This window comes from Lampetra fluviatilis, chromosome 46 (assembly GCF_964198595.1).
Source record: "Lampetra fluviatilis chromosome 46, kcLamFluv1.1, whole genome shotgun sequence".
Lineage (NCBI taxonomy): Eukaryota > Metazoa > Chordata > Hyperoartia > Petromyzontiformes > Petromyzontidae > Lampetra > Lampetra fluviatilis.
The window spans coordinates 44,005-114,683 of record NC_136320.1 but is presented as its reverse complement, the minus strand read 5'-3'; the positions used below and the strand labels follow the sequence as shown (position 1 = coordinate 114,683).

Genomic DNA, 70,679 nt, shown 5'->3' with positions numbered 1-70,679 from the left:
TGTAATGTAATACAACACACAGAGACGATCACCCCTCTCTGTTACCTGTGTTGCTCTCGCTATGTATCTTGGTGATATCTGTCTGCTAATATGTCTGTCTATAGTTTTCTGGTTAGATTTTATGTCGCTATTTCATTATACCTGATGATGATTGCTTGTGTTGCAATCGAAACGTCGTATTCTATTATTTAATTTAATTTATTATTTTATCTTTAGACGTGACTTAACCGAAAGAAACAAATAATAATTCCTGCAGTCACGAAAGTTCTAAAATTAAGATTGAACCACTTCTACGGGGAAGTTTTAAGCTTATCTTTTTTCTCTCTCTCTGGCGACTTGTTTTCTCTGCCTGTGTCCTCTCTTTAGATTGTTCACACTTAAATTCTAACTTAGCAATCTTTGAAATACGTAATCAACCAGGCTATGCGTTAATTGTGTGTTGACCGACCCTCTGTGTTGTATTACATTACATTTCGATATTTTACTAGGTTATTTAATTTTAGTGTGTCCTTCTCCTGATTTTCAGGCTTGCTTGCCGTGCCATCGCATTCGCAGCACCACGTCTGTTGACCACTCATTGATATGCTAATTTTTTCTCTAACCCTCCTCCCTCTCTCTGCCTCCGCCCCCCCCTCTGTCTATTTAAGGCCACCACACAGAGACGATCACCCCTCTCTGTTACCTGTGTTGCTCTCGCTATGTATCTTGGTGATATCTGTCTGCTAATATGTCTGTCTATAGTTTTCTGGTTAGATTTTATGTCGCTATTTCATTATACCTGATGATGATTGCTTGTGTTGCAATCGAAACGTCGTATTCTATTATTTAATTTAATTTATTATTTTATCTTTAGACGTGACTTAACCGAAAGAAACAAATAATAATTCCTGCAGTCACGAAAGTTCTAAAATTAAGATTGAGTTGAGAAACGCAACTCGAGGAAGTTCGGATCAGCTGTTACTGGGTCTCCTGCTGACCCACGTCAACCACCGCCTCCTGTCCTCCCCCCTCCCAACCTGCACCCCCCTCCCCCTCCGTACGTGCGCCACAGAAGCCGTACGTGTGCCAGGTGCCTGGCTGCAGCAAGCGCTACACGGACCCCAGCTCCCTGCGCAAGCACGTCAAGGCACACGCGGCGACGGCGGCGCAGGGAGAGGCCCCTCCAGAGCACGAGGTGTCGGCATCGTCGTCATCACCGTCATCATCGTCGTTGTAGTCGTCGCTGTCATCGTCATAACCAGCATCATCATCGTCGTGGCTATGATCGTCATCACCGTCAAAATCGTCGTCGTCATAACCAGCGTCATCATCAAGGCTGTCATCATCATAACCAGTGTCATTATCGTCATAACCAGCATCATCATCATCAAAGCTGTCATAGTCATAACTGACATCATCATCACCATCATCATGGTTGTCATCATCAAAACCAGCTTAATTGTTTTCACAGAGTTAATGGTTCTGTTGACAGGCGAGTGTGTAAGAATGTGTGAGTGTGCACAATTCTGTCACTATTAATTTGAGGGTTTAGTCTACAGCATCATCATCATCAGCAGCAACATCATTCTCATTGTCAAAGTCATCGTCCTTATGTCATCATCATCGTGGTTGCTGTCGCCATGATCATCATCATTGTTTGCATGATTAGTCATAGCCAATGGCGGAGCCAGGATTTTCAGGTAGGGGGGGGCAAACCCTCCAGCAATGAAAAATTAGTTGTTAGTAAGTAAGGACTTGTCCCTTGCTTTTTATTCGACGTGTGTGCGGCGATGGCGCAGCCATCGATTGAGGGTCGAATTCGAACCGCGTTGTGTGATCGGCATCGCGCTCGCTGAAGGTGAATGCCTTCAGGGAAGTCGTGTACTGTATACGCAACTGCGCACAATTCTGAGTCACTTATCACTGCTTTGCCATTACTTATTGCCAATTATGGACTCAGAATATTGTACTATCATCTCATAGAGTCCCTGCCACGTAATAATATGCTACACAGTGGTAGTCGCAAAGTGCCGATTTATTACTAATAAATCCCAAAGATCCGATCGAAATTAGGGATTTCGATCAGATCATTGGGGGGGCACGTGCCACCCCACCCCCCGCTGGCTCCGCCAGTGATCATAGCCACGCTTAATCCTCATCAATATGATCATTGCCACCGTCGCTGTCATCTGAACGCTGTCCCTCGCTCCCCGTTGTTTCTCCGTGCAGTTCCGTCCCGACCCAGGGGCCCCACTGCCAGAGCACGTGACCCCCGCTGCATCCACATGCACGGAGCTCTTTACAGGTGAAGGGTCTGGTGGCAGGAGGGGGGGTACCATTGAGCCGGCTCACAGCCACGCTGAACTTGACCATTCCGAGTACTTGGAAAGATCGTGTGAACCTCCCTTCATTTCGGTACCAAAATAAAATGATGGTATCCCGCCTGGCATCGCAAGAGCATCTCAGCTACTGTGGACTAAGAAACAAAACACCGGATGTTTAAAAGCTTTGGTCCCCATTCATAAAAAAAGATATGGTCCTCATTCATAAATGGACACCATATCTTTTGGTCCACGTTTATGAATGGGAGTGCCACGGTGGCGAGATGTTAACTACCTCGCCTGGTGTACAGGAGGTCTTGGGTTCGATCCCGACCCTGACACCTGTATATTTGGAGTTTGCATGTCTCATCATCATCATCATCACGGTGGCGAGGAGATGTTAACTCCCTCGCCTGGTATACAGGAGGTCGTGGGTTCGATACCGACCCTGACGCCTGCTGCTGTATATGTGGAGTTTGCGTGTCTCTCTCCCCGTGGTCGCGTGGATTTTTCTCCGGGTCCTCCGGTTTTCCCCTCCACATTTAGAGACATGCATTTAGAGCGTTTGGTTGTTATAAATTTCCACTTGACGATAAGCCACTTCGTTGAGCTATCATTTGTGGCCAGGTCGCTTCTGAAAAAGAAGCTATATATCTCACTGTGCATAATAGAGGTTTTTTTTTTGGGTTAGATCGCGTAAATAAATGTGTCGTTAAAAGCCGCCACCACCCGACACAGCCAACTAGTAAGGGTTGTCACGTAAACAGAACATTCGTCACGAGTAGAGCACACCGGTGTGTTGGAGAGCCAAGCCACAACATTTACAATCTGAGTACGACGTTTCGCCAGTAATTACAACCAGCTTCATCAGGCGGGAGACAGATTTGTTCCTTATATAGAGGTGTCGACGTGGTGACCACGCTTCTGCGCTCTTGAGTCGACGTACATTCTGCATGCGCATTATGCGAGCCCTTTGATCGTGTCCTTCCTGTCCATTGTGTGTATTAAAATATCCGTAGCAACGGTAATCCCTATTGAAGTGTGGTGGCCTGTATAGGCATGCATTTAAACAATGTACTATTTGATGATTCGCTTCCACGCAGCACTAAGTCGGTAGCTATCCGAACGGTTACAATAATTTGTATATCTTTAAATTTCGATAGATTCTCGAATTAGTCTTGGCCAGTAGTAGACAGTTAACGACACATTCATATATTTACGCGATCTAACACACAAAAACCTCTATTATGGATGATATTAGTCACGAAAGCCTACGTGTTAAACAGGTTAGATCGTGTAAATATGAATGCGTCGTTAAACCTGCCACTCCCCGACACAGCCAATTAGTAATGTTCGTCACGTAAACAAAAAATGCCAATTCCTTACTAGTTGGAGAGTAAATCCACTACAACATTTACAATTCCAGTACCGTGACGTTTCGCCGGTAATTACAACCAGCATCGTCATCAGGCGACAGCCACAGAGCTGTGGAGAAACCCTCCTCCTGTTTCAGGAGGAGCTCAGCGTGCCTTGCATCGACATTTTTTTTTTGTAGTTTATAAACACAGTGACCATGACTGCCTGCATCATCATCTTCAGGATAACGAGCTTCTGGCTTTACCTGTCCTCTACGCCGCTTGTAATTGGCACCCCCCCAAGCTAAATCGTATCCTGACCCCTGGTCTGCACCTCCCCCGCAAAATCCGCAACCCCCCCCCCCTCTCTCTCTCTCGTTGTTTTCTTTCGTTAATAACAAAAAGGAAAGAGTCGCTCATTAGTGGCGCGCAATGGACGGGGTGGAAACGTACACGCCGTGCGGAGACGTGTTCCGTCGGACGCGACGTCGACGCCGTTTTGAAAAGCTAAAAGTGACGTCGTTTCCCGTCGCGTTTCCACCGCCATCGCTGACTGCCCCGCGGTGTGGGGGGGGTCCCCCTGTGCCCCCCCCCCCCCCATCATCAGAGACGGAGCGATCGCGCGACGCGGCCAGATATCGGACGGTCTCAGACGGCGCAGCGAGGTAAGCGGATGCCTCGCTTTGAAGCAACGGCTGTGGATTCATGCAGGGACTCCTCTACTTGCGAACATTCGACTTACGAACTTTCACAGATGCGAACAAACCTGGTCCGTATGTTCAGTTGCTTGCTCGGACTGAGAGTCGTAAGTTAAACCGCCGCGCAATAGATGGCGGTGGTGGCATCTACAGCAGCAGCAGAACGTGAAGAACCAGTGCCATCTATATCTGCAGAACGTGTACAACCAGTGGCATCTACAGGAGATTATACAACTGTTAAAGCCATTCCCCGTGTTTAGTGTACACGCCGTACAACACGTCTGGAATCGACAGGAGTAAAGTTGGACTTACGAACAAATCGACTTATGAACAGACCTCTGGAACCTAACTCGTTCGTAAATAGAGGAGTCCCTATATAGCCTCTGAATACTTTTGGCATCGTGTGCTGTAAGCATCTTCAGATGCTCTACGTGAGTGTCTCTTTGTATCAAATAAGGCGAACGAAGCGTCAACACATTGTTAATATTTATCTTTCTTTTACTCGTTTTTTTTCTTCCCTCCCTTCAAAATACAAAAGATGTCTTCTGCGGTAGAACGCCTCTTGTCTGCGGTGATATGGCGGGCCGGTATTGCTGATGCTCTTATCCGATATTTTACTCATCTAACCCGTGGGGTCAAATATAATAATAATAATAATTAGTGGAAAACCTGCAGGTAATGGGAATGATTTTCCGCGTGACTCCTCCCATTGAAGGCCTCTGCACGTCGATTTCATTACGGGGATTTATTTGACCATACTTCACCACGCTGGTCAGTACGAGCCAGTGCAAAGGTTTGGTAGGGGGTGGGGCCCAGGAACGTTTCAGATTTCACTCGCCACTGATGCTAGCCGTGGCCGGGAATCGAACTTGGGTTTGCCGTATCCAAAGCGCAGTGCGTCATCATCATCATCGTCGCAACCATTGTGCGCTATTGCACCCCTCCGTTATAATCATCATAAACTAAACAATTTTTTTATATTTTACCAGGTATGGCTCACTGAGCTGTTTAGCTCTTTTTCATAAGCGACCTGGCCACAAATGATAGCTCAACGAAGTGGCTTGTCGCGTGCACAACGTAATTGTGGGGACCGGCGCCCGAGTGTCAACGACAACAATGCCGGTAAACGTTACCCGTGGACCTCATCTGTTTCGTGACTCAAGCGAGGGAGGTGGCGGTGGCAGGAAGGGGTGGCGGGGAGCTGGGGTGGGGGTGGTGGTGGTGCAAACGTGGCCGTAGCGCCGCTCAATTTACGACGCGGCGTGGCATCGCGCTGTCTCGCATCACCCTCCCAACTCGCGCCGCCGTCAAATCGCCCCGGCGCGCCGCTCCACCACCCCGCCACCCTCTTGCTCACCGTCAAGGGGCTGCTCGTCGTTTCGTGGTTTTTTTTCTTCTTCTCCGTGTGGTGTCAAACGTTTTCGAGCGACCGCAGCGCCGTAACTCCACACCCGGGTCCCCGCTGAGATTCTGTGAAACACAAGTGGCCTGTCCACTCTCCCCAACGCATCCCCGAGATCGATGGATTCGACTGCTCGTATTTTATTTTTTTGTAATTCTCCCATCCCCCAACGTTATCCCGGTCGTGCTATATCGGCGTAATGTCACGAGGCCTGGGTAAGCGGATATCACAGAGCTAGATACCTTGTATATTACCTAAAAAGCGACTTCTGGTCCACGCAGAAAAATGATCGTCACAGTCAAACCGATCTATCTCATTCCCAGCGCTGACATTTTGCCAAATGAAGTGCAGAACCCACATCTTTTTTGTTGTCGTAGCAATCATTTGGTGGTGGTGCCGAGGCCATCAACGCACGACACCTTTAATGAAAAACGAGGATTGTTTTGTGATGAACAATGAAGATTTTATACTCTTTGGTTCTTTCGGTAAAGTCACGTAGGTAGAAAAATAATAAATCACAACGTTTCGATCGCAACACAAACAATCGTCATCAGGTGGGACAACCACAGCAAGAAAAAACTGCTGAGGTAGGCCTACCTACGTGACTTTACCGAAAGAACCAAAGAGTATGGATTCCTGCAGTCACGAAAGCTTCAAATCAAGAATGAAGATTTAAATTTTTCAAAAAATCCACGCTTTCGCGAAAAAAGCGCCGACGTTCATAATGCCCGGGGGGGGGGGGGGGGGGGTGAATTACCTCGAGGGAGATTACAACAACAACAACAAACCAAGCTGGCCGCAGCCAATCCATCAAGTGAGCCTCCGTGTTGCTCAGGGGATGCTACCCGCTGTGTAATGGGTCGCGGCACTGGACTTACGATCCAGAGGGCGCCGGTTCAATCTCCCGGGCGCAGCAGTTGAACGCAACAGTCAACATCTATTTTTGTTTTTATTGGCGCACGTACACACGCCGTCAACACGACCCAAGCCGGTGATGAAAATCACGGCGATAGAACAGTTTCGGTTCCCCGCAAGGCAGGCTCCTCTGCGTACGCGTCTGTGAAACGCCACGCCGTCGTGATGGAATTTTGAATCTTTTATTTATCCTGCAGGAGAAATCCGACGAGTTACGATTCTCTGTTGCACAAATGTTCCAGGAAGGGGGCACGGGGTCAGAAAGTTTGGAGTGCAAAGTAATAGTAAGGGTAAACAAATCACTAAACACAAATATATAAGTAAATATATTGAAGCTAAACTGTTTTATTTTATTATGACAACCTTGCACTGTGAGCATGACGCGAATACTAAATGGTCTAAAATATTGTTCACAATTCACAGGACGGAGCAGTTGGCGATGCCTCCGCCCCCGACGTGCCGCTCGGCTGTGCCGCAAACGCCAGCGCACCGGCTCGGCCCGTGCCACGTGGCGCACGCCCGTGCTGACCGCTACGCAACACCGTGCTGCTCCGGCGCTCCCGTCCGGAGCAACGACGCCGCCACCGCCACCTCCACCGCCACCTCCACCGGTTCCGCCACAATTGCTGCGTCGCCGACGGGTGAGAGCTGTGCGTAGCTACCGAGTGTGCAGGCGGTGCACCTGCACCGGGCATCACCGCGGGCAAGAAGGGTCCAGGTGGCGGAGCCGCAAAGAGGGGGAACGTGTCTTTACACGGGGCTCACAATTCATCCTGTGCAGCAGGGTTCACGTCAAGCATGCTGCACTACCACCACCCATCTTTTCACACACCCACTCACCCACCCACCCACTCAGCAACTCACCCATTAACTCACCCACCCACTCACTCACCCACCCCACCCCACAGGATCACAGTCCAGTTCGTACTCCAATGCATTTTGCCTCAATGCCCCGAGTAGAGTCACGCAGCCACCCACCCCGTGACAACCTGGAGAGCATGGATGTCACCCATCTAAGCAGCATCCAGACTCAACCCTGTTCATCTTCGGAGGTCTCATGAGATCGGGCGAATTCCACGTGGTACATACGAGCCGATGATCGTTTTCAATCCCACTGTCCAGGTTACAGTGGCAACGTTTACACATTCCAGCTGCCTCTCAGCCTGAAGGCGGAGAACTCGCCCGCAACTGAAGCCATCACCGGCATCGCCACCACCACCACCGCCAGCTCCACTGCCATCGCCGTCTCACTCGCGCCAACTCTCCTGGCCACCGCCGCCGCCGCACAGCCACCGCACGTCACCGCACCCTGGGCACCAGCTCCGCACCAGCGGCGGGCTCCGTCTGCCGGAGCTCTGCGTGGCGAAGGCGGCGCCGGGCTTGGACCGATTCTGGGCTGCGAGCTCGAGGTGGGTGAGAATCGGCAGCAGCAGCAGCAACTTCAGCAGCACAAACATCAACAGCAGCAGCAGCAACTTCAGCAGCACAAACATCAACAGCAGCAAATTCAGCAACACAAACATCAACATCAACAGCAGCAGCAGCAGCAACTTCAGCAGCACAAACATCAACAGCAGCAACTTCAGCAGCACAAACATCAACAGCAACAGCAGCAGCAGCAACTTCAGCAGCACAAACATCAACAGCAGCAACTTCAGCAGCACAAACATCAACAGCAGCAGCAGCAGCAGCAACTTCAGCAGCACAAACATCAACAGCAACAGCAGCAGCAGCAACTTCAGCAGCACAAACATCAACAGCAGCAGCAGCAACTTCAGCAGCACAAACATCAACAGCAGCAACTTCAGCAGCACAAACATCAACAGCAGCAGCACGAGCAGCAACGTCAACATCAGCTGCATCATTACCCAGCGGTCACTGCGTGGGACACCTTTGCAGGCTGCAGCACCGCCGCGCAGGGCAAGTGCGACTTCCTGCAGGAGCAGTTCGCCACCCTGCCTGGGGCGAGCTTCCTGCAGCTGTCCCTCTAACGGGGTCTTCTTCATTGCACCTGGCAGCCCTTGGTGGCCTTTCGTGTGGCCCCTGGTGGCCTTTTTTGCGGCCTCTAACATGCGCCCCCCCCGCCCGCCCGACAATACACAAAGAGAAACACCCCCGTCATCATCGTGCTGCTGTCAAACTTCCAATGACTTCACATGCGTGGCGGCCCTCACACCGATGGTGTCTTATGGGCGAATGTGACCCCCCCCCCCTCCCCCTCTCAAAACGAGTGAAGAACTCTGACCTCGTGGATGTCTTCGCACGTTCGTGCAAAGGTTACGGCCCAGCCGTGGGGCGTGTATAGCTGGCCTCGAAATGTAAAGGGGTTATGCCTATCAGTGCTGCCAAATATAGAGGCTGTATGTGTATCTGTGCTACGAAATGTAAATGAGGGGCGGGGGGGGCAGTGTTGCCACCTCTACAGATTCTCAAAGGATCGTCCTTTGTTGAGAAGAGGTTTTCCACTTTTTTCTGGAAACAAATCAGCTGTGCTTAAATGTTGAAACACCAAACTGAAACCTTTTACAAGGAATCATGTCCGCATTAATCACAATACTTGTGGTCAGAATGCAAACAAAAAACATGCTCTGATCGCATATGCTATCAGAGTGTGTTTTTCATATGCTATCAGTATTTTTGTTTGCATTTTGACCACAAGTATTGTGGTTAATGCAGACATGATTCCATGTAAAAGGTTTCAGCTTGGTGTTTTAACATCTTAACACAGCTGTTTTGTTGCAAGTAAAAAAGGAGAAAACCTATTCTCATATTTTAGTCCTGGCAAAGGAGGTCCCATGATCGTCCTTTGTTGTTTTGTTTTTTCTCGTAGCAGCGGTTCTGGAGAAATCTCAGTTTGACACCTAGTATGCGTTCGCAATCAATATTATTACTAAAACATATTTTTTTGGCGTTAGTTCGCGTAATTATAAATGTGTCGTTAACCCACCATCACCCGACACAGCCAACCAGTAAGGTCTGTCACGTTAACAAAACCTGCCAACTCGTTACGACTTCAGCCCCTTGTCAATTTGTTTGCCAGAATTGTCAGCGTCACCCGATGATGCTGGATGTCATTACCAGCGAAAGCGAAACGTGACAGTACTCAAATTGTAAATGTTGTGGATTTACTCTCCAACACACCGGTGGGCTGAAGTAGTTACTAATTGGACACGTTTTGTCTATAATACAAACCTTACTAATGGGCTTTGTCGGGTGGTGGGAGGGGAAAAAGTGTAAAAGTCTTCCTGGGACATTGAAAGCCCCCAGCTTCTGTAATGTGCGTGACGATGCACCATTTAAGACAATGCGTTTACATGTTAGTCTTCCTCCTTATCTGGTATTATGAGATCTATTCTTCCCGTGATGCTTTGTTATTGTTATGCCTTAGAGGTGGCGACTCTCAGAGTTTGGGGGGGGGGGGGCGTAGCGTCCCATTGTCTAGCAACAGGGGTCATTCGAGGATAACCTGCAGTCTGTTCTAGATGATTCTATAATGAGAGATCTCTGGAGATGTTTTGGTTTTAAAATGTTATACATTTGAACCGTGTTTTTATTGTACGTGTTCCTGTCGTGTGTTCGGTCCTTGCAGTATAATAATTGATGCTTCCGCCACATCATCATGTAAATAGTTATTCCTGTACAGCGTCTGGCGATATAATCTTAGTGTTAAAATGCTATATGAACACAACTATAAATAAAAATGCTAATTATTCAAACTATAACAGCGATGCAGTGGTAAGTGTCAAATACAGCAGCGTGTTTGTCATGTCACAGCTGCGCAAAGCAATCTGGGTATTTCCAAAATGGTAGCAAAGGTGGCACGTGCTCGCATGGTGAGGTTTCTGTTGAAGGAAATGGGTCAAGAGCAGTCGAAATAACACATTCCTGCGGAGGGAGCTGATAGGAACGTTGGGTTGTTCGGTCAATGGCAAATATGCCCGACTGTGAGGGCGGGCACAAGCCGGCGTGAGTAGGTTAAACGTTGAGTTTTATAAGGGCACCACGGGGTGACCAGCCCCTCCCCACCCAGCCCCACCCCACCCAGCCCCACCCTCCCCACCCAGCCCCTCCCCACCCTCCCCACCCAGCCCCACCCCTTCCATTTTTGAATGCACGACGGATGGACGGACACAATAATCCCCTGTGGGCTGGTGTAACCAGGTTCCTACCAGTAAAATGGGTGCATAGACCTATCCGTGCTACCAAACATACACGGCGCCACGGTGGCGGGATGTTAACTACCTCGCCTGGTATGCAGGAGGTCGTGGGTTTGATCCCGACCTAGAAGCCTGTTGTATATTTGAAGTTTGCGTGTCTCTCTCCCTGTGGTCGTGTGGATTTTTCTCCAGGTCCTCCGGTTTTTACCTCCACATTTAGAAACATGTACATTATTGAGAATATGTGGCTGCTAAAAATGCACACGCAATAAGCCACTTCGTTGAGCAATCATTTGTTGCCATGGTTGCTTTTGATAAAAAAAAGAGCTGTCAAACATAGTTTAGTTTTACAGGCTTCGTGCATCCAGTTAAATGCGTTCCGGGAAATTTACAGGTTATCGGTTCGGCGAGTGCATGCGTGCGTTCGGGCGGTGCAAACGGTTCAAAAGTGGACGGAGAGTTTATCCTGAAATGCGTGCGTTACCTCCCCTTAAAACATCGGCCCTCCTGGCGGCAAGGCGTCATAACGCGGATAGGACGAATGCGGATCGTGTAGTCGGGGAATAATAATACCATGATCAAAAATATAGGGTCTATATTCTTAGGTTTTTTTCGGTAAAGTCACGTAGGTAAAACATTAAAATTAATAAAAGTAAAATAAAATAAAACAAAAATCACGACGCTTCGGAGGCAACACAAGCTTCCGTCTTCAGGTGGAACCGTCACAGCCACGAAGCTTGTGTTGCCTCCGAAGCGTCGTGATTTTTGTTTTATTTTATTTTTATAAATTTTCATGTTTTACCTACGTGACTTTACCGAAAAAACCTAAGAATATGAATCCTTGCAGTCACGAAAGCTTCAAATCTAGAAATATAGGGTCTGTTTAATTCACGTTCAAATTTTTTATTTTGACGACGCACAGGCTCACCTTGAATGACCCTCGTCCAATGGTATCACTGTACTGAATACATTGTCAGACCTTGCCGTCGTAGAAATGAATGCCAATAAACGTCCGATTGAAGTCCTTCAGTGCCCCCGCAATCTGAACTACGCAAATGCACCCTCTTGGGTACAAACTTGCAATTGCAGAATTCGTGCGGCGATGCACATCGTGCCGAGAGCCAGACTTGAGGTCACTCGATCTCCCATCGCGTTATTACTCGCGAGCTGAAAGAGCCGGAGAGAAGTGTTATTAACTCTCCCCAACCCCCCCATCCCGTCTCCGCTATCGGTGCCGGGAAGACAACTCGCAGCTCCCGATCGGAAGCCGCTCTTCCACAACGCGCGCGGGCCGCAGAGTAACCAGGGTGAACTCAAAAATTTGCGCTCCTCCTTTTCGGCCCGACACACTGAATGCAGTCGAGCACCGCGGCAAAACAAAACAAATCCATTCATTGTGCTCCGACACACGCGAAAGGAGCGACAAAAGGGGGGCAGGGGGGGTTGGGGGCGCGACTCAAACGGGGATCTTCGTGGCCCTGCCTGGCCAGCCGAGCTGATCTCATCCTTCCGCATTTGCTTCCTTTGATTAATTCGGGCCGGAAAGGATCAGAGGGAGAGAAGACGGCGGCGGCGGCGCCCTTTTTTTAATTAAAATCACAGGAGACGAGCAGCGTCACGGGCGTTGACAGCGCCTGCGGTGAACGGTGACAGCAGCAGCATCAGGAGCAGCAGCAGAATCAAGAGCAGCAGAATCAGGAGCATCAGCATCAGCAGCATCAGCATTAGGAGCAGCAGGAGCATCAGCAGCAGCAGAATCAGGAGCAGCAGCATCAGGGGCAGCTGCTAATGCAACTAGAGGCGGCAACAGCAGGCAACGTCACAGCATTGGCCGATACAGCAGCAGAGTAACAACAGCTAAGGTCTATCGGACCCTTTTTTTGCCAGTATCGAGATGATGAAAAAGGGCTTTACCGTTTATGGCAATAATACAAGGGGTGTCAAGATGCTCAAACACCAAATACGACACACATTACAATGCATCGATTGTGCATTAACCACACACATACTTGTGGCAAAACGTGCAAACAAATATGCTTTGACGTTGCGTAATTGTCCTTCAAACTGATTGGCCGACACCAGAGAGCCTCTTTCATGGCTTTGTCTCACCGGCGCTAGAGACCAAAGAGAGACCAGAAGGACGCTAAAGGCGAACTGCACGAGTGCGATTCAAACGCCAAAGCATGAATATCGAATGCATGAATGGTTTCAAGCTTAATTGTAAATCGTAAAGATATCGTTTGCGATGTAAACCCGGAAAGAAAAGCTTGTTCACCGGAGTGGGTAGACACCCTGAACTAACGTGACTTTACCGAAAGAACCAAGAAGATGAATCCCTGCAGTCACGAAAGCTTTAAATCGAAAAATTAAACTAAAGTATTTGTTTTATTTTACCACGCAAGGTCCACTGAGCTATACAGCTTTTTCAGAAGCGACCTGGCCACACAATAGCCCAACGAAGTGGCTTATGGTGTGGATATTTGTAGCAGCCAAATACTCTAAACGCATGTTTTTAAATGCGGAGGGGAAAACCAGAGGACCAGGAGAACTTGCAAACTCCAATATGCAGGCGTCAGGGTTGGGATCGAACCCACGACCTCCTGTATACCAGGAAAGGTAGTTAACATCTCCTAGCCACCGTGGCACTCAGTGAACATAAGACCACTTCTGCCCCGTTCAAAAAGAAACCATACACGGACCTCGGGAAGAAAACTTCAGCACATTTTATTGCTTTGTTTTAAAGAAAAACTAGGTTACATTCAATGTGTACAGTATTTGTCGGTATAAAATTAATTATATAACCTCAATTCATACGTAATAAATGTTGATGCAATGTGTAATGGAACTCATGCCACAATCCACAGCGATGATGATGATTACATTGACGATGACCATGTTTATGATGACGCTGATAATGAAGACCTTAGCGTTGACAATGACAGTAATGACTGACATGATCATGTGGATGCTGGTGTCCATGATAATAACGATGATGCTGTACCCTCAAATTAACAGTGATAAGACTGGGTGCGCACGCACGCACGCGCACACATACACACACACGATCTACATAACCGTCATTCAGTGCAACAGTGCTGCGGTAGTCGTGTGTTCTAAGTGAGAAAATCTCCATATCAGAACTGGCAGGCAGGTGGAAAGATGTAAGAAAAGGCACTTCTCTTTTGTACGCTCTGCAAGGATAAAACGGTACGGGTTCCGTTCCCACCCGTGGAGGAAGGCCTTTCGTATTTCACGCCCGGTCACGGGGCAAAACACGTGACGCTTTTCTTTGCGGGGAAATACACCGATTGCACGTTTGCCACAGCAAGGCGCTGCTTGCCCCATGGAGCCTGTAAACGGCGGAGGCAAAGAGACGTGCATTACGGCTGACAAGGATTACAGAGCGGACGCCGTCACTTTGCTCACATTTTTGTGATCGATGCCGCCATCCACTGGGATAATTCACAACTAGTCTGTTTTGCCGCAACGCCGCGTGTTGTTTTCACAACGCGAATTGGATACAACGCGATGGATATAACGCGATTGAGTGAATGGAACTATGTTGTGCGAGTAGGAATAATCGGTCGTGACGGATGCCTCGTCATAGCATCGCACAAGGCGGGATGCTGCTGGATGCTTCAAGATGCTACCCACGTACCTCTGTCTGTTCAGCCTGCGTACGCATCTCACGTGCTATCGCGGACTGTGCTTTAACCTATATTATATATTATTTATTATAACGCGAGTTTTCCATAACGCCGAGTTCTTCAGGAACGTGTTCTTCAGGACAGACTGTGTTAGCAATTCCCACCAGGGCCACGGAATGTGGTGCAGAAGAGATAGAATCACGAGGATTGCAGATTGTGCCCCATCACTTTGCTCTCGTATAAAATGTCTGTCAAAAATGAAGGCTGGGTGGCGCAGATGTCAGAGCACCGAGCCAGCCCCTGTTGAGATGCTGGACTCGAGTCGAGGTGTCAGGCATCTGTGGAACAAACTGGGTGTGTCACGAGTGTAGTGCAGATGATGCGTTTCAGTTTGGTCAACAAATTACAACAAAATTTGGGTCTGCACTTTACATGACCGATTTCGAGCTATGAATTAGAAGTAGCAGCATCACGTGATAGATATTACACTCGTATGGTGGAGCGTGTGAGAAAGTGACGCCCTCTACTGTGTGGACCAAGGGGTGCGAGATGTTATCTCCCTCGCCGGATATACGGGAGGTCGTGGGTTTGATCCAGACCCAGACGCCTGCTGTATATTTGGAGTTGGCGTGTTCTCGCTCCCCCCGTGGGTGGGGTGAATTTTTCTCCGGGTCCTCCGGCTTTTCCCTCCACATTTAGAAATATACATTTCTAGTATTTGGCTGCTATAAATGTCCACGTGATAAGCCACTTTGTTGAGCTATTGTGTGGCCAGGTCGCTTCCGAAAGAGCTATACAGCTGAGTGGGCCTCACCTGGTAAAATAAAAAGTTTACAGTTTAAAGGAGATTTCAGATGTAGCTCGGTGAAATTCACTTAAATGGGCCGTTAAAGCACAAAGGGTTGTACAGCCTTATGGGATTGTCGTCTCATAACATAATCCAATCGCACAACCCAATCGTGATAACATTGGGGAGGAAAAGGACTTAAAATATTGTTTTTAATATCTGGCAGGAATTTTCGTCAGAATTACTAAACGTAACTTACTTCGTAAACAAGTTGGCAGCAATTCCACTGACAAACGTGGCTCGTGGGGAGATTTACAAACCGGCCTCCGCCACCGCCACCACCACCATCGTCATCCTGCCACGGCTGTTTGAGACCTCTCCCACGAAAGAAGGGGTGACCGAGAGATACATTCGAACCTTTGAAATCCTTCGCGGGGCTATACACGTGGCCACACTCACACACACTTCAAGCACTTGCAGTATGACAAGTGACGAAAGTGACCGTGCTAAATTTAGAAAACGGAGTGCTGCGTTGCCAGTTTGATAATATTCCACTCTGATTCACAATTTGGCGTAGCTAAGATGCTTGCAGAGACTGATAAATACCGTTCGGAGCCCGCTTTGAAATGGTAGGTTAAAACGTAGCCGTGGACCGTAGGTTCCCCAACCCCCTGCTTTAACGCAGGCGATGAGGGAAGCGTATGCGATGCTGGGAACACGTGGTGGGCAAACGTGCGGCGTGGCAGTCGGTTTGTAGAAAGGTGTCCGTCGGGGAGGAGGGGGGAAGGTGTCGCCGTGGTGGAAGTGACGATCTTTCGGGACTGCTGCAAAGGGAGTCCTCCTCCTGGTGGTCGGACGGGAAGAGAGAGCGCACACCGCACACACACTTTGTACCGTGACGGACGAGGCATCGTCCCAGTGGCGGTGTTCAGACGACCGCTCCTGCCAAAACAGAAGAAGCGATGGGTTTCACCCAACGCAATGTACACGCGCAGCCCTTATGACGATCCATCCGACTGTTGGACAAACTACAATTGCAAAGTCACAGGAACCCCGTCGTTGTTATAATTCGGCATATCCGTGAAGATGAACACGGTGTCGTATCGTGAAAAATTACATCTCGGCAAGCAACCCTACAATATACCTACCGGAACTTCCCGTGGCAATATGGTGCGCAGTCAACATACCAATGTCAAACAAACCAAACCGTTCAGAAAACTGCACAGGCATTGCCCAAATTGGAGTACAAGATGGAAAACCCAGCAAAACATAACATGAAAAGGTCCACACAGATGGATTTAAGTACCCACTTCCTGTAATGCCATCTCCATACTCTTAGTTCTTTCGGTAAAGTCACGTAGGAAAAAAATGAAATTAATAAAAATAAAACAATAAAATCACGACGTTTCGGAGGCAACACAAGTCTCCGTCATCAGGTGGGACCGTCACAGCCAGATTAGCTGCCTCACTTGATGCAGCTAATCTGGCTGTGACGGTCCCACCTGATGACGGAGACTTGTGTTGCCTCCAAAACGTCGTGATTTTATTGTTTTATTTTTATTAATTTTAATTTCATTTTTTACCTACGTGACTTTACCGAAAGAACTAAGAGTATGAATCCTTGCAGTCACGAAAGCTTCAAATCTAGTATGCCATATCCAGTCCACCTGCAGTAGCCCAATGGGCTTGGCAGTTTCACAGATCGATAGGCGGGTCCACCAACCCCTCATCTCCACAACGTTGCATCTCGGGCGTGCACCCGAAACGTTTAAAAGACGCGGCCACACTTGCCTGGACGGTGGTGTGGCGGGCACCCCTAGCAGAGCTGCGCGTGCTGCACGACGTTCTGCAGGGACTTGCGGGTCACCAGCAGCCGCACCGCCTCCTCGTTCTTCTTGGTGAGCTTCTTGCGGGCTTGGTCGTGCGTCACCATCGTCATGTCCCACCCGTTCACCTGCAGCGAACGGCAGCGGCGGCGGCGGTGGTGGTAGGCGTGGCGGCGATGTCAGTCAAGTTAACGCCCCCGATTCATGGACCGAAATCGGATTCCGCGCTCAACGCACACTCGTCGAATTGTGTGTGTGTGTGCGTGTGCATGCGTGCGAATGGGGAGCGGTAGCGTAGCGGTTAGCGCGCTGGCCTCTGAACCCGGCTACCAGAGTTCGATTTCTACTCACGGCCAACACCAGGTGGCGATTACATGAACCGGTTATGGTCCTCTTTGAGGTAGACGCAGTCTTAAATGAGTACCTGGTGCGGTGTGTAAACATCGCAACTGGGGAAACAAAGGCGGTCAGGCGTGGTGCTGGCCACCCACCCCCTCGTGTGCCGTGCCGTCCTTCATAAGTGCTCGTGAACAGCACTTGCCCAAACAATCTGTTAAGGCTACACGGGGGATCTTTGTCTTGTGTATGTAAAGAACACCCGCGTCGTCTCGCCTGCATGATCTTGTCCCCGATCTTGAGTCCGGCGAGGTCGGCTGGGCCATCGAGAGCCACCTTGGTGACGTAGACACCCTGGGGGTGGGGAAAGCATGGGTTCATGACAAGGTTAGGGTTGTGTATTTTAGCGAGAAGTCGAGATTGTTTCAGCTACCGACGGTATGATCGATAGACTTGAACTCGAAAGCCATCTCTAGAATTACATATTTTTCTGGAGTGTAGTTATTGCTTAATTTTTTAGTCCCAGGAAAAGTTAGAATTATGCAACAATTAATTACTGTAAGGTCTTATGTCCACAATACATACATTCATGTAGTGGATCAAGGGCATAAGAATTGGTTATTTTTTATTCAACAGTTGATTTTGTTTTGCCCACTGTGGTGAATGCAGCGCTTCCAGTGGCTGTCGGGCTTGCTGATCAAATCGCAAACAACCAGAGCTTAATTTCTCACCAAATATTTTCCAGGTGCCTGGTAAACTGGGAGGTGACGTGTGACTTGTATCTACAGACATAGTATGGTGGATGCTGTGCGCTTGGATGCATTAATATTTTCCGAGTCACTGACCAGCACCCAACTGGCTGAAATTAAGCCTCAATTACAAAACACAATTCAAAACGAAACGAATACCACGATCACAATTTTATGCTCGTATTAAGCAGTCAATAATTTCCTGCTCAAATTAGCAATTCGTGATTATTAATCTCCGTTTTTTACAGTCCCGAGCCAGTTGATGGAAAATGCACAGTAGGATGGCAGGGGCATAGTCTAGGCATAAAACAACCACTCCCGACTTCTCCACAAAGTGGTGCCAAGTTTTGTTGACCCCCGGAAAGGATGATGTGCCCGATAAAGAAGATCATCATTTAAATCAATCAGTCAGTGCATGGATTACACGCTTACAAAGGGTACTGAACAATATGGCCTTGGGACACCAAGTGGAGTAAATGAGTGTAAAGTCAAGGACTGGCTCAGGAGAAGAGGGGAGGGACCTTGTCGGACTTGTCCATAGAGTATGGGTTCTGGCCCGGATCCTGGTCGATGCCGCCTCCGATGCTGAAGCCCAGGATCAGGTTGTCTCCTTGCCGCAGTTTCCGCACCTCAATGCACTCCTGTCACCAGGGGCAGGTGGGGAGGGGGACGCGGGGCGTTATTCAAACGCAATGCGCACAGGGAATTTAAACGCGAATCCAGGTTCCAGCTGCTCGTCATGAACATTAATTTTCATTGCAGTGAATACCGCACCTCAGATTAGCATGGTTAGCTACGTACGGTGTGAAAGAAGTTCAACATACATACGTCTCAGCCTGGTCACCCATGGATATACACACAAACATCACATTTGCTCATGTCCAGCTCAGAAGAATTAAAACAATAATTGTCTGAGTGTCATGTGAAGACCACGATGTCGTTGCCGAGTGGGTAAGAAAATGCTGCCACCTACTGTGTGGATCAGAGGTCACTTAGAGACCTCAGAGGTAGTTCTGTGACATCAGCTTTTATGACCGTTCTCGAACACAAGCGGTTGCACCCGTACCCAAGTTGGTCCCCGCCCTGCACCGACCAGCGTGCACCAAGTATGGTCAAGCAATGCCGCACGACTCGTGCGGCGTGGCTAGACCTCCATCCAGCAGCCGAGTAGCTGACCAAGGGGGCCGGCAAATTACAAGGCACGGCGGTGGAGCCCATGTCATTGTCCTCGGAGTTATTACGAGCGGACCGTGCAAGCGGCGGGGGCCCGGAATGCCGGGCATGCAGAGGGCAAGGTGTCGGCTTATTCGAGCAGTTGGTCACGTGCACTGGTGCCGGATGCGGGGGGTGTGCGCGAGTGACAGCGGAGGGGGGGGCGTGCGAGACGGACCGGACAGAGCTGCATGGAAACGAGGATCAGCAAGTGTAGAATAAAGGGAGGTTCATCTTCTTGGTTCTTTCGGTAAAGTCACGTAGAAGGGAAATAATAAAAATAAAACATAATAAAATCATTCTCACGACGTTTCGGCCACAACGCAAGCAGCCGTCCTCAGGTGAAAAACAGGTCTATCGGGAAGACAGACCTGTTCTTCACCTGATAATTATTTTATTGTTTTATTTTTATTATTTTATTATTTCCCTTCTATGTGACTTTACCGAAAGAACCAAGAAGATGAATCCCTGCAGTCACGAAAGCTTTAAATCGAAAAATAAAGGGAGGTTATTACAAGTTCATCTGCAATACGGTGCACATGCACGAGGAGAGCCTGGGTATCTGCTCTTACGGTCTTATTCCTTAATTGTAGTCAATTAATTGTAATGTAAGCGTTTATTTTAGATGACAATACACAGGGTGCACTGCTTTGTCAATTATAGACTAAACGGCATGTACAGGCTTTGTATTATAAATATCCTAAGATGTAAATACGTTATGAAAAGCACTCTTGGGATGCCTATGCTGATGTGAAGTGCGCGATATACGTGAAGTTTTAATGAGTCTTCTCTTCCACTGTGCAACAGAGCCACGCCAGGGCTGACTCTGGAAGCACTGTAGAATCCCTGAGTCGTGTCAATGGAATTGAGGGCATCCAAGACGTGAGTTTCTTGGAGCATCAGGACATCAACGTTACAGGTCTTCATTTTGTTCCCGAGATAATCTCACTTCGCCCGCGAGAGTCCAATCAATGTTCAGTTGGAGGATCCTTGTTCCCGGGGTCTATCTGACACGCTGTTTTGCCATGAACAGGGCCGTTGGCGTGGCTTGTGTTGTTGCTCTGGAGGCTGGGAGATCTATGATCAATGTTGGTAGTGGTGATGGTGGTGGTGATGGTGGTGGTGATGGTGTTGGTGGTAGTGTGCGTGTGTTGTTGTTGCTCTGGAGATCGGGAGATCGATGATCGATGATTGGTCGCCGCGCTGATGGCATTTTCGTCGTGGTTTCTCACTTAACAGAGTTGGCCTCGTGAAGGCTGCCACCTTCCACTCCGCTGTATTGCCGACAATCAGAATGTCGCATCGCAAGATCGCAAGAGTTGGCAAAGCCTTGTGGAGGCCTTAATCGGTGGAATGATCACGATTGATAATTATCAGGATGCTTATTTTGTTAATTGAGTTATGCTTCATCGTGAAATTTGCCACTAACATTTTCTGACAGTGTTATTCGTTAGTCACGACTGTTATGTAAGCCGAGCCACTCTGAACACAAGGAGCTGTTGCCACAATAAAGAGAGAGGGGAGGGTGCGAATGGTCTCTCTACACCCAACCCACTTATCCACAGCAACCAGATCTCCCCCAGCTCTCACACACCCATCCCATACAATTCATCCCAACCGATTCGACCGTCATTAAATATTTCACGATGAAAACAAACACCCTTGGCATTGTCTCCGTAAAACCTGATGCAGCACTGAGCATCACAAACATCACTAAACGATTCTAGATTTGAAGCTTTCGTGACTGCAAGGATTCATATTCTTAGGTTTTTTCGGTAAAGTCACGTAGGTAAAAAATTAAAATTAATAAAAGTTAAATAAAAATAAAAATCACGACGTTTCGGAGGCAACACAAGCTTCCGTCTTCAGGTGGAACCGTCACAGCACGATAGCTGTATCAAGATACAGCTATCGTTAGCTGTATCAACATACAGCTATCGTGCTTCCGTCTTCAGGTGTATCAAGATACAGCTATCGTTAGCTGTATCAAGATACAGCTATCGTGCTGTGACGGTTCCACCTGAAGACGGAAGCTGGTGTTGCCTCCGAAACGTCGTGATTTTTATTTTATTTTTAATTAACTTTTATTAATTTTAATTTTTTACCTACGTGACTTTACCGAAAAAACCTAAGAATATGAATATCACTAAACGAGTGTGTGCGTACGCGTACAGCCCTTTTGCCAATCCACTGCTGGATGAGGGCCTCCTCACGCCGTACGGGTCGTGGGGGTTGAAAGTGGGGACCATAGAAGTACAGTCCAAGGGATGTTGCACTGCCCTCTGATGCTCACCACGGAGCCGCACAACAGACTGTGATCATCCGTTTCTTCGTGGTAGTCACCCATCGAAGCACTACCCAGGTTACGTTCTGCTTAGCTTTCAAGATCTGATAATTTGGTAATCATCATCATTATCATTGGCTGTTTAATCCACTGCTGGATGAAGGACCACGGGACAATGGATATCAATTACATCACCTGGTTAAATAAGGGAGCACTCAAGGGAACTTATGCACGGTTCAAAAAGGTCAACGAATCTCAATTCCTCTCCATAGGCTCAGAACGGATTACAAAAGGATATTGAATCTCAAAGGGATCACCCGACCAACAACGAAAATGCTTTGAACGTGATGAATCTCAAAGGGTTAACATCTGGTTAATAAACAAAACATGTCAATGAGATGATTACCTGGTTACATAGGGTGTAATGAAACCCAATAGGATCTCCGGACACGATTAAGGAAATCAATATCAATGACTTCACGGATAATTAAATGAAAAAATACAATGACTATCGTTATGGAAATGTTATTAAACGGAGGAAAATGAATCTGAAGAACGTAACAGGGATCCGTAAATGACGCCTGCTGCTGTATATTTGGAGTTTGCGTGTCTTTCTACCCGTGCACGTGTGGATTTTTCTCCGGGTCCTCCGATTTTCCCCTCCACATTTAGAATCAACATCACGCGTTTAGAGTATTTGGCTGCTTTAATTTTCCACGTGATAAGCCACTTCGTTTAGCTATCATTTGCGATAGCCAAGTTGCTTCTGAAAAATAGCTCCATAGCTCAGTGGGCCTTACCTTGGTAAAATAAAAATAAAGTTTAGTTGTAGTTTATCTCCTTGTTAAATCAAAATCAATACATCTTAAGTGAGGCCACATGCAACCGCACTGATCACAATCCATCTCGATTGACGCAACCCAGAGTTTAAAAAGTCAACGTGTGAATTTCTCACAGTGGGGGAACTTTAACAGGTGGTTCAAATCTAGACGTAACTTGCCAGCAGTACATCAATTGAGTTGGAGTGGCGACGCATTGGTTAGGGCTGCAGGAGCGCTCGGCCACGGCTAAAAACCAGTGGCGAACATGGTATTATTACACTGGTCAACAAAAAAAAAATTCTGGCCTGGACTTTTGCAGCTGTTATAGACCAATCTCAGATTTGCTCTATCACATCTCATTTTATGCTATCGGCATACCCCATTTTCATTGATTTTACCCGAAATTAACTCTGTCACTTATGATTGCAAGTTGTTGCGAGTCGGTGACTGCTTTAGTGTTAAAATATGGTGCTGTATTTTTAGGATAGTGTGTTTATAATATCATTTTATGTAGATATCCACATTTATTTAATATTTTTCTTCTGCAGTTTTTATTGAAAATGCAATATTTGATATCTCAAAAACCTGATGTGATAGACAAAAACTGATGCCAGATTTGGAATCGGCACCCCAAAGTAACGTTAAAACCGTTGGAATACCTTATGCCAGAAAAAGTGTGTTGACCAGTGTTATTATTCTCAGACTCAGTAATACCATACCTGTCAACCCGTACGTTTTACTCGTATTCTTGTGCAGGGAAATTGAGTTCCCAGGTCCACACGGCGTACAGCCGTTTGAATAGGGGCACATTTTTTGTCTGTTCGTTTGTGTTTCTCCCTTGGGATGGGACTTTGCGGGATGAACGTTGAGATGTATCAGGGCACGGGTGACCGATGAGGTCTGAATTGATCTGTAATAAGGTATGTACTGGTATGTAAGACGCACCCAAAACTTGTATCCGGTATCAGTAAAGTTATACAGAGACAAAGATCCCCCGTGTAGCCTTAACAGACTGTTGGGGCAAGTGCTGTTAGCGAGCACCTATAAAGGCCGGCACGGCACACGAGGTAGTGGGTGGCCAGCACCACGCCCGGCCGCCTTTGTCCCCCCAGTGGGTACTCATTTGAGGCCGAGTCAACCTAGAGGAGGCCCAGCATCAGTTCAGATAACAAACCTGGTCTCACACACGCACGGACGCATTGCAGCCGTGGTGAAGTATGGGTGCCCCAACACGTGCCACGCCCGTCACGTGTTAAACCGATGAGAGCGACGCGCAAGTAGAGAGTACAGAACAATGTCAAAAAGTTAATATCGCAGTACCCATTAGAATGATCTCAAGTTGTTAACCTGTTGAACCAACACGAGTTAGATAAAGCTCTTAAGAGGAGGGGAGTTTGATCTTAAAACGATCTCAAGTTGTTAACCTGTTGAACCAACACGAGTTAAATCAAGCTCTTAAGGAGGGGAGTTTGATCTTACACGAAGCTACTCATGGTTCCACCCTGAATCGCATTCACCGCACAAACCGTGGCGGTAGTAGATGCGGATAACCTGACGATGCACAAATGTTAAAAAACAAAACCTCTCCAGCGGTAGTAGCGTAGCCACTGCGGTCGTCCGCAACAGGGAGTCGTGGTGTGACGACGTTTCGACGACGCGATGTGTCCCGAGATCCACGAATACGACGGAGGCGACATCAAGTCCTGACGTGGTCACGTCTGATCTGGCCTGACCACCCTGTTGTGAGCATTGTAAGTTGTTGTTCTCTGCGATCTCCCCGTGAGCCGTGGGGAAGGAAGAAGTCGAGAGAGGAGTAGACCGCGCCCTCCATTGGCATGGGGGGGGGGGAGACGGTGACCTGCCGCCGTGAGAGGGCGACTTCACCCGCGCCTAGAGCGGCGGTCCGTAGTCGCGTGAGACACAGAGACTGAGACAGATACACAGAGAGACACAGAGACTGAGACAGAGACACAGAGAGACACAGTGAGACAGAGAGACACAGTGAGAAACAGACTGAGAGAGAGACAGAGACCAGTGAGACACAGACAGAGAGAGACACAGTGAGACACAGACAGAGAGAGACACAGTGAGACACAGACAGAGAGAGACACAGTGAGACACAGACAGAGAGAGACACAGTGAGACAGACTGAGAGAGACACAGTGAGACAGACTGAGAGAGAGAAAGACGGAGAGACTGAGAGAGAGACACAGAGACTGAGACAGACTGAGAGAGACAGAGAGAGACAGATAGAGACTGAGACAGAGACACATAGAGACAGACTGAGAGTCAGAGACACAGAAACTGAGAGAGACACCGACTGAGAGAGAGACACAGACTGAGAGAGACAGAGACACACAGACAGACTGAGAGACAAAGACACAGAGAGACTGAGACAGAAAGAGACAGTGACACAGAGAGACATAGACATACTGAGAGAGACTGAGAGAGAGCGGCGTTAGTTTGAGTACCACGACTGTGGAGAATGATTCTCCCGGTGTGTACGATGCCATCTTCAGCCGGGAACCAAACCCCAGCCACCACCACCGCCTCCACCCTCCAACTCACTTAATGGGGGGCGAGCGTGGTGGTGGGGGGGGGGCACCCGTGACGTCATCGCGCGCGTTCACCATCGGCGGTGAGCGTCAAAAAAGGGCGGTAAACGCGCTTTGACGTCATCGCGCGCGGCCGTCTGTGCGAGTTGTACGTCATGTGTAGTGTGCTACGTCAAGTGTAGTGTGTTACGTCATGTGTAGTGTGTTACGTCATGTGTAGTGTGTTACGTCAAGTGTAGTGTGTTACGTCATGTGTAGTGGTTTGCGCTCCTTTGCGCTACGAACCCGGCCACTCGAGTTCGATTCCTGCTCCACGGCCAACACCAGCAGTGACGATTACGTGAACCGGTCCCGGGCCTCTCCTAGGTCGACTCAGCCTCAAATGAGTACCTGTCACGGTGTGTAAACATCGCCACGAGGGAGACAAAGGCGGCCGGGCGTGGTGCTGGCCACCAACCCCCTCGTGTGCCGTGCCGGCCTTCATAGGTGCTCGCTAACAGCACTTGCCCCAACAGTCTGTTAATTCCATACGGGGTTTCTGTGTCTTTGTTATGGAGGAGGCTCATGAAGGACGCTGCTGCTGCTGCTGGCTGTTGGAGGCAGTCGCCCTCCAACAACAACGGAGGGCAGAGGAGCGACGCTCACAACAACGAACGGAGGGCCGGGCGGATAAAATACATCAAGTTGGCACAGTAGGTACAGCTGGTGGTGCATCTACCGGTCATCTCATTCGGCCAACCCATGGCACCTGCTGGGTCTGTCCCAATATCTCCTGCACCTAGCCTGGCACAGTAGGGGTACAGCTGGTGGTGCATCTACCGGTCATCTCATTCGGCCAACCCATGGCACCTGCTGGGTCTGTCCCAAGATCTCCTGCACCTAGCCTGGCACAGTAGGGGTACAGTTGGTGGTGCATCTACCGGTCATCTCATTCGGCCAACCCATGGCACCTACAGGGTCTGTTCCAAGATCTCCTGCACCTAGCCTGGCACAGTAGGCGGTACAGCTGGTGGTGCATCTACCGGTCATCTCAGTCGACCAACCCATGGCACCTGCAGGGTCTGTCCCAAGATCTCCTGCACCTAGCCTGGCACAGTAAGGGGTACAGCTGGTGGTGCATCTACCGGTCATCTCATTCGGCCAATCCATGGCACCTGCTGGGTCTGTCCCGAGACCTCCTGTCAGCAGCGAGCCTTCGACACTTCACGTGGTAGCCTCAAGGTGCACCTGGCCTGGCACAGGCGCCGCGGTGATGTCATGTCACTTAGTGGCGAATCGCGTGGTATTACTTTTGGTGTTACGTCATCGCGTAATGAGAGACGGTGAAACGTTAAACTGTAAACGCGTCATCGTATTTAGATTCACGGAAACCACGGGGCAACACTCTGGAGTCTGGATGACGTGTTGCGTCAAGGTAAAGGTTACATCATCACGTAAAAGCTTTCTGACGTCAAATTTCAACACGCGGCCTGAAATGTTTGGTGACGTCGTCGCGTAACACGGTACGGAATTTACATTTCTGCCTCTGCATCGACAAAACCAATAAACCATTGGAACCTCATTTTCCAGTAGAAAAATATGATAATTGTTTTTTTACCCTTTTATCTGGCAACAAAACTGACACATTTTTTTTATGGTGCATTGTCTTTGAGTTGTGCGCCTTTTGGCGTCATCTGGTCCAACACCATGTGAGACGAGGCTCTAAGAAAAGCTGTCTCGGGTGTGGACCAATCAATTTCAAGGACAGTGCATACATTATCAGAGTTATGTTTTTTGTTTGCATTCCGACCGCAGGTATTGTGGTCAATGCAAACATGACTCCTTGTAAAAAAAAGGTGTCAGTTTTGTTGCCAGATAAAAGGGTAAAAAAACAATTATCAAAACCAATACAATTATTTTTTCACAATCCAGCAACCCCACGGCCTCCCTGCTGTCTTTTGTTACACCCCTCTGCGAGGGTGCTCGTGATTATTTTGTGTTGTGCATTCAACAGTATCGCGTCGGCCTCAGGCCCACATCTAACAGAGGGTCCTTGCCAAAAAATAAGTCATTAAAAAACACTTTTTGTAAAAACACGCTTTAATGAAATGTACCGTACTAGTAATGGAAGAACTCCACGACTCCAGGAAGTGGCCCCGAAGCTTGCCATAACGTAAGGGACCGTGGTCAATTACAGCCAACGTGAGTTTACCGTGGACAATTAAAATGTTTTAAAATATGTTTTTCATTTTCAATGATAGAATATAGTATTGTCATCAGTATGACATAAGTATACCAAGTTTGCAGTCGATACCACATTGGGAAGTGGGTTAAAATTGAGTTACAATATTTGAGGATACAACGACAACAACAGACAGAGTGAGTTAAATTAAAGCATTTATAATAAAAACATCTGGCAGTTCAAAATTGTGTCCAGGTCGCTTCTAATCTATTAAAAAGAGTTTTAGTTGTTTTTTGTCGTGATTTGCTTACCTTTGCTATGCTTTACACTCCTTTCGTGTTTTTTTACTGACACGCACCCCCGCCTTACTGGACGTTTGTGGAAAAAGAGCTTTATAGCTCATCGGATTCCTCCACTATAAATACATCTACTGCCATGGTTTGTGCAGTAGATGCGGTTTAGGGTGGAACCATGAGCAGCTTCGTAGAAAATCAAACTCCGGGGGGATCTTCTTCGTTGGGTCTCTCGCAACCAGGTAGTTTGTGAGTTATTTTTAACTTCATTGCAGCTCTAGCGAACGTGTTTGACTTGTTTGTGTTATTCGTGCGCCACCCATACGGTTTACCCCGTATTCACGGACAAGGAAATTGAGTTTTCAGGTCCATACGGCGTACAACCGTTTCAATATGGACAAATTAACAAAAAATATATACAGCAGAACGTCGGAGATTGAACGCCCCAGAACTCGAACAATTTGGTGATCGAACAAAATTTTCGACCATTTTTTGCCCCGGACATCGAACAAAAATTCTGAGGTCGAACAACTGGAAAGAACCTGTTTGGGCCGATACGCGTAGCCAGGGCGACCGAGACAAAGGCAAATGACCCAGTTTACGCGTAGCGCTCGCCCAGTGCAGACCCGCAAAACATCGTTCCATTAACTTTTTCGTTAATTTCATTTACTTTAGTGTTTTAGTGCTAGAAAAAAAGGCAAAGAAAAGAAAGAACCAAAGAAGGGCAGTTACCCAACGTTTTTATGGAGGGGGACTCCCCTTCCAAGCAACACTGACACCTCCTCCTCCCCTCCTCACCACCTTCCACTCAAGCCATCCACTCTCCTTACTACAGGTAAAGTGAAGTTCAATGTTCATTTATTCTATTAATTATAACTGTGTTTCTTGTTTTTTTGTATGCTTTTATGTACTGTACGGTATTTTAATATTGTATACTTTGTGTAAAAATGGCCCATAATAGGAGCATCCTTGGGTGAGATTGATTCGGTGTTCGAACAATTCGGTGTTCGAAGACGGTTTTGGAACGAATTAAGTTCGATCTCCGAGGTACCACTGTATTTGTTTGTGTTTCTCCCTTGTGATGGAGACTTTCTAGGATAAACGTTGATATTTAAAAGGGGTACGGGGTGACCAATAAGGTCTGAATTGGTCTGTAATAAGGTAGGGCACTGATAATGGATTGACAGATGCATGTCATATTCTTTGGGTCTTTCGGTAAAGTCACGTAGATAGGTTAAAAATTATTGATCGCAACACAAGCAATCGACGATTGCAATCGTCGATTGCTTGTGTCGCGATCAAAACGTGATGTTTGTATTATTTTTATTCACTTTATTTTCATTTTTATTTGTATTATTTTTATTCACTTTATTTTCATTTTTATTCGTATTATTTTATTGTTGTTATTTTAAATATCTACGTGACTTTATCGAAAGAACCAGCTAATCTGGCTGTGACGGTCCTACCTGATGACGGAGACTTGTGTTGCCTCCAAAAAACGTCGTGATTTTTATTGTTTTATTTTTATTAATTTTTATTTCATTTTTTACCTACGTGACTTTACCGAAAGAACTAAGAGTATGAATCCCTGCAGTCACGAAAGCTTCAAATCTAGAATGAATATTAAAGCCTTAACCGCTTGCGTTAAAAAACCGAATGACGTCATTTATGTGTGACGACGTTTCGCGTATGACGTCATACCCCCCCCACCACCTCCAACGTCTTCAACTGGCGCGGAAGTCGCTTGCTGTAAGTTTCGTCAACTCGTCGCATGAAATTTATAAATCGAATCAACCTTCGCAGGGGGCGAGCAGAGAGAAGGGCGACAACGAGCGAGAGGCAACACGGCTCGCGTAAAAGGCGTGAGGAGTGAATGAGGGCGAACATTTGTCGCCTATTGAGTGCGTGCAGCGGGCTATGGTGGGCGAATGAGTTAGGCGAGCCGCAGGCTGTGTTTGGGTGGTGCTGGGGCCTACATCAATACAGTTTAACACGCAGTAGGCTATGAATACAACTTGAATACAGTTTAACACTCAGTAGGCTATGAATACAACTTGAATACAGTTTAACACTCAGTAGGCTATGAATACAACTTGAATACAATTTAACACTCGGTAGGCTATGAATACAACTTGAATACAGTTTAACACGCAGTAGGCTATGAATACAACTTGAATACAGTTTAACACTCAGTAGGCTATGAATACAACTTGAATACAATTTAACACTCGGTAGGCTATGAATATAACTTGAATACAATTTAACACGCAGTAGGCTATGAATATAACGTGAATACAGTTTAACACGCAGTAGGCTATGAATATAACTTGAATACAATTTAACACGCAGTAGGCTATGAATATAACGTGAATACAATTTAACACGCAGTAGGCTATGAATATAACTTGAATACAATTTAACACGCAGTAGGCTACACGGTTTTTTTTTGTTAGATCGCGTAAATATAAATGTGTCATTAAAGCCGCCACGACACCGACATCGCCACGGGGTTTTTTTGTCGCGTAAACATTGTGCCAAGTGTTACCCCTTTCTGGCAATAAAACAGTTTGTGTGAAGATATTCAAACGCCTAACAGAAACATTTTGCAAGGAATCATGTCACTGCATTAACCACACTATTTGTAGTGAACATGCTAACAAAACATGCTCTGGTAATATATGGCATTGTCTTTTAAACTGATCTGTCTACACCAGAGACAACCTTCTTTAGTGTTAGACCAGAGAACGACGCCAAAAGGCGAACTAGTCTTAGAACGTGCCAATACGTGACTCGGGTGTGTTGGAGAGTAAATCCACAATATTTCCAAACTTAGAATTAGCATCATCAGGCGACAGCCTACGTGTTAAATGTTTCGAACAGTAATTACAACTAGTATCATGCGAGAAGCCTACATTTTGAACTAACTAACCTCTATGGGGAGGATATTTTTCTTCAAACGAGAACATTGGGGAAACTCCGAATACATTTTAATACAGTATAATATTAACGCGATAATGATAAGATTGTTTTAACATCGCCTTTTGTAAATTGATCGTCGTGTAATAGCTCACCATGTTACGACGCTTTAAACGTGTGTATGTGTTGCAGTATATATGTAAGTGTTGCAGTATGTGAATGTTGTTGGTGTTCTTTAAGAGCGATGGATGGGGTTGGTGGGACGTGTGTGGATCAGGGTAGTGGATGTGACGATGCGAATGGAGATTTGCTTGTCATCGCCATCACCGTCGTCATCATTACTAACAGCATCGTTATTAACATCATTACAAAAGTCATGGAACATTACAAACAGCATCACCACCATCATAAGCGTCCTCATCACTACCAACATCATTAACAGCATCATAACCAACATTGTATTTTCCATACTCTTTGGTTCTTTCGGTAAATGAAAACAACAAAATCTTAGTTATTTTCATATTTTATTTTATTATTTTCACCTACGTGACTTTACCGAAAGAACCAAAGAGTATGGATCATTGCAGTCACGAAAACTTCAAATCTAGAATTGTATTTTTCATTGTCTTAAGCGTCATAATTGTCACCGCATAACCAACATCATCAACACCTTGATTGCATCACGAACATCCGGCAGTATGATGCGTCTAACTTGGGCGTGTTGCCTAATCCACGTGTAACCTCTTTCCGTCGCTCAATGCAATTCCAAACATGCGCCTCTCTTATGATTACTTGCTAACTTTTTCATCTTTTGTAAAAAAAAATGTCAGCCATATTAGAGTACATTACATTCTTTAATTGACTCATTAACGAAAGTGGGCGTTGGGCAGGACACGCCTCTAAAAACTGACATCCAAGAAACTTCGACCCGCACTGACCATCGTGGCGAGGTCACACAACCCCACGACCCACATCCAGCAGTGGATTGCAAAAGGGCTGAACGTGTACAAAAATATGCTCTGGTTAATGGTGCTTTTTTCTCATTGTAGTGCACCAATTGGTAACGGTTATCACACGGGCCTGTCAAGGCAGGTGTAGTGGAGAATGGCGGGTTGTTGTTGAGCACATTAAGTTTAATCCCCACACGTGTCCCAACGCATATATTTTTGTCTTGCAGAGCCTACGATATGGCATTCAAACCAGCCTTGGCTGTCCTGCTTCTCACCGTCGGCTACGTCAGCGGTTTTGGCAATGGTAAGGCCTCTTCCAATGCGTCATCATGCTTTTACGTGGGGTTCCTGTTTATCTGCAGTTTGTCTTGGAAGTGGTTAATGTCACTGTTGATTTTTATACAATTATAAACCAGATTTTTGTCCAATCACAGACCGACCTCGGGTTTCAGTTGATGAAATATTAAGAAAGTCACTACTTTCGTTTGTGTAGTGTGAAGGGGTTAGGGTTCATGGGTTAATGTTTAGAGTTTAGTGGTTATGGGTAGGGTTAGGCTTTAGCAATTTGGTGCAGTAGTACCCAACAGCTTATTTAATTACATTACATCTTTGGGCCCTGTCGTCTTGGCCAGTACTTTTATCTGAGGGTTGCCAGCCCACATGCTTGTGGATAAAAATCGTTATTTTTTAACTTTTAATGCAGAGCTCTGGTCAATTAATTACAATTTTAAAATCTTTGCAAGCTAAAATTACACTTCATTGATGTCTGCATTACCGTGTGTACCTTTGGTGACCCCGTGTGCACTCATGCATGACTATGACTGTGGGAACGTGATTGTGCGTGCCTGTGTTGTGACTGCATGTGCGTGACTGTGCTCGTGACTGTGCAGACCGCTTGCTGCTGCGGGACGTCTCGGCGCTGACTCTGCACACCGGCAGGATGACAGCCGGCCGGCGCTCCGCAGCCGTGCCTCAGCTGCGCTGCGTGGGTGGCTGCTCATCGTTCACGCCAGACGTGGTGCAGTGCCTTAACCGCGGCCACGATGGCGTCGACGTGCAGGTTGTTGTCACATGGAATGGGGACGAGAGGGACACATTTTTAGGACGGGCAATACTGTGTGTGGGATGCCACGGTGGCTAGGAGATGTTAACTACCTCGCCTGCTATGCAGGAGGTCGTGGGTTCGATCCTGACCCTGACGCCTGTTGTATATTTGGAGTTTGCGTGTCTCTCTCCCCATGGTCGCGTGTATTTTTCTCTGGCTCCTCCGGTTTTTCCCTCCACGTTTAGAATCAACATCACATGTTTAGAGTATTTAGCTGCTATACATTTCCACACAATAAACCACTTTGTTGAGCTTTCATTTGTGGCCAGGTCACTTCTGAAAAAGAGCTATATAGGTCAGTGGATCTTACCTGGAAAAATAAAATAGTTTAGTTTCTAATATTATCTCGATCAGTTGCTTATTTCAGTGAGATTGTGGCGTGTGTTGTTAATGTGTGGTCTGCCAAATGTAAATCATATTCAGTTGTCAGGGAAAAGGTCCCCCCACTCCCGCTTCTTACTCTCTCTTGCTTTAAATCAGAAACATGTTCATCCCATCTCACAGTCCTGGCACCACTATACTTTATTGACGTAGCTATTGATTATGCAAGCCCCCAGGTTGGAGAGGCGCTGGCACCGGGAAATTGGGCCCCACACCAACCATGCTACGCCACTTGCCAACTTGTACACTCCTTGCCCCGCCTCACTCCTATTCCTTCCCTTGCCCCTTCTTACCCTGCTGTCTTCCGCCCTCCTGTCCCTCCCACCCTGTAGTGGGAGTGCAAGGCGGACATGGACAGCTCGTACCGTTTTGGCAGCATTTCCGTGAGCTGCGAGGGCTACGACTACCCGGACGACCCGTATGTGCTGCGGGGTTCATGCGGCCTCGAGTACTCGCTGGTGGGCGGTGGCGGCGGCGCAGGAACTGGAGGCTGGAGGTCCAACAACCCCTTGCCCGACGGCAAGGGCAACGGTTCGGGGGTGTTGATCATCCTGGTTCTGATAGGAGTCGCTTTTGGGGTCTACAAGTTATTCCTGAGCGGTGGTGGCACTGGAGGGCAAGGCGTTCCGTACCCGCCCGCCGATGATGTGCACCAGCAGCACGCGTCTGGGCTTGGTACCGGTCCTGCATATCCACCACCACCGCCACCCTACTCCTTCAAGGACCAGAACCCCAATTCAGGTTAGTTTGGCTGCACTGTCTATGACCGGAGTACCCTGTTTCACCGGATCTCTGAATACTAGTTCAGAGTTGTGCCCGGTCATTTCTGAGATGGAAGTCAGTCTGAGAATCACCATGCCTGGGGCTACGAGGTGGTCACAAATTGGCACTGCAACAGTGGATTCTTAAATCTGGATGGAATTTGTTGCTAAAATGCTTGGATTGTATCCTGTTAACTGTGGATTCCTACTGCACCTAAAGCATGTTTCTTAACATCTAAATGTAGGAGCCCCCTTTAAATAATGTGTTGACATTCCATTAATTTTTTTTCAGGTTAAATAAAGTGCATTATTCTATCATCGAGGTTAGTGTGAATTTCGCCCGAGAAAACTTCACTTCAGGTGGCCGGCTCGTTCAAGGAGGATAATACTGTGTGAGAGCTGTGAGCCGGCACCACCTGAAATCCTGGATTGAAGTCTGGACCGCCTCCACCGATGTGACCCTGTGTTTGGATTCTCTGTGACCCCAGGCTCCACGGCAGGGTCATCGCCGCCACCGTCGTACGGCTGGGCCGCGCCGGGAGAGCCGCGCATGCGCCGCCCGCCAGGCGCGGAACAATCGGCCACGGGCCCCGGGTTCTGGTCGGGGATGGGCGCGGGAGGCCTTATGGGATACCTGCTGGGCAGCCGCAAGTGAGTGCCGCAAACGCATGCACGTACCGCACACGGTGACCATCATCATTGGTCTGTATCTGGGTGGTTCGGGTGATGGGCTGTCCAAAAATCATGAGAAGGTGCGGAAGCAGTATACAGGGTGATCTATGAATAGAAGCAAATATAAGCAGAACTTTGTTCTGCGTCTTCACAAAAGTGGAACTAAGTTTGGTTATCCAGACCAATATTATCCAGCAACATTTTAAAACAAAATTTCCCACCACAGGCTTTTTGGGACTTGGTGTGAAATGTCTTAAAAGAGTGATAAATCTCTATACATAAGTTAATTCTTAAGCAGACGAGATAACACATTAACTCTGCCCAGGAAACCAACATGCTGTGAGAAGAACGGACTGTTAAACATGTTGATGCGGTTCAATCAAATTTTTCGGTGCCGCTGTATAAATGCGTGAAAAGCAAAACAAAGTTAATGCAAAAAATCCCGTTACGTCACACACCGTCACCACCGTGGCCTTTCACGTGGTTGTCGTAAGCATGCTCGTGGACATGCGATCCGTCAGTGACCCTGCCGAGTTTCTCCCGTGCCGCAGTTCGGGCCCGACGTACCACCATCAGCCGGGGCATAACCCGTCGTGGTTTGGAAGCAGCAGCAGCTCTCGCAGCGTACCCAACTTCAGTGGCGGAGGTGGCACGCGCCCCGCATCGGGTGAGTGCGACGACACGCAGCACACCCTCCGATTAGTACGGTTGGCTACGAACGGTGCAGAAGAAGTAAAAAATGTCAGTCCCCCTCTGTAACCGCCTTCCCTTGTTCTCTTTAGCCTCATCTCTTCTCTTGCCTATTCTCTTCCCTCACTCCCCTCCACGTCCCTCCCCTACCCTTTTGTGATCCATAAGTACCCCCTCTATTGCGGTCACTTATTCCTCAAGCCTTGCACTCCCCTTTCCATCTAGATCATTCTATTGTCACCGTTTTTTTATACTATGTTAAGCGCCTTGAGCGAAGCTCTATAAATATAAAGCAAGATAAGCAAACTGTTGATCGTTACGCCACTGCTCGACGGACATTTCCATTAGCAGTGCCGTTTTCAACATGGCGTGACACATTTTGCAAAATGCCAGCAGCTATCTTGGTGAAATTATTTGTGAATTTATCTTCAGCTTTTAACGGCGAGTTTTAATGTAAAACGGCTGTATGTTAGATGCAAAAGTACTGGGGTCATGTATGTCTAGTATTAGGCCTCTTTAAAACACCCCATTTACACACGGTAATTTGTTAGGCGTGTAACTATTAATGGAATCGTTGGTTGAAACAGATTCTAATGCTCACAATATTTTACATTTATAGAGCTCATCTGCACTTGTAATAATTGATTGTGATTTAGCAAATTGTGTGTGTACAGGCCGTTATTAATCCACTACCATATAAAGACCTTTATATGCTTTCGGTGTGCAGGGTTGTTGGGCCATACTTGACCACACTGGTCAATAATAAGTATAACCCGTAAAAACAAAGTTTTTCACTATAAATCCTTTATATGCGTGGCAGCGAACTTAATATAAAGGATTTAAAAATATATTCGCCTGTGGAGGATGCGGGGATCGATCCCGCGACCTTTGGCATGGGAAGCGAGGGCGCGACCAACTGCGCTACTCCGCCACGGCCTGTGGAGGGGTTACGCTCTGGGCTCTTACACTCTGACGTTCAGCCAAAGCCATGAATGCGTTCTATTTGAATATATGTAAAATAAAAAAATTTTGCCTAAAAAGTGTAAAATTTTGGGAATTTTTTTTCACGAACAATAATTGTCTGGCACAACGAGTCTGTGTGGAAAATGTCAGCTCGATTGGATCACGGGAAGTGGGTTAAAAAACGACCGAAAGATTTGCACGGTCCTAAGCAAGCAAGCAAGCACGCGAACTTAATATAAAGGATTTAAAAATGTCCCTATTCGGCTAAATGGATGAATGAAGTAGAGCAAACACGAGAGGACAAATGAGGCAAAAAAATATATAATTTCTTGAATCGTGACAATTCATCACACTGGGGAACGGGGGGGGGGAGAGGGGAATATGTGAATTGTTACATGCCTAGTGATTGTTATGTACAATGTGTGTGGGTAATTATCAAAACAGAGCAATAAACAAACCCGGGCATTGCCTTGACTGGCCGCTCTCACCACACTTTGCCAACTCCTGGCACCAAACATGAACCCCATCTATTCTTGAGCAACATCAACAGAATGGCGTTAGTTTATCTTTTATTAAATGCTTTGCAACGGTGGAAAGTTTTATGCATTTACTGTGCCCGTCTGTAACGAAGGGAAGGCATGATAACCGTCACGAAGATGATCCAATGTGCATGCATTTTTAGTATGAAGTTTTTCTATTAGAGACTTGCCCGAAAGGAAACCAACCGAATTTATAAAAGGGTCTTGCCCAAAACTTGGCGATAACGACCAACGCAAAAAAGATTTGCATTGCCAGCCAAAGCGCACATGCCTGCCCTCTCAGTGACGTCGTCACGTGTGGCGTAACCCCATCTGGTAGTGCAGATTGGAACGTGCTTTATTATTGCTCATGAAATACTTTTGAGTACAAGCGTTCCATAAGCCATGCATATGCACAATTTCTCTTGTTATTCTGTCGGCAGGTTTTGGAGGCACGACCCGTCGCTGACTCCGCCCTGCTCACCGCCGGATCTCTGATGCCGCGCACATGAGTGGGATGATAAGTCCGACGTCTGACTGTGAAGCATGCTTTATGATTTTCTCTCTGTGGCGCACAGAGGCTTAGATAAACAGCAACCATCGCTTGGCAATTACTGACGATACGTGCTACCATGGAAACCAGAATTGGCTCTCATTGTTCATCCTAGAATGCAGCTCTGGGTCCCAGAGAGATCCATCTTTGGTATCCATGTTACAGGCTCCTGCATAACCTCATACAAAACATTTATCATCTTAATACATACAGGAACAGTAAGTCTTTTGTGGAAAATATACATTATTGCTTGTTAGGGTCTTCTCGACAAGACCAGGGTTTGCATCCTTAGGTGAAGGGATTTTGAAACAAATATAGATTTTATTAACTTGGTGTCATCCATGCTTTCTGTTGCACGTTTGTATATTTTTTGGGAATTTAAAATGTTTGCTTTTTCTTCCCAATCACATTCCATCTGTTCTATTTCAAGTCGTAAGATTAAGATTTTTTTTTTTGTAACTCGGCAGTGTAACATCACCCCATGATGAAGATAATTAACCTCTGGAAGTTGATGTCACAGAACAACTTCTGAAGTTCCTTCATTCACCTCTTATCCTCACTATCTAGTGGACATGCTCTGCAACAGATGTTTGTCACGTGACAATCCATTTGGGTTTTTGAGGCAGAGCTGCTGTAAGCCAAAGCAAATGTTTTTGTGGCCATTGGTTACTTTACACTTGAGAAACCAGCTTCCCCAGGATTTCTGTGGTGTCAACTCAGTGCCCTGACCACTCACCAAGCTACTTTTTACCTTCTTGGCAACGTTTGGGTGTTCATAAACCAGAACCAAATACGAGATGGTGTGGTTTTGGCCGATTTCGAAAATTCTATTGAGTCAACATATCTCGTGTTCACACATTTGCAAAATGACCATAAATTCCAGTTTAGAAATGTGATGAGAATGTCTTAAGCTACAAATGATTTGTTAGTTTTTAAAGTGATATTTGTAAATGATATATTTTCTGTAAATGTGATTTAAATATAACGCGTCATTGAAAACGTATCTACTGATGCACGGCAAACGTGTTGTCGGTGACTTTGTATGGCTATATGGGTTTGTGTTGTCATCTGTCCTGTCCATGTATTAAAAACAATGACTTGGTAACAACATTGTGTCAACAGGGCCTTATTAAATGCATGCACACACTTGGCAGGGCATGTTACATTATTTAATGTTACAGATTGGTGGGACATTTCCTGCTAGTTGCAAAGGTTTGTGGTCAAGAGTCGAACAGCCGCCATGATTAAGAACGCAGTTGTGCGTTGACCAAAACGACCCACCCTCAGCTTCACAGCGGCCGTTAAAAGTTTCCCGCAACAATCGAATGAGTTGACCAAGGCCCACATTTTTCAAGTTACCTGCAAATTACTTAATTGTTTACATTTCACACAGCAACGTTGTCACTTAATCATTACACCGCACCTCCCTCCCATGCAGAGGTGTCCTGCGGCAGGGGACCCTGGTTGCAGCTGTCCCTTAAAGTGCAGACTACGATGTAACCTCCTTCACCCCGCACCTCCGATTAGCACGGTTGGCTTTGTACGGTGTGAAAGTATGTACGTAGATGCATTGCGCCTTTGAGATAGCATTTGTGCTATGAGAATGGCAGGAACACAATTGTATTCATGATTGACTTGTATTTAAACATGCCGGTCTTGAAACAACAAAAGCATCGTGCTTGTCATTCGATGCCGCCGAATATTAGCGAATCAAAAAAAGGGCATTTCACATGACACTATCCTCACCGATGGGATTACTCGATCCATGGATCACTTGCCAATGAATCAACTCGGTGATTAACCCTCAACTCGATACTCTAACTTGGCTCTCGGATCGACGATGAGCATCGATACAATATATCTCGATTCAGAGTTCACAACCATATACAGATAGTCCCCGAGTGCATCTTCTTGGTTCTTTTGGTAAAGTCACATTACCGAAAGAACCAAGAAGATGAATCCCTGCAGTCACGAAAGCTTTAAATCGAAAGAAAAAAAGTCCCCGAGTTACGATGGTCCGACTTACGATATTTCGATCTTACGATGGCGATAGCAAAACGACAAAATTGTAAAATATTTAAAATTTCGCGCGGCAGGCAGCAGCGTACGAGGTACGATGCTGTACGTTGGGACGCTGCCGGGATGTCCGCATCTCCCGCCTTTCTATTAAATTTCAGTTCATATAGGTAGGCTAAAAATTTACCTTGTTTTTTACTTTACATTTTACTGTGCAATGCAGTATTGTAATTAATAAATATAGTTTATACAGTACGGTACTGTAAATTGCTGTTTTGCTAAATTATCACCATTCTTTAAGACTCCTGGGTAGGCTAGGCGATATTTTCGACTTACGATGGGGTCGTCGTAACGCATCTCCATCGTAAGTAGAGGACTACCTGTATGGGCTGATCCGTGATTTCGTTGTATTACAGCGCCCTGTGCCCATAACCCGATACCACCAGGTGACCATTTCTTCCGTGTCCTCCCAGCGCTGCACCGACGCCGGAGCCTTCCGCCGCTGCCGCCACAGCCCCCTGTTCCGGTGCCACCACCACCACTTTGTGCATTGCCGAGAAGTGCACGCGCAGGTGCATGCGTTTGCTGAAGCGCCGGCCGCACGCGCTGCACTCGAACGGCTTGTCGGCCGCGTGCATCTGCTTGTGCCGGTACAGGTTGCAGCGCAGCGTGAAGGCCTTGCCACACACCTCGCAGCTGAACGCGCGCCCGCCCGCGTGTGTGTGCGTGCGCGCGTGCGCCTGCGCGCAGCGTTTTGTCCCGAAGCCGAGGCCACAGGTGGCGCACGTGAAGGGGCCGCCACCGAGGCCGACAGTGGCTGCGGCGGTGATGTGAGAGGCCACTGCTGGTGGTGGTGGTGCTGGCGGTGGTAACGTCTGTCGCTGGTTGTACGGACGGCCAGTGGGTATGCACCGGCGCCCCGGCGGTGAGGGTTTGGCGGCGTAGTCGGGGTAGATGTAGGCGTCGGTGGGGGGCTGGGGGAGGATGGGTGCCGTGTCCTCTTGGTTGTGGCTCCATTCGGCATTGCCTGGTGGCGCATTAAGATAGCGTGAGTCGTTAATAGAAAGAACCACACAACTGCACTTTTTATTATTGCAGATGCACTCAGTAACAGATCTAATGATAGTACAGCAGATGATCTAGAATTGAGCAAGGTCGTAGGACCTTTGGAAGAGACACGATGGCAGGGAGTTCCGATGAAGACTTAGGTACGAAATGGAAAACCAAGTTTCTTCACTTCACTCTTAACTCAATATTAACATAGCCATAGGAACCGTGGTTTTAACAGTTGTATATCAATACATGAGCATTTCAAGAACTGAAAGTGACCAAGGTTCTTGCCACCGCTGCTTGAGGATTGCTTTCAAGGGCGGTAGTGATGGAGGACTACACAAGGACAGACACAAACACGTGTCATGTGACCTTGCGGTTGTGTCGGCCAGGTGTCGTCTTCCCACTCCCCGGCCTCCGGAGGAGACTCAGAGTCTTCAAATGCCGTCACCTCCTCCACCTCCTCCTTCAGCCGAGGGGTAGCCAGGACCGCAGTGAAACGCTGGTCCAGACAGTCGCTCACGAGGGTGCCAGCGTCTGGCACGAGATTCGCTTCTGTAGGTTTAGACAAAGGCAAAGATTTGAATTTCGATTTAAAGCTTTCGTGACTGCAGGGATTCATCTTCTTGGTTCTTTCGGTAAAGTCACGTAGAAGGGAAATAACAAAATAATAAAAAATAAAGCGTAATAAAATACAATTCTCACAATGTTTCGGCCACAACACAAGCAGTCGTCCTCAGGTGAAGAACAGGTCTGTCGGAAAGACAGCGTTGTGGCTGAAACGTCGTGAGAATTGTATTTTATTATGTTTTATTTTATTATTTCCCTTCTACGTGACTTTACTGAAAGAAACAAGAAGATGAAAGGCAAAGATCTCACGTTTTACCCTCAACAGACTGTAGGGGCAAGTGCTGTTAGCGAGTAGCACCTATGAAGGCCGGCACGGCACACGAGGGGGTGGGTGGCCAGCATCATGCCCGGCTGCCTTTGTGATGTTTACACATAGTACTATGTACTCATTGAGGCTGAGTTAATCTAGGGGAGACCCAAGAATGGTTCAGATAATTGTCTTTGGCATTGGCCGTGAGCGGGAATCGAACTTGGGTCGTCGGGTACAGAGAGCAGAGCGCTAACTGCTATGCTACCGCAGGTGTATACACACACGTGTAGCGGTGTAGTGGATGACATCACGTCACGCGCGCCCTCGGAGAGAGTGGCGTCGCGGGACGTGACGTCAGGCGGGCCGTGGGGGACGGTGACGTCATGCCCCAGGGGGGTATTTAAAGGGAGACCCGGGATGTAACCGGGGTTCGTCGGGGGTAGGAGTGGGGACTCGGGTAGTTGGTCCTCACACGAGGCTAGGGGAGGCTACTCCGCCCGACCGGCCGAGGTTGGGGGTGGTCCCGGGCCGGGGCAGGGTGGAGAGCTGGGTTAGCCGGGGTGTAGGGGTCCCAGTACCTGTCCCCTGGGGAGTTATAGGCTAGCGGGGTTTTGGTTCGGCGTAAGCCCTTAACAACCTGGCGTAAGCCCTTCATAAACGTGGCGCGAGCCCCTAACAGCAACCTGTCTAAGGAGTCGTGAATTGCGCTACAACACATGTACTGAACGTAGAGGTAATTAGACACATTTTCAGAACTTGTCCATCAGCCAATGGGTCTTCCGAGCCAATATTTCATACCAGCACTGGTTTAAGTAAGCAAACTCTGGACCAGTTTCGACCTTCTGGGGCACATCAGCTGAGTCAGGCATGGGTACTGTTATATTGTGACCGCATCTCAAGATGCGATAAAGTGTGGCCTTATTTATATAAAAGAGGAAGAGGCTGTCACATGTAAAGCAAATATTAAGGTCTCGACTCTGAAGGGCTGATAACGAGAGACATTTCCTGTCTGAAAATGTAGAAGTTACATATGCGAATAAGGAAAATGTTCCCACTCGTGACAGACGGCCCGAAGCTGTTAATCTGTTAGCTCTGTTCGTCCATCTGTCTGTAGCGGGGGAGGGGGGTCACAATAATTCTCACAAAGAAGATATGAACATAATTTTCTATTTAAAGCTTTCGTGACTGCAGGGATTAATATTCTTGGTTCTTTCGGTCACGTAGAAGGGAAATAATAAATTAATAAAAAAATTACAATAAAATTCTCACGACGTTTCGATGGCAACACAAGCAATCATCATCAGGTGTGGTTTTCACAAAACCTGATGATGATTGCTTGTGTTGCAATCGAAACGTCGTGAGAATTTTATTGTAAATTTTTTATTAATTTATTATTTCCCTTCTACGTGACTTTACCGAAAGAACCAAGAACCAAGAATATGAACCACACCTGATGATGATTGCTTGTGTTGCAATCGAAACGTCGTGAGAATTGTATTGTTTACATTTTTTTGTTTAATGTGTATTAATTTATTATTTCCTTTCTACGTGACTTTTCCCAAAAGAACCAAGAATATGAACATAATTAATGTGTAAAATGTGTCGCTAGTAGCAACTTGCCCGACTGAAAATAGGCAAATTGATTTCAAACGGTTGTTGTAAAGCATTATGCAGACACGATGTACTTGATATGCATGTTGTCTTGTTTATCGATTTCAATGCTGGATGGCACCTTCATATGGGTCTTTTTTAATGCGGGTGACATCGAAGCAATCTTCACGGAAGCCAGGAGAAGCCTCCTCCACAGCCTGGGAGACCTCAGCTGCAGGGATAATGAAGACGAGAACAGCCATGAGGACAATCACCTCCCTCGCTGTCGGAAACTCCAGAGGAATCCTACAGCAGATGGCACCAAATAACCACTTCAATGCCAAGAGCTCATTCAATGAAACTGGCAGTTTTTGTTTACTTATCCATGAAAACCTCGGCGAGTCTCACGCGAACTCTGGTCATTTTCACGCGAACTCCGGTCATCCTCACAGCGGATTTTAGCTCGCCATCGAACAAAGACGGTCACCGCATCACACACTTTCAGATGCGCTTTTGCGGCCATCTGAATTCCTCTTCCTTCCGATATTAGGAAGCCACTGGAGCTATCCACTTTTAAATATAGATTGAAAACTCATTTATTTGCAACTGCTTAGTTTGTTGGCCTTCCCCGCAACTCCGATTAGCACGGTTGGCTACATATGGTGAGAAAGAAGTTCAACATACAGAAGAAATGGGAATCGGGTGGATAAAGCACAGCAGGTTGGCACAGTAGGGGGCACAGGTGGTGCATCAGCCAGTCATCTCAGTCGGCCCGTGGCACCTGGGTCTGCCCCGTGACTTCCTGCCAGCGGGCGTTCGACACAACACGTGGCCTCAAAGTGCACATAGCCTGGCATAAGCGTGGTGGGCACATCACCGCCACTTAATGGCGATTGTTGATGCTGTTGCGGTAGTGTAAGCAGTTGGCACGTTGCGCTACGAACCCGGCTTAACCCGGGGTTCGATTCCCGAAGAAGACCAAATGTAACATTTGATGACTGCACAAGTGCAGAAAATTCCTTTATTCTCTACTTTTACACTCCCAGAGGCCAAATGCCTTCACCACCCTACACTCACCTGCATTAAGTGTGGTCAAACAACCTCCATGATCTGCCCAGTTGGGGAGGCGGGGGTGAACCCACATTCAGCAGTGGACTGACAAAAAATGTTTCCAGTTAATTCAGCGCCTGAAGAAGCCCACGGCAAGTGGAGTGGAACCTTGGATATCGTGCCGAGCAACACGCGGTACAATCAAACAACACACCTATACAGCACAACCACCAAAACCTACGCAGGTCTAAAACATGACTGTCACACACCTTCTCTTGAGATGGGAGTACTTTGGGAAGGCCTGATGCAATAACCGCCTGTCCTCCCATCGCTGGCACACATCCGTGGCGTTTGTGTCACCACCTCAGTCGGCAGCGCCGGCTCCAGGCAGCGGAATCTCTGCGCCGACTGCAGCAGCTCGCAGCTCAGGGAGCTCAGCGTGGCCACGATGGCGTCGAGGACGGCGCGACTCGCCAGGACTCCTTCACAATGGGAGGCGCACCCTCCTGGCTCCTCATCATCCTCCTCAACGCCACCGCCGCTTTCATCATCCCTGGCTCGCTCTTCCTTCCCGTCGTCTTGGCCGTTGCCGGACAGCGGCTCCCGGCTGCGGCTTCGTCGGTGCTGGCGCCACCACCACCGCTGTCGCTGCCGCGGCGTCAGCGCGCGCACGAGGCGGCGCAGCACGGCGTAGAAGGCGAAGGGCAGGCGGTCGCGGGCGGCGCCCAGCAGCTCGGCCGTCACCTGCGTGTCCTCGGCGCACGCCAGCAGCTCCTCATAGTCGCTGATGCCCAGCTCGCGCTCCATGGCGTCGGCGAACGTGGGCTTCATGCCGCGCGTCGCCAGCCACGCCGGGAAGTCCCCGCGCGGGTCCGGCTCTGCCACGGCGCACGCCATCGCTGCAACGTCGCGGTTCGGTTCGCTGGTTCGTTAATTAGTGACGATGCCTGCGGAGAGAGTGACAGTGGGCAAAACGTCTACTTTCATTTATGTAAGTATGTCGAACTTTTTCGCACCGTACGTAGCCAACCGTGCTAATTGGAGGTGCAGGGGAAGGCCAACAATTTAAGGTGTGGGAGCAGGACAACATGTGCCAAGATTACATCTGCCCTCCCACTAAGTTTCCAGGGTTGTGCTGTAACCCTCTCCGACGTGTTTTAGGTTGTGTACAATGAGTTGCTCGGCACGATGTCCAACGTTCAGAAGTTCAATTCAGCTCCTGGAGAAGCTCCCAGCGCGTGGCGTGAAATGTCAGACCTCCCTGACAAAGCGTGGTACAATCCACACACCCCAAAGTCTGTCTTATTTAAACGACTGTCACGTTACAGCTATCATTTGTATAGATTGTATACCATCACTGTACGCAAATCCCTAGTCACGAGAACCTTGAAGGCATATGCCTAGCCGTGGCCAGCTCTCACGATCCTTCCAATGCAATACACTTGGCACCTGCACGCGACCTGATTTTGTCGCTCCATCTCCAAGCCTGGCAAACCCTTATCAGTGCCTACCTTATTACAAACCAATTCAGACTTTATTGGTCACCTCGTGCCATTATACATCTCAACGTTCATCCTACAAAGTCCCATCACAAGGGAAAACACAAAGAATTTAATATTTGTTTTATTTGCCCGTATTGAAACGGCTGTATGCTGTATGGACTTGAAAACTCAATTTCCCTGTACAATAATACGGGGTACACTGTATGGGTTGCCACGGTTATATATCTCATCCATGGACATCGAACTCACAAGACGCGTTCCATTCCTTGGCTGCCACTCAGGAGTTATTCTCAACCACCGGTCGTCATCCGTTGCAGCCATGCTTTCATTTGGGTATGTTCTCCAACGCATGTAAAGTATGCAGAGCTTCTTTCGCACCATACGTAGCGCAACCGTGCTAATCATAAGTGTTCTTTCAATTTAATTCCAAGTGTGCGGCTCTCCGTGCTTCTGAGCGCACGTTTGTGCACAGACTGCCCTACATGACATCATAACAACTACGGGGGCATCTCACTCCTCAGTGGGCCAGGAAAGGTCCTGGCAAGGATTATTGAATATTGCTTTGCCAGGCACGCTGAGGAGAGGCTTGCGGAGCCCCAATACGATTTCAGGAAAGGGCGGTCCTGCACAGATGCCATATTTTCTGTGTCTGCTAGAGCAGAGGTGTAGGGAATTCCAACAAAACCTACATCTCTGCTTTATTGACCTGGTCAAGGCCTATGATACCATCAATAGGCCGAGGCTCTGGGTTGTTCTTAGTGCTTTCGGAGTCTCTGACTCTGCTCATGATCATAAAGGACCTTCATGATGGTGAGCGGGCCCGTGTAAAACTACGTGGGATTCGGAGCCATTCGCTGTTCACCTTTGGGATAGACAGGGGTGTCCTCTGGCTCCCACATTATTTAACATCTATTTAGACCACGTAGTTCGTGAAGTCTTCAATAGATGTACCGGAGGAATTTCCATCTGGTACAGATACAATGGGAGGCTGATCGATGCCCGGGTGTGGTCAAGGGATGGCTCCCTATTGTTCAACCATGTTATGATCTGGTAATTGTTGCTCACTCAGAGGAAGAGTTGGAGGTGCTGCTGCTGAACCTGGAGCTTGCCACTAAGAGGTGGGGCCTTACCATCAGCCCCACCAAAACTAAGCCCCTTCCTGGGTATTTTGTACCATCGAACACTCCACCCCCACAACTCCCAATTGGTGATAGGGCAGTTGTGGAGAGAGTGGAGAGTTTCCCATACCTGGGCAGTGTGCTCATGACCAGCTCCGGTTTAATAGCAGAGGTATCACCCCCAATCAGTCGAGCTGCATTATCTTTTCATCTGTTGCATAACGCTGTGTGGAAGCTACCTGGTCTGTCGCTCCGCACGAAGCTTCGGGTTTTCTCGTCCACGGTCATTCCCTCCCTTCTCTACACTTGAGAAACGTGGACCCTCCTAATGGAACATCTTCACCGGTTAGAAATATTTAGGCTGGCCCGCCTACGATCCATCCTCGGTTTAACCAGGCTGGATTGTGTGAGGAGCTCACAAATCCTTGAAAGATCTGGACAAAGTTCCATCGGTGAGCTCATCTGGAAGGCAAGGCTGCGTTGGCTGGGCCACGTAGCCCGCATACCCAGCCACCGCATGCCTAAACAGCTTTTGTTCGGCCGGATCGAGGGGGCTAAACGGGCTAGAGATGGAGTGATGTGGTACAGGAGGACGTGGAGCTGAGTGGACATGCCGATGACTGGTACCAGCGGTGTCAAGATCGGCCTCTGTGGAGGAGGCTCGTGAAGGACGCTACTGGGCAGTTGGAGGCAGTCGCCCTCCAACAACAACGGAGGGCGGAGGAGCGACGCTCACAACAACGAGCGGAGCGCCGGGTGGATAAAGCACAGCAAGTTGGCACAGTAGGGGGCACAGGTGGTGCATCAGCCAGTCATCTCGGTCATCTCGGTCAGTCGACCCGTGGCACCTGCTGGGTCTGCCCCGTGACCTCCTGCCACAGCGGGCGTTCGACACTTCACGTGGCCTCAACGTGCACCTAGCCTGGCACAGCCACTTGATGGCGATTGTTGATGTTGTTGCGGTCGTGTAAGTAGTGTAAACACGTTGCGATTCAAACCCGGCTAATCCGGGGTTCGATTCCCGCTCATCAGTGACGATTATCTGAACCCGTACCTGGGTCTCCCCTAGGTCTACTCGGCCTCAAACGAGTACCCGGTGCGTTGTAGTAAAGATCCGCCACTCGCGGGAGATGAAGGCGGGCACGGTGCGGACCACCCAAGCCCCTTCGTCTGCCGTCCCGGCCTTAATAGGTGCTCGCTAACAGCGCTATGTAGATATATGTGAAGATTAAACACTTTATTTACCGGGGAAAGGTCCTCGCCGGTAGTGCTCGCCAAGGCCTCCTTTGCTCGTGAAGTTCCCTGCCCTGCGTTGCGCGGCGGCTGCGTCTTCGACGGCAGAAAAAAACAAACTTGGACCCGCCAACGGAGGGAGAAACAACAAAAACCCCGCGCGGAACACGAAGAAGAGAGAGAGGGGAGGAGAGGAAGGGGAGAAGAAGGGGAACTAGCGGAGAGAGAGGCGCTCGACAGCTCTCGCGGGCGACCGGGTCGGCCAGCCGACACTGCCCTTGACCTTTAACAGCGCCGCAACGAGTGGTGCGTGGATCTCTGAGAGCGGCGCAAAGTGCGATGGATTAACTCCGACCGAGTCGCTCGCGGTGATTCTAGGAGGTGAAGATAAAGGAGGGGGGCGGTGGTGCGTGAGCGGTGGTGGCGGCGGTGGTGGCGGCGGCGGCCATCTTACGTGAGGGTTGAATCCCAGCGGCGCGTGAGCTTCGGCGGCCATCTTACGTGAGGGTTGAATCCCAGGGGTGGCGAGCAGCGGCCATCTTACGTGAGGGTTGAATCCCAGCGGCGGGGGGGTGGCGAGCGGCGGCCATCTTACGTGAGGGTTCAATCCCATCGGCGGGGGGGGTGGGGTCAGCTTCGGCGGCCATCTTACAGGAGGGATGAATCCCGGCGGGGGGGCGGGTGAAATTCGGCGGCCATCTTACGTGAGGGTTGGATTTCAGTGGGGGGGCTACCGAAGGCGCCGCTTCGTTGCCGTTATCCGGTGACGTCCCGCGCCATCGAGTGACCCCCCCCCTCTCTCTCCCTACGTAAGATGGCGGCGATGTTGTCTCGACTCTCTCGAGGACTTTCGACGGCGTTCCCACTTCACCAGCTCCAGACGTCGTCGCCGCCGCCGCCGTCGTCGTCGGTTACTGGCCACCAACTTATTTGACTCCATCTGTTGTTGTTGTTGTAATCACGGGCACTCCATCGTTGACATCGTCATCGGCACACGGTAAGGGCTCGTTAAATCCGTCGTCAGGTCGTGGTCCATCCACTGCTGGATGAAGCCCCCCCCCTCCCCTCTTCACAAGCCGTCACCTCTCGCGATTTGTAACGAGGCACCAATTTATACTGTGGAATTAGGATGCTACTTCAGAAGTGATGATGTAATAATTACTCGTCATGAAAGACGAAATGTTAAACTGATTGGCCTACACCACAGACACTGGACTAATTAGACCGGGACGTTCAACATTTAGTGTGGACATTCTCATAAACTCTACGTGGACACGAGTTATTTGATTGATAATCGAGGGCAAAGTTGTACTGCGATCAGTCATGTTCCAGGGTAAATCTATTTGCAGATGACACGGTACTGATTACTGCTGGTCGCTCTCCGGATGACGTGATTGCTAAGCTCCAGAGTGATTTAAACAAACTAGAACATCAGCTAGTTGCTCTTAAACTAGTCCTAAATCTCGATTTAAAGCTTTCGTGACTGCAGGGATTCATCTTCTTGGTTCTTTCGGTAAAGTCACGTAGAATGGAAATAATAAAATAATAACAATAAAATAATTCTCACGACGTTTCGGCCACAACGCAAGCAGCCGTCCTCAGGTGAAGACCAGGTCCTAAACCCTGCAAAACCAAGGTGGTATGCTTCTCACCAGGACTAAAGCGGGAAGTTATTTTCCCCCAATTACATTCCTTAAATAATGATCAAATAGAGCAAGTCAAGATCTATAAGTATCTTGGGGTCATCCTGGATTCAAAACTGAATTTTGAAGATCACATTGATTATATTGGGAAAAAGACAAAAATTAAAATTGGTTTTCTGTATCGACACAAGCACTGCTTGCCCCCTATGTTCTGTTTGGAAGCTACCATACTGCCTCTACCTGATTACTGTGACATCGTGTATAAATCAGCCCCAAGTACTGTTCTGAAGAAGCTTGACTCAATGTATCACTCCGCCTTAAGATTTGCATTGAACTGCCCATATAGGACTCACCACGGTGATCTCTACATTGGGTCAAACTTAACATCTCTTAATGTTCGACGGCTTGTGCATCAGATCTTATTTATTCATGATGTAATTACAAAAAAATCCGCAGATTACCTGCTGGATCTCCTCTCTGTTTCAAAGAACAAATTTGACCTAAGGTCTACGCTCATTTACCACCTTCATATTCCCTATTGCCGTACATATACTGGAGGAAGGGCCTTTGCTATTGATGCCCCAAGGGTCTGGTATGCTATCGCCAATAAAGCTGCCAGTGCTATTCAGTGGCCTAAAATAAAATGTTTCGCTCCGGATGATCGCTGCAAAGTATGATCTGTGTTTTGATTTAGTGTGCTGATCTTAAAGGTACATTGAAAAATTATGATACTCCAATTGATGCTCCTGCTGTTGTGGAGTGACTCATGCAGCCAGCTATGGCTGCAGGGTTTGGTGGTACATGTTGTTTATGTCATTTATTGTGAAAATTCCGTCAGTTCCTATGATCACTGTTAAATTGCTTTCATGGCTTTATTTTGGTGATTTCAAAAAGTGTATTGGTTTGGCCATGTTTGTTTTTTGTAGTACGGAGTAAGACTGATGGCCTTAATCTAAGTTGTCTTGTGGTTGTTGTTGTTGTTTGACTTGCATCCCACTGGGATTTTTGCACACAGCGTTGGTGTACGGTGTTTTTTCTGCAATATTTTGCTGTCTTTTCTTGGATTTTCTGTTTGCACTTAGTCACATATTCACTTTAAGATGTTTTCTTGTTCATGTTTTTGTTTTTTGTTGCGGTTGCACCCGATTCAAGAGCCGAATTGCTCACAGGGCTATACCTAATAAATTAACTTGAACTTGTGAACATGGAATTTCCACCACTTGGTATAATTTACGAGGCGAAGCGGTGGTGAGAGCACTGAGCCCCCCCGTCACCCGAGTTCGATTTCCAACCAAATGAGTGGCATTTGAATCGGTCCTAGACATTTCATTTATTTAATTTCATTTATTTGGTTCAGCCCTGTGAGCCATTCAGCTCTCCCCCCCCCATCGACCATCCATCGGTGGATTGACAAAGGGGGGGGGGGTCTTGCATTATTGAGGACATGCCGCGACTCGCCATGTGAACATGGAATGTCCACTTTATCCTTGGATTGGACGTACGCAGGGGTTTAGGTTAAATATTCCCCCAGCGTACAATACACACGTACAGTAACCATAGAGAAGGGCCTTTGGCCGAAACGTCGCCTATTACATATTTTACCACGGTGTTTATAGACGAATATGTGATGGTTTATTTTTAAATCCTTTATATTAAGTTCGCTTGCTTGCTTGCTTGCGTGCTTGCTTGCTTGCGTGCTTGCTTGCTTGCTTAGGACCGTGCAAATCTTTCGCTCGTTTTTTAACCCACTTCCCGTGATCCAATCGAGCTGACATTTTCCACACAGACTCGTTGTGCGAGACAATTAATGTTCGTGAAAATTTTCTTCTAAAATTTTACACTTTTTAGGCAAATTTTTTTTATTTTACATTTATTCAAATACAACTCATTCATGGCTTTGGCTGAACGTCACAGTGTAGGAGCCCAGAGCGTAACCCCTCCACAGGCCGTGGCGGATTAGCGCAGTTGGTAGCGCCCTCGCTTCCCATGCCAAAGGTCGCGGGATCGATCCCCCCGTCCTCCACAGGCGAATATATTTTTAAATCCTTTATATTAAGTTCGCTTGCTTGCTTAGGACCGTGCAAATCTTTCGCTCGTTTTTTAACCCACTTCCCGTGATCCAATCGAGCTGACATTTTCCACACAGACTCGTTGTGTGTGACAATTAATTTTCGTGAAATTTTTTTTCCAAAATTTAACACTGTTTAGGGAAAACAAATTAAATATTTAATTACCAATTGCTTAATACTGGCAGACAATCATCTGACCCATAGGTGAGAGCCATCTCAAGCCAGAGGACGAGAAGACTCTAGCCGCCACGCATATAAAGGATTTATAGTGAAAAACTTTGTTTTTACGGGTTTACTTGTTACTAATCTACGCACAATTCACGGCGGTAATTATATTTTTCACCGTATATGTAAATCACATTTACATTTCGATTTAAAGCTTTCGTGACTGCAGGGATTCATCTTCTTGGTTCTTTCGGTAAAGTCACGTAGAAGGGAAATAATAAAATAATAAAAATAAAACATAATAAAATCATTCTCACGACCACAACGCAAACAGCCGTCCTCGGGTGAAGAACAGGTCTGTCTGGAAAAGACAGCGTCTGTCTTTCCGACAGACCTGGTCTTCACCTGAGGACGGCTGCTTGCGTTGTGGCCGAAACGTCGTGAGAATTATTTTATTATGTTTTATTTTTATTATTTTATTATTTCCCTCTACGTGACTTTACCGAAAGAACCAAGAACACATTTACATTCTGAACAAGAAGAATAGGTTTTACCCCTTTCTGGAAATAAAACAGTTGTGTTAAGATGTTCAACCACCAAATATAAACCTTTTGCAAGGGATCAAGTACTGAATTAACCACACACGTACTTGTGGTGAACATTCAAACAAAAACAAGCTCTGGTAATATTTGGCATTGTCTTTAAAACTGATTGGTCCACACCAGAGACACTGTGAGGCTTTGTCTCACAAGTGTCAGACCTGAGAACTCCAAAAGGCGAATAGCACAGAGGATTTATAGCTCGGGGTGAGCAGCTACATAATGTTGCCTTTTATATTATACACTGTGTAACAAAAACATTTTTGTTCCTGGGTCGTGTTATTTTCAAATTGCTTATGCCTCAAAGGTACAGAAAGTGGCTATTATTCCCCACAAACTTTGCTTTTGTGACCAGGACTCAAAAGCAAAGTTAATAATCTACCTTCTTAGGTTTTTTCGGTAAAGTCACGTAGGTAAAACATCAAAATGAATGAAAATAAAATAAAATCAAAAATCACGACGTTTCGGAGGCAACACAAGTCTCCGTCATCAGGTGGGACCGTCACAGCCAGATTAGCTGCATCAAGTGAGGCAATGATTCAAGATGTAATCCCTTAAAAGCGAGTTGAGGGGGGGAGGAGAGGGAGGGGGGAGCTCATCAGACTATGGTAGCCAATGAATGGAACGTATCGGGAGGGAGGGGGGGCGAGGCCAAAAGGGTGGGCGACGGCGTGCAAGCGATTGTGCGCAAGCGGCTAATTACTGCACACGCCAACACAATGGAGCGATTATGCGCAAGCGGCCAACTGCCGCACACGCCAACACAATGGGCAGAGAGGGGGAGGGAAGCTCTAATACACATGATAGACAAAAGAACGAAAATGCCCATGTTAATACCAATGCTGGCTGAACAATGAAGAGAGTACTGTTAAAAAATAACTGGGGATGTTAACACTCGGTAAAGTAAAGTAAAATAGTGCCTGTCAGATAAGATGGTCCAAAAAATTGTAATTAAGTCTTTTTTGCGTGGTTGATAACATCTTTCCAATGATTACTAAGTTTGTACCCATCATCACGGTTGAAATTATGTCTGTGTTTGTATATTTGTATGGCTTCGTGTACAAACCTTTGATGGTAGCCGGGAGGTTTGCAGAGAACCTTGGTCTCGGAAAAGACAATTTCATGAGAGCCCACCGAGTTGTGCAATGATCGGCAACGGCAGAAGAATCAGTTCTGCCGTGTTTCAGATCTGACTTGTGCTCGCGGACACGATCAGAAACATGACGTTTCGTTTCTCCAATGTAGCAATCACCACAAATGCAACTCAATTTGTAGACTCCAGGATACTGTAAGTCAGGAACGACATCCTTCACAGATGGAATCAGATCACGGATTTTATGCACTGTACTGAATCGGACTTGGATCTTATGTTTGTTTAGAATTTTGGAGATCTTTTTGGTCACGCCAGCTATGTATGGTAACGTGATGGTTTTGGTCGGAGTTTCATGTGGCTGTTTCTGTGTGGTGGGAGAGACAGCTTGGCTGATAGTACGGTCAGAGTCAGCCAAGCTGTCTCTCCCACCACACAGAAACAGCCACATGAAACTCCGACCAAAACCATCACGTTACCATACATAGCTGGCGTGACCAAAAATATCTCCAAAATTCTAAACAAACATAAGATCCAAGTCCGATTCAGTACAGTGCATAAAATCCGTGATCTGATTCCATCTGTGAAGGATGTCGTTCCTGACTTACAGTATCCTGGAGTCTACAAATTGAGTTGCATTTGTGGTGATTGCTACATTGGAGAAACGAAACGTCATGTTTCTGATCGTGTCCGCGAGCACAAGTCAGATCTGAAACACGGCAGAACTGATTCTTCTGCCGTTGCCGATCATTGCTACAACTCGGTGGGCTCTCATGAAATTGTCTTTTCCGAGACCAAGGTTCTCTGCAAACCTCCCGGCTACCATCAAAGGTTTGTACACGAAGCCATACAAATATACAAACACAGACATAATTTCAACCGTGATGATGGGTACAAACTTAGTAATCATTGGAAAGATGTTATCAACCACGCAAAAAAGACTTAATTACAATTTTTTGGACCATCTTATCTGACAGGCACTATTTTACTTTACTTTACCGAGTGTTAACATCCCCAGTTATTTTTTAACAGTACTCTCTTCATTGTTCAGCCAGCATTGGTATTAACATGGGCATTTTCGTTCTTTTGTCTATCATGTGTATTAGAGCTTCCCTCCCCCTCTCTGCCCATTGTGTTGGCGTGTGCGGCAGTTGGCCGCTTGCGCATAATCGCTCCATTGTGTTGGCGTGTGCAGTAATTAGCCGCTTGCGCACAATCGCTTGCACGCCGTCGCCCACCCTTTTGGCCTCGCCCCCCCTCCCTCCCGATACGTTCCATTCATTGGCTACCATAGTCTGATGAGCTCCCCCCTCCCTCTCCTCCCCCCCTCAACTCGCTTTTAAGGGATTACATCTTGAATCATTGCCTCACTTGATGCAGCTAATCTGGCTGTGACGGTCCCACCTGATGACGGAGACTTGTGTTGCCTCCGAAACGTCGTGATTTTTGATTTTATTTTATTTTCATTCATTTTGATGTTTTACCTACGTGACTTTACCGAAAAAACCTAAGAAGATGATTCCTTGCAGTCACGAAAGCTTCAAATCTAGAGTTAATAATCCACCCTATTAATAACACTAACAAAAAAAAATTGTTCCTGGGTAGTAAGTGTTGTTTCCTAATTACTTATGCCTCAAAAGTAAAGAAAATGGCTATTCCCCACAAACTTTGCTTTTGTGACCAGGACAGTGATATTTTGAAATGTACCTATTTTCAATGAGAAAACGCGGTGTGGATTTGTGTCTTTCCCTCACATAAAGTCCTGGTCACAAAAGGAAAGTTTGTGGGGAATAATATAGATTTTCTCTATTTTTGAAGCGTAAGCAATTAGAAAATGACACTTACTACCCAGGAACAAACATTGTGTTACATAGTGTTATCAGAGCATGTTTGTATGTTTACCACAAGTACGTGTGTGTGGTTAACGCAGTGCATGATTCCGTTCAAAAGATTTCTATTTGGTGTTCGAACATCTTAACACCTGCCGTTTTATTGCCAGAAAGGGGTAAACACCTACTTTCGTGACTGCAGGGATTTATATTCTTGGTTCTTTTGGTAAAGTCACGTAGAAGGGAAGGGAAATAATAAAATAAAAAATATATAAAACAATAAAAATTATCACGACGTTTCGACTGCAGCACAAGTAATCATCATCAAGTGTGAAATCCACAGCAATATGTTTTTTTTAATTTACCTTCTATGTGACTTAACCGAAAGAACCAAGAATACCTACTCTGATTGTTCATACTTTGATACTGGCAACAACAAAAAATATCCCATCGCATTTAAATTAACATTGCAAGGAATGGTGACATGACGTCATTGCATATTTCGCCGCCAATGACGTCATGGGATCTTTGACCACCAGGCTCAGTAACAAACAAAAAAAATCTCGCGCCTGTTTGGCCGGCCAATGACGTCGCTCGCCATTGGTCGCCGAGCAAGCGGCGCTCTGATTGGTCCGGGTGGGGCTGGGGGGGGCGTGGGGTCACAGCATGCGGGAGCAGCTGCATAAAAGGTAGCGGAGCGGACGGTCGAGTTTTTCATGTTACTCCCAAACTCTCTTGCACTAAACGTGCACGGTTAGAGCCAAACGTTTGTAACGAAGTGTGTGCGACACGTGCCAGGGTTGGGATAGATGCGTGCGGTGTTGCTTGTCGCTGGGGGGGGGGGGAGGCGTTGAAATACATGGAGGTGGTTTATTGAGGGGGGCCTCTGTCGGGGCCTGGGTTGTCGGGCTCTGGAAATGAATTCTTCAAAGGGCTCCGCAAACGCCGATTTTTTTTAAGTGTTCCTCCCTTTGTGATTGTGTAATGTGACGCGGCACGAAGCGGTCGCATTGTCGCGGGCGTTGCAGTCCTTACAACTAGAGACTCGCCGTCGTAATTGTGACCCAAAAGCCGCGACCATCATTACACATCACCACCATCGTTAACACCGTTATATAATAATTATCGTTATTTCCGTTACTATTATGATCATTACATTACCTTCGTGTTCGTCACCACCACCACCGTCGTCATCGGCATGATCAGTCGTAGTCACCACGATTGTTATCAGGTCATGTCCTTAACCACGTTCAGCACCATTACCATAATTACCAAGAACGCCACCATTATCGTCGTCAGTACTATTATCCTTGACGACGTCACCGTTATCGCAATTTTATTCCTCACGATTATCAACGAAACGCCTCTCAAAAGTCGTCCCCTGCACCTCCGATTAGCACGGTTGGCTGCGTACGGTGCGAAAGAAGTTCGCACCATCTTCATCATCATATTCAAGTCGCCATCACCAGCATCATCAGACGCAGATCTATCATTTATCACCGTCATCTCCAGCGTAATTGTCACTAGGGTCGGTAAATGAGAAGCTTGCAGTGTTCAAAGGGTTGTGTTTTTATTTCTTTTACTTGAGGAGCGTTCGTCGCCCAATGGAGTATGGAATTCACTCGGACGGATGCGTGATAAATAAACAAGTTGCGTCTGATTAGGGAATGTACTGGGATGCCGACAAAATAATGTGACCTTACCAGAACTCAATGGAATATAAACAATGTATACATGTGATGTGTGACTTGGCCTCGCCCCGATTACACAATTGCTACTACGTTATATTTTTGGTTATTTCGGTAAAGTCACGTCGAAGGGAAACAATAAAATAAAAATAAACAATAAAATTCTCACGACGTTTCGACTGCAACACAAGCAATCATCAGGATAATCATCAGGATGATGATTGCTGTGTTTTTCATAACCTGATGATGATTTCTTGTGTTGCAGTCGAAATGTCATGAGAATTTTATTTTTTATATTTTTATTATTTATTGTTTCCCTTATACGTGACTTTACCGAAAGAACCAAGAATATGAATCCCTGCAGTCATGAAAGCTTTAAATCAAAATGCTACTACGTTAGAGTTTACATGAATCAGAATTTGTATATATACTCGGAGTAACCTGCTGATCTTTAGAGCTATTTTTCACTGATGTCCAGTCGTTTTCACAGATGTGAATCGTGCCTTAATGGTCAGTCTCCATGCCTAAAACAGTTGTTTTAGACTGCTGTGGCGCTCAGGTGTGAGAAGTGCAGATACATTCAAATGGCTGCAGTGATTTACTTTTCCATATCTATACTGACCGCCTTTATCCCACACTGACCAGCGTGGTGAATTAATTGGTCAAGTAACCCTCAGCCAACATGGCACCGGGAGGATCGCATTCAGCAGTGGAATGACAAGAGGCCTGTAATGTACATGTATATGAGAGACATTTATATTTGTTGTGTTTAATGACGGACGTAACCTGCGATAAATTCGGGTTCTCAAGTTTAATAAGTTAAATGACAAGTTTAATAAGTTCTCAAGTTGGGTGGCAGGGAGGCGCAGCATCAACACTTGTGCCTCAGCAAGCAGGACCTGGGTTCGATTTCTAACTCGGGAACCTTTCTGTGGGAAGAGTGTATGATCTCAAGAGTGTGCGTGCAAGTGATTGTGTGCGTTTGTTGCCACCCCACCCCTTGTGTGCTGTGCCGGCCTTCATAGGTGCTTGCTAACAGCACTTGCTCCAAAAGACTGTTAAGGCTATTTGGGGGATCTTTGTATTTGTGTCAGCGAGTGGAGTTTGTATGTCCTCCTCCTGTTCTGCATGCATTTCCGCAGGGTTCTCTGGTTTCCACCCATTGCTAAAAATATATGGTGTAATCGGTGTTGGCTTTATACCCTTGGTAAATAAGTAATTTTTTTTATAAGTTGAAAATGCTTGCACAAGCATTGGTGGCTATTCCTTGTGGCTCTGAGGATGTAATAATTGTTTGTGTCATTGCCACGTGATGAGCAGGGCATGGGAGGTGTGCCAAGCAGTATGGATGAGGCAATTGAAAATAACTTCAGAAGTATGTGACATTGTCTTCCTCGGGTCATTATTTAATGCTCTCTGTGAGAGTTTCAATTGGTAGTGTAATCCTCTCGTGATCATGTGATGCTTTATTAGAAGATTTAGCATTTAAATGATATGGAAGAGCAAACATTTATTTGCCTTCAGAGAAATGAGACATTCAACAACACAGCCAGTGATGAGGCTATATATATTACATAAGGCATATATGTCTAAGGTCACGGGACCTTAGCTATGATGGGTAATTCACATTGCCATAACAACGCGCTATGGCAGCAGTTGCTAAGGAACATGCCTTCAGAGATCACCGACTTAGTCTTATTGTTCGTATTGTTACAGCACATCACCGATGGCGCAGTTGGAATGTATTTGTTATTTCACTTATTTGATGTCACGATATTTGTTATTTTGTTTAACCCCAGATCATACTTGTAAACAAGATCACGGTTCATACTTATCTTAATGGGTTTTACCAAGTAGGTTTTCGATGTGTTTGCAGTTTCTACTACGTATAGTTCAGCACGACGTCCAGCATTAAGCTGCTTGTGCTGGGAGCATCTTTGGGAACCGAATTCGGTTCAGACCTCACTATGTTTGGTCTTTGAGATAACCCAGGTAAGCCTTGCCGAACTAAAGGCAGTTACTAAAGAAGTTAACAGCATGTGCAGTGGATTATACCAAGCAACACACGGTGCAACCCGAAAACACATCGGACAGCTATGCATTGTTTCTCCCTCCTGGTGAAATTTAATCTGGTTGGATGGTCAGATTTATGAAAAAAACTTAAAAATGGACAGACTCACTGTTGCCGTACAAAGGAAGAAATTCTGCCCCAGTTGTGTGGCGACATTGACTGGGGACGACCCACTGTCACTCTCTTTGCAGGCATCGTCGTTAATTAACGAACCAGCGAACCGAACCGCGACGTTGCAGCGATGGCGTGCGCCGTGGCAGAGCCGGACCCGCGCGGGGACTTCCCGGCGTGGCTGGCGACGCGCGGCATGAAGCCCACGTTCGCCGACGCCATGGAGCGCGAGCTGGGCATCAGCGACTACGAGGAGCTGCTGGCGTGCGCCGAGGACGCGCAGGTGACGGCCGAGCTGCTGGGCGCCGCCCGCGACCGCCTGCCCTTCGCCTTCTATGCCGTGCTGCGCCGTCTCGTGCGCGCGTTGGCGCCACGGCAGCGACAGCGGTGGTGGTGGCGCCAGCGCCGACGAGGCCGCCGCCGCAGCCGGGGGCCGCTGTCCGGAGACGGCGAAGACGATGGCGACGGGAAGGAGGAGCGAGCGAGGGACGATGACGGTGGTGATGAGGAGGAGGAGGATGATGAGGAGTTGGGAGGGTGCGCCCCCCGTTGCGAAGGAGTCCTGGCGAGTCGCGCCGTCCTTGACGCCATCGTGGCCACGCTGAGCTCCCTGAGCCGCGAGCTGCTGCAGTCGGCGCAGAGATTCCGCTGCCTGGACTCACTGGTGCACGGAGACAGTGCCGTGGGGCCGAGCGAGGGGGGAGGCAGCCCCTACCTCAACACCACCACCATGTCGGAGGAAGGTGGGATGCTTTACACGACAGACTGATAGAGCGACACACTGCTCTCTGCTCATGGTACCGTAGGCGCCACGGTGGCGAGATGTTAACTGCCTTTCCTGGTATGGAGGAGGTCGTGGGTTCAATCCTGACCGTTGTATGTTTTGAGTTTGCATGTTTCTTACCCCTTGGTCGTGGTGATTTTTCTCAATTTTCTATCCACATTTAGAATCAACATAGTTTGGAGTATTTGTCTGCTATACATTTCTACGTGATAACCCACTTCGTTGAGCTATCATTTGTGGCCAGGTCGCTTCTGAAAAAGAGCTCAGTGGGCCTTACCTGGTAAAATAAAGAAAATAGTTTAAAGTAGTTACAGTATAATTGCACATTGGTCTCTGGGTGGGTCTCTCAGCAACAGACTGACACACTGGTCTGATGCAATTATTAGACAACAGTGGCAGACTTTATAACACTGGATTGGCAGAATAGTGTTTGTTGGGTCTCTAGCCACTAATATACTGACAAACCAGATTCTATTAACAGTAGCCTTATAGTCCGGTGTCTTGGGTGGGCTCTTTATCCAATAATAGACCGATAGGACCGATCTCTAACTTGTGAAATTTCCCAGGCAAGGCTGACGTTTGCTTCTCTCGGTGTCCGTTTTGAACGCGCCCGTAGTGGAGGTGGCCGAGTCGTTTGAGGCGGAGGCGTTCCACCACGAGGAGTCGGTGAAGATGTCGGAGAATGAGGCCGGTGGGCGGCACATGGGGCAGGAGTGGGGTGAGGGGATGGCGCCAGCCGTGGAGGAGTGTGGGGAAGGTGAGTGAGGCGGGGTGACTGCGGTACCGACCCACATGATGTACGTGTGGGTCGGTACAACCGAGCCGCACCAGGGCCGTGCCCGAGTAAAGCCCGGCACGGGTCGAGAGGTGCCAGTGTTGTTTTTCACCCGCGGAAGCCGTGCTTTCTGGTGTCGCACAATGAACGAGTCGAGACGCGCGTAGATGACGCGGTGACGCAGCGTCCTCGCCACGTGCCGACCGACGTCGGTGCCCATTGAACTCATCGTAAGCGTCCATTACGCTGACCGCGCGCCGTCGTCGCTCCGCTCGCGTTGCCGCAGACTTGGCGGACGACGCTCGGGAGGGCGTGGTCGCCATGGAGACGCATGGCGTGCCGGGCACAGGCGGGCGATGTTGCAGCAGCAGCAGCGGCGGTGGTAGCAGCCACTGGGAAAAGGCAACGACTGTGAAGACGGAGAAATTCTACAACGGTGAGCACCGGGAGGAAGACGCAATGCAAAACGACACCAACGGCTCTCGCCTTGTAGATTAGTATCCAGGCACCGTTGAGACCTTAGGTTTGAATCCAGGTTGCAGCCCCTGTGATAAAACTGGCTTCTCAAGAGTCGTGATTTCATAGCCTTGGCACGGCCACCGCTTAATTTGCCTACATGCCAGTCGTGAGAAACTTGTATCAGTTCGACTATCATGTGTTGAACTTACTCTTACCTCCATCCTGTGTGGACCCGATATCGCTTGAAGGGATCTCGGAGGTAGCTCTGTAATATCCGCTTCAGTGGGCTGTTCTCCAACGCAGTGGGCTGCGCTGCTCTTTCAGGAGATCCGAACGGATTCTTCATCTCGTGTTGAGATGCCGATGGTACAATCTGGATATATTTTGGGAAAGAGACAAATATACAAAAGTTTATACTTCTCAAACGAAACTTGTAACTCAATTTGGACAGTCCGGAACACAGCCCAGGTGCTTAACTACAGGATTGGAGATGCTTGTTCTTTGGGGTTATATAAATATGCGACATTTTAAATGCATGAACATGTGCTGGCCAATGTTGAATCTTTAAAGCACAGATGTAAAGACTCAATGCTAGTAGCTATTATATTGTACGTACATATCTGCACTGTGTGTCCTGGGATGTCTGTTATGAGTTTGAATATTCGTCTAAGCAGAAAGTTACTTTCAATTAACTTTCAAGAGCATGACCAGACCTTGTTGTTAGAACATCTGAGGGTTTTCTCTGGGTGCTCTCCTGTCTTGTGAGTTAGCAAAACGTGGCAATGCAGGTCCCTGCTTTATTATACTCTTTGGGTCTTTCGGTAAAGCCACGTAGATGGAAAAATAATGAAGAAATCACAGCTTATTTTGTCACCTGAAGACGATTGCTCGTGTTGCGATCGAAACGTCGTGATTTTTTATTATTTTTCTACCTACGTGACTTTACCGAAAGACCCAAAGAGTATGAATTCCTACAGTCCAGAAAGCTTTAAGTCAAGATTTGACCCTGCTTTAATAATATATATTTTAGACTTAGTGACACTTTTTCCTGGGTAGATGAGTGACATTGTTGTGAATATCAAATTAAGATCAATTCAATCTGCTCATCGACCATTGTTAAAGCAGTGGTTGATGAAATGCACTTTGAACCGAGGGATCTGAGGTCAATTTAAATCTGTGCGTGGTGGTCACCCAACCATGCTCTATCCAGGTTAAAAGCCTGCTTAACTTCGGTGATGTGACGAGATTGAGTGCATTACGGCTCATTTGTTCTTGGGCTTAAGAACATCAACTCCGCTCTTGGTCCTGGTGTTGTCGCGCTGCAAGGGCATTACGTGTGTTCATCTCTTAATTCCCAATTCCTTTCGCTTTCCGCCCGAAGAAAGCGACCGGCAGCGTCGCAACTCCCTCCGCGGCAGCCCCAGACCGAGCCGCCACTCCTCTCATGGCCCCACGCCACCTCCGCCGCCGCAGCCTCCGCAGCAGCAGCCACCGCAGCAGCCTCCGCAGCAGCCACCGCAGCAGCCACCGCCACCGCCAGTACCACCGCTCACCACCGACTGGCATCACCACCACCACCACCCGGCCTCGGCCGAGCCATCCCGACTGCTCGCGAGGAGCGGCGAGGGTCCGTACGGGCACGTGCATCACCACCACCATCACGAGCACGCGGCAGCGACGGCGGCAGCGGCGTCGTACCACCCCCTCGGCCCGGGCGAGGACACGGGGGCGATCCACGGCGCCGGCGATGCCCCGCCGCCCGGCACGGAGCTGGTGCAGACAGGTGACGGGCGGTTTATCCGCGCCGCACAGGGGGTCGGAGGCCACCGCCACCGCCCCCCCCTCCTCCACGCTTGTGCCGACTGCGGCAGGGGCTTTGCGCAGACGTCGGACCTGCGGCGTCACGCGCGCACGCATACGGGCGAGAGGCCCTTCGCTTGCGCGCCCTGCGGCGTGCGCTTCTCGCAGTCGGGCAGCCTGGCGCGGCATCGGCGCTCGCTGGCGCACGCGCTGGGTCGGGTCACCGCCACCGCTCCCGTGCAGCCATGGGTGGCGCTGTTCTGACCGTGGCGGAGCGGTTGCAGCTTGGTTGTTGTGGACGCGCCGGTCGGTGGTGTTCCTGTCACGGTGATGATGATGATACCAACGACGATAATTGGTACATTTGGTATTGGGGCCATTCTTAGAGCACCAGGCTGTCATGAAGACGCCACGATTCCCCCGGCCGCGTGCCTGCGTGCACGTTCGATCAGGAAGTGATGCTGTGTGAAGTCACGTCGCAGGAAACGATGTCACAGGCAGTGGTCTTTATTACCTCTCTTCTGATGTGTTACTGAACAAGGCCATGTTAAGCCGAGCCAGGTCCGAAATGTTTGAGTGTTACAGTGATGCAAAGAGACACAATGTGAATTTGTGCAAAGTGTCGCCTGTTTGTGCCGACGATCCACTCATTAGTGCCCGAAGCCTCGCACCATCGCACCTACTGAAACGATGGATGATGACAAGCAGGTGCCACTTCCCGTGATGTCACTTCGAGTGATAATGCACTTCCAGATGGAGTGAGCCCAGTGTCAGGCCGGGGTGGCGGCATAATCTCTTAAGTGTGTGACATGGTACCCATCTCCGATCGGCACGTGGACAAGCGCCGCGTCGTTCTTTCCTTGTTGTGAAGACGCGGCGTGTGAGCCCCGCTCCGGCTCCCGGTTTTGGCGATGTTTTGCGCGAGGTTTCGATTTTCTGGTGCTTGTCGCGTTAGTTACAGAAAAAGGATGCATTCTAAATGTAACCGTGGACACGGGATCTCGAAAGCACCGCCGTTGGAAATGCCGCAAACAGCCAACATGCGAACCATGCGACGGGCGGTGTTAAGCGCACTGTTGACTGGGTGTTCACTTGTTAAGAAAAAAAGGCTCTCTCCTCCCCCTCTCTCTGCCCCCCCCTTCCCGACCACCGCAGGTGACAAACGCGGTAATGTCGGTGGCATCGGCGGCGTCAGCAGCGTCTTCACGAGGAACTGTTTCCCGGACGAGGCGTACGCCTTCCACCCCATAAACGTGGTCGGCTTCTGCACCGAGGCGACGCTGCTGCCACCCAAGCCGTCCATCTACAGCCTCGGCTGCGGCCAGATGGACGGTGCCGCCCCGCCCCCGTCGTCGTCGGGGCTCAACGGCGGCGCTTGCCAGCCGTTGCCAAAAGCGCCGCCGCGCCGGCAGGACGGGCTGGGCGGCGCTCAGGATCCGGGATCGGTGACGCAGCCCCCGCCGGCGGCGGGAGGTCCGGCGGCGGCACGCACGTCGTTCGTGTGCGTGGAGTGCGGGCGGTGCTTCGCGAGCGCCACGCTTCGTCGCGTGCACCAGCGGCGCGAGCACAGCGCCGAGCGACCTTTCCACTGCGACATGTGCGGCAAGCGCTACACGCAGGCGTGGCTGCTGGCGCGTCACGCGCGCTCCCACACGGGCGAGCGGCCCTTCGCCTGCGCCGACTGCGGGCGCCGCTTCTCGCAGGCGTGGATCCTAGAGCGGCACAAGCGTACGGTGCGGCACCACCGGCACAGCGGCGGCGGCGGCGTTGGCGGCGGCAGCGGAGTGTCGGTGGAGCCAGTGCCGCCGGGGCTGCAGCTCACGTGACGGTGACGCCGGCGCCCGATCGAGCCGGCCGCTTTAAACGGAGAGAAGTTCGGGAATCGTCTCCGTACTTGAGGGATGGAGTGGGGGAGGGTTGAGTGGAGAAACGACAAGAGATGTGTGGGCGGACTGACGGACCGACAGACAGACTGATGGAGGAGCATATGAGCACATAGGCAGAATGATGAACAGCCAAATGGATGGGTAGGTGAAAGGATGGCAGGACAAATACATGGGTAGAAAGATGAACAGGCAGATGGTGGAATGGAGGGACAGACACCGCTGACGAACAGATGGACATATGCATGGGCAGACAAATAGACTGACAGACAGACTACAAAGTGGATAGACAGGTACAGAGATGGACAGGAGAAATATAAGCAGACAGATGGATATACAGATTGTGCAAAGGAAAGATAAAGACGCCTGGTTGCATGTGGACTGACGCGGATAAATAAGTTAATGGCCAGACAGGCAGATGGGCAGGCGGGTGGGTAGGTGAAGAGATGATTGCACAGATACACGGGCGGATGGAACTATGGACAGACGAACAGACAGCGCGTAGGAGAACTAAACCGACGGACGGCGAGCCTCGCACCGTTGACCTCGTGGTCAATGCGGCGGGCTTGACGCCAGTGTGTGGAGATGAGAAGGGTAGACGCGACACGATGGGATGGGGTGGTAAGGAGTGCTGCTCTGCTTGGTAACACGTGTCCGTGTGTATTTGAGTCTTCACATGTGTTGGGGGGAGCGGTGGAGCAGTGGTTAGCGCGCCACGCTATGAAACCAGGCCACCTAAGTTCGATTCCCGGCCTTGGCTAACATCAGTAGGGAGTGACATCTGAACCGGTTCTGAGCCTCTCGTAGGCTGACTCGGCCTTGAGTTCGTACCTGGTATAGTGGGTAAACATCTGCATGGGGGAGACAAAGGTGGCTAGGCAAAGAACTGGCCACACCCACTGAATTTCGTGTTTGGCCTTAATAAGTGCTTGCTAACAACACTTGCCCTAACAGTCTATGTACAGTCTATGGAGGTGGAGATTGTCTGTTTTATGGGTGTGCATAATTTTTCGTGTAACTATTTGTCTGCATTGCGCGTTTGTATGTATGCTTGTCAATGTGTGTATGTACGGGTGTGTGTGTGTATGTGGGGAGCGGTAGTGTAGTAGTTTGCGCACTGCGCTATGAACCCGTTAAATTCCCACTCATAACCAATAACAAGTGGAAAATATTTGAACTAGTCGTGGGCCTCCCCTAGGTCGACTCAACGTTGCAATGAGTACCGAGCGTGACCTCGAGTTAACATCAAAGTCGTGTGGTCGTGGTTGAAAAGTGATGGTCCCAAAAACATTTACAAGGCTTTTATCGGAGCTTAAACGTCGACGTTTGTTAAGATAGGTTTTTTTTGTTCGTTCGTTTCTCAATCCTCTTGTCCTGGTAAGGGTTGTGGCAGCATGATGAGTCGGGCGACAGGGAAAACCTTCAACTTGACAGCTTCCCTCAGGTGTCCACCAGCGAGTCCTAGGGTTGCCGCAATGGCAGGCCACAGCTTTTCGCAACTACATCCACAATCGAGGTCCTGAACATCGTCCACTCGGATTCACTGTCGACGACTACCCCTGGAGTGCAGGATAAGTTCAAACTTGGCGAGAGATTTAGCGAAGCGCATCTCACTTTGCCGGTGACCTCGTGACATCACAGCTGGGTCAGGGGTCGTCGAACGCAGATATTTTTATTTAACCCCTTTTGTGTTCCGAGACGACGGCAAGTTGCAAGGTGGGTCTCGTTCACCACTGAATCTCGGCACGCATAAGCTATCCGAGTGAAATTTATTTTGAGAAGTGTAGCGCCACTGTTTTTAAATACCACAGCAGAGAACTGTAGTGACACGACCACACTCTGCGATAGCTGGTGCCAAACTGTGGCACGCCTTCTGGTAGTCAAGTTACCAGTCAAGTTACTTTTACTTCTGGTTCCGTTCCGATGACGTACATCATCAAAACGTTATCGGAATAAAAACCGATGATGTACATGTACATCAGCGGAACGGGAGAGAGTTAAGGTATCCGGAACGCCTGGCTGTTGGACCTCGATGGGATTGGTTGCAGCTAACTCCAGGTTGCTATGGGGTATGTGGTGGCCCATCCCGGTGCGAGCTCAGAGCCAGCCCGGTTCCAAATGTGCCATGGAAACGCGGCGACTGTCTCACCCCGAGCCACGCCTGTCGTGGTACGTAATCGTTTTTCAAGCGCCTGGAGCTCATCGTGAGAGAGTCCTCAATCTCTGGAGCTATGGGACAGACACTGGGTGAGAGTTTCGTGCAAGTTGGTAGCGGTTAAGTTTATACGTATGGGCTTTTGAGCGCTATATTATCCCCCCCCTTTTTGTGTGTGGGTTTTCTAGGAACACTCCATGTTTTTTTTTAGTTTTCCTCATCGCGATGCAAATTGCACGCAAAGCAGTTTGCCGAGCATCCAAATGCAAGACCCTCCTGCTAAATAAATAGCAAAGACTTAGGCTGCTGGTTTAATCAATTAAATGTGTTCATATTCTTTGGGTTTTTCGGTAAAGTCACGTAGATAGGTTGAAATTAATAAAAAAAAAATGAACAAAAACCACGACGTTTCGATCACAACACAAGCGATCGTCATCAGGAGGAAAACATAGGGGGAAAGCTACTGAGGCAGACTTGGCAGCTTTCCTCCTGATGACGATCGATCTACGTGATTTTACCAAAAGACTCAAAAGAATATGAATTCCTGCAGTCACGAAAGATTTCAGTCAACATTTAAATGTGTTTATTAGCGAGGGTTTGTCTAATCAGCGGCGTGACTGCTGTGGCATGTGTTCGAAGTGGGCAGGTTCCGCCTATTGGGATTTGTGTTACTGATGGTCGTGGTCATTGCTGTCGACGTATACAGATCTCGTAAGAAATTCATGAGGAATGCGATACCGGTAAGCGTTGCAGTGTTTAACAAGCAAATATGTTATGATGCCAGCGTGGGAGCAGTGTTGATTTTAGGATACGATGAACATGGAACACCATGAGGGTGGGGGGCGGGCACCTTATATGTCCACTCCTCCACTCAGTGAAAAAAATATATGAATTGGATGATACTAAGAGCAGTCCTTGGAGGTCAAATGCAAATTGCTGTGGGATCTGGCAGAAGGAACAGAAGTGATGGTGGCATCAACGGCATTGGCTGAGTGCCTTCCAAGCCACCCTGAGGAGTTGCCTCTGAATGGGGGGCACACAGGCGGGGCACAGCCCCCCCCTTCCCTCGCATCCCAGGAGAATCGCCAAGGCGTTGGAAGGGGTTGGGAGATTGGTGGCGGCGGCAGCAGCGGCAATCAGGACGGGTTTTGTCCGAGTACTACTGCATCGTTTTTTAGGCTTTTACTCTTTCCAATTGTAAGCGCTAAAATTCATAAAGAAGAATTTTATGATTTTTTCTTGTGTAATTTATTACCGTTGCGTTGCCGTTTGGGGATTCGCGAGCTAAATTATCGCGAGCGGGGCGCGGCGCGTGCGAGTGTGCGCCGTGATTTGTATGGGAGCGTTTCTCCCTCCGCCGGTTCGAGTCTCGAGTGTTCCAAGGTCGTGGGGTCAATATCTGCGGCGGTTGTGGGCGTTCCCGTGATCCAAGCGTTCAGCCCACAGTTGTAAAGGTCGCGAGTTCAAATAACGATGGAGAGGTGAAATTGACCCGTCATTATTGTCATCACTACTTCGATATTGATAATAAAAAAAAAACATTGAGCAGCGGTGGCTTTTATGTGAGGAATGGAGAGTAACTTTCAGACTGGGTTACCCACGATAGAAATGTGTAATTTCAGCCACCGACTCCTGACTGTTGATGCAGATGAGAACCATCCTACGTTGAGTTTTGGAGGATCTTGGTTTGTCGTATGCGAAATGAAATTGTCGCATACATTTATTAAATTCTTACGAAAAAATGTCAAACAAGCATTGATAAAAAAAACTCAAGACAGCAAAAACAAGCAACTGCGTTGCTATTGGTGCACAAACGCACATTTATTTTAAATAAAAAAAAGCTGTCCCGTGTTTGCCATGGTTACTGCCTCAACTAGAAAACGTTTCAACCACCCACATAAAAAAGAAGAGGCACTGCCCAACATGTCCGTCTTATGTTTTTTTAACTTTGAAGGCAGCGTTAAATGATGAACATAGTGAGTTTATTTTTAAAATAGATTGCGGCAAGATTTAACGGGCAGTGGTGGGGTTCATGACTCATTGCGAGGAGGAATTAAATTGAACGTGTGGTGCATTGGATAGACAAGAAAAAAAAGTTTGTTTGACCCAGAACTATTTCTTGTGCTCAAGTCTCATGGCCGTGGCATGTGACTTGATGACGCCCCTACTGAATCACAAGATTTCTCGAGTATAGAAAGTTGAGAGGTGCCCGGGTTAAAATGAAAGAGACGCTTACATTTAGAGTGCATCCTACTGCTTTGTTGTTTGGCGTGTGGACTTACAATGACTGCGATGCCACGGGTTCGTTTGTTTTATAGTAAACACATCGCCATGCGTTTGGTTAATGTGCGTTTTCCATTGGTTGATAACTGTTCCTCATCAGTATCTATAGAGTTACGTGTAAAATGCCGCAGGTTGCGTTTTGGCTTAAGTCATTTTAAGATAAGTAATCAAAAAGTTTTCCGCATTATCGCTAGAAGCAAAATGTTTTATTATAATGTCTGGATAAGTTACTCCTGTTTGTAAGCGAGCGCATTTTAGAACTCGGTCATGTGATTATCATTTTATTTTATTTTTCTCTTTCAAAGCAAGCGGACGACGCGTGCTCGCAGTCATGCAAGCTGCCTTCTTGGTGGCTGTTCTGTCTTCAAGTTATTTCTAATCGGCCTGCTTTATAAGTTATAATAAATATGTTACAAACACGATTTCTCGTCGCCGCGCCCTCCTGTTTTCCGCAGTGTGGATTTTGGAGATTTATTTTTGTTGACCGAAAAAACAGCAACATGGGCGATGCTTCCTCCCGGCATTTATCTTATACAGACTTGTATGTGCCGCCTTAGTCAAAAGGCACTTTACAACAATTATAAAATCGTACATAAGATGATAGCGGTTCAGTTAAATGAGTGGGGTTATTAAAAGGGGTGGTGTAGTTGTGACGGGAGAACAGGTAGGGGAGTGGTTAAGGAGGGGTTGGGGTAGTGATAAGCAGAGGTGTGGACTCGAGTCATGTGACTTGGACTCGAGTCAGACTCGAGTCATGAATTTGATGACTTGCGACTCGACTTGGACTTGCATAACAATGACTTTGTCCCACCTATGAGGTGTGGACTCGAGTCATGTGACTTGGACTCGAGTCAGACTCGAGTCATGAATTTGATGACTTGCGACTCGACTTGGACTTGCATAACAATGACTTTGTCCCACCTATGGTGATAAGGATTGGGGTAGGGGTATTGATAAGGGTAGTGATGAAAGTAGGGGTAGTGATAGGGGTTGCGGTAGGGGTATTGATAAGGGTAGTGATGAAAGTAGGGGTAGTGATAAGGGGTTGGCCTGGTCGTAGCTCGGTGCCAGGGGTAGAAAGTAGCAGGATTGGCTCGGGAGGTGTTTCAAGTGAAAAACACAAGCTGCAGGTTGCTTTCGCGAAGACGATTCGCTTTTGTGTGCCACAGGGGGCAGGAGGGAGTTGGCTCCAGTGAAAGGGAGCGAGAAGGGGGGAGAAGGAACCAGAGAGAGCGAGACTTGGGCGACGGCGCCATCAAGAAGCGTGTCCCATTGGACATTATGGCGCGCTTTCAGGATGTGATCGGCGTCGGTGCTTTCTCTGAACTGCAGTGGGCAAACATCGAGGGTGTGACAGCATTCTGGCAAATGCCGCGCCAGGTCACGACTTCGTTGTCGGTGGACCGCAAGTCGACATTGGATCTCGTGCCGGTGACGATGGAGCACTTGATCCGTCATTGCGATCGAGTGAAGCCGCTCTGAGAGCGATCGATGAGTCCTTCACCGCGACGGGGATGAAAGCCAAGCTGGTGCGGTACCACAACGTCCTGGTTCAGGAACCTGCCATTGTGGCATCCTACTTGAATCCACAGCTGCCGAAAACGACAGACCAAGACGAGCTGGCTACACTGAAGGGGACGATCCGCTCTGTCCTGCAGCATCGTTACTCGGACGTGCTCGCGATCCCGTCGACGGCAGTCGCTGCCCATATGGAGGAGGGGTCGCTGTTCAGCAACGTTGGCAGCTCTATCGACGACGGCGATGAAGTCGATCGTTTTCTGAGCACGGGCAGTGGTAGTCTCCCCGCAAAGAGCTGCTCCCCACCCACT

The 70,679-nt window shown here is 48.1% G+C and overlaps 4 protein-coding genes and 1 long non-coding RNA gene across 6 annotated transcripts; 3 read left to right on the top strand and 2 right to left on the bottom strand.

Annotated features, from left to right (window-relative positions):
• Window positions 1-13,527: 13,527 nt before the first annotated feature.
• Window positions 13,528-25,074, bottom strand: LOC144947616 (tax1-binding protein 3-like). The gene is made up of 5 exons (XM_078876823.1): window positions 24,961-25,074; window positions 18,694-18,813; window positions 17,700-17,777; window positions 17,053-17,215; window positions 13,528-16,105 (listed from the first exon to the last, which is right to left on the bottom strand). The coding sequence occupies exons 1-4, from the start codon at window positions 25,000-25,002 to the stop codon at window positions 17,078-17,080; spliced, it is 378 nt and encodes a 125-aa protein (XP_078732949.1). The 5' UTR covers window positions 25,003-25,074; the 3' UTR covers window positions 13,528-16,105; window positions 17,053-17,077.
• A 135-nt stretch (window positions 25,075-25,209) lies between these two features.
• LOC144947587 (uncharacterized) lies at window positions 25,210-28,311 on the top strand. Its single transcript, XR_013640079.1, has 3 exons — window positions 25,210-25,442; window positions 25,602-25,736; window positions 28,174-28,311. It is a non-coding gene; the product is annotated as an uncharacterized LOC144947587 (long non-coding RNA).
• Window positions 28,312-29,174: 863 nt separating this feature from the next.
• SARAF (store-operated calcium entry associated regulatory factor) lies at window positions 29,175-38,115 on the top strand. The gene is made up of 7 exons (XM_078876822.1): window positions 29,175-29,247; window positions 31,592-31,668; window positions 32,255-32,424; window positions 33,183-33,591; window positions 34,100-34,262; window positions 34,835-34,950; window positions 36,898-38,115. The coding sequence occupies exons 2-7, from the start codon at window positions 31,602-31,604 to the stop codon at window positions 36,921-36,923; spliced, it is 951 nt and encodes a 316-aa protein (XP_078732948.1). The 5' UTR covers window positions 29,175-29,247; window positions 31,592-31,601; the 3' UTR covers window positions 36,924-38,115.
• On the bottom strand, window positions 38,106-48,010 carry LOC144947614 (uncharacterized). The gene is made up of 5 exons (XM_078876821.1): window positions 47,459-48,010; window positions 43,863-44,540; window positions 42,686-42,775; window positions 40,446-40,628; window positions 38,106-40,050 (listed from the first exon to the last, which is right to left on the bottom strand). The coding sequence occupies exons 2-5, from the start codon at window positions 44,488-44,490 to the stop codon at window positions 39,434-39,436; spliced, it is 1,518 nt and encodes a 505-aa protein (XP_078732947.1). The 5' UTR covers window positions 44,491-44,540; window positions 47,459-48,010; the 3' UTR covers window positions 38,106-39,433.
• A 165-nt stretch (window positions 48,011-48,175) lies between these two features.
• On the top strand, window positions 48,176-69,272 carry LOC144947612 (uncharacterized). Of its 2 annotated transcripts, none has more exons than XM_078876819.1 (6): window positions 48,176-48,443; window positions 58,792-59,454; window positions 60,112-60,252; window positions 60,557-60,706; window positions 62,111-62,512; window positions 63,685-69,272. In XM_078876819.1, the coding sequence occupies exons 2-6, from the start codon at window positions 58,842-58,844 to the stop codon at window positions 64,353-64,355; spliced, it is 1,977 nt and encodes a 658-aa protein (XP_078732945.1). In that variant the 5' UTR covers window positions 48,176-48,443; window positions 58,792-58,841; the 3' UTR covers window positions 64,356-69,272. The 2 variants fall into 2 exon arrangements, with proteins under 2 accessions (XP_078732945.1, XP_078732946.1); XM_078876820.1 differs by lacking the exon at window positions 48,176-48,443 and adding an exon at window positions 55,511-55,530.
• Window positions 69,273-70,679: the final 1,407 nt, after the last annotated feature.

Coding starts and splice junctions, on each gene's coding strand:
- LOC144947616 (XM_078876823.1), bottom strand. CDS start 25,002: ATGGCATCGTACACACCGGGAGAATCATTCTCCACAGTCGTG. Junction 18,814..24,960: donor AATCATTCTCCACAGTCGTG/GTACTCAAACTA, acceptor CCCTGGTGACAG/GAGTGCATTGAGGTGCGGAA. Junction 17,778..18,693: donor CTATGGACAAGTCCGACAAG/GTCCCTCCCCTC, acceptor CCCCACCCCCAG/GGTGTCTACGTCACCAAGGT.
- SARAF (XM_078876822.1), top strand. CDS start 31,602: ATGGCATTCAAACCAGCCTTGGCTGTCCTGCTTCTCACCGTCGGCTAC. Junction 31,669..32,254: donor CGTCAGCGGTTTTGGCAATG/GTAAGGCCTCTT, acceptor GTGACTGTGCAG/ACCGCTTGCTGCTGCGGGAC. Junction 34,263..34,834: donor TACCTGCTGGGCAGCCGCAA/GTGAGTGCCGCA, acceptor CCCGTGCCGCAG/TTCGGGCCCGACGTACCACC.
- LOC144947614 (XM_078876821.1), bottom strand. CDS start 44,490: ATGGCGTGCGCCGTGGCAGAGCCGGACCCGCGCGGGGACTTCCCGGCG. Junction 42,776..43,862: donor TACTCCCATCTCAAGAGAAG/GTGTGTGACAGT, acceptor TTATCCCTGCAG/CTGAGGTCTCCCAGGCTGTG. Junction 40,629..42,685: donor TAAAAAAGACCCATATGAAG/GTGCCATCCAGC, acceptor CTAAACCTACAG/AAGCGAATCTCGTGCCAGAC.
- LOC144947612 (XM_078876819.1), top strand. CDS start 58,842: ATGGCGTGCGCCGTGGCAGAGCCGGACCCGCGCGGGGACTTCCCGGCG. Junction 60,253..60,556: donor CGTGGAGGAGTGTGGGGAAG/GTGAGTGAGGCG, acceptor GCGTTGCCGCAG/ACTTGGCGGACGACGCTCGG. Junction 62,513..63,684: donor CACGGAGCTGGTGCAGACAG/GTGACGGGCGGT, acceptor CGACCACCGCAG/GTGACAAACGCGGTAATGTC.